This window comes from Vanellus vanellus, assembly GCF_965231255.1.
Source record: "Vanellus vanellus genome assembly, contig: HAP1_SCAFFOLD_77, whole genome shotgun sequence".
Lineage (NCBI taxonomy): Eukaryota > Metazoa > Chordata > Aves > Charadriiformes > Charadriidae > Vanellus > Vanellus vanellus.
The window spans coordinates 566,534-637,426 of NW_028127638.1; the positions used below are offsets into that span (position 1 = coordinate 566,534).

General features: G+C 51.6%; 1 protein-coding gene across 1 annotated transcript; it reads left to right on the plus strand.

Moving 5' to 3' along the window:
- Positions 1-3,384: 3,384 nt before the first annotated feature.
- LOC309685136 (E3 ubiquitin-protein ligase TRIM36-like) lies at positions 3,385-49,013 on the plus strand (the record flags this gene model as incomplete). Its single annotated transcript, XM_082500946.1, has 7 exons — positions 3,385-3,393; positions 44,307-44,453; positions 45,534-45,629; positions 46,562-46,815; positions 47,467-47,591; positions 48,133-48,426; positions 48,712-49,013. 7 exons carry the CDS (start codon positions 3,385-3,387, stop codon positions 49,011-49,013), a joined length of 1,227 nt encoding a protein of 408 aa, XP_082357072.1.
- Between the last annotated feature and the right edge of the window lie 21,880 nt (positions 49,014-70,893).

Sequence of the window (70,893 nt, forward strand, 5' to 3'; positions counted from 1 at the left end):
GGACCAGGTAGGAACCGATCTGATAATCGTAGGTACTACGGTCAACATTAGAGGTGCCCTGCCTCCAGCCAGGAGGAGGAGAGGGACAACCGAGTTTATTGGACTGTGTGGATTCGATGGCCTGGCACATTAGAGCCACAAAAGTATAAAGCCCTGGTGGACACTGGTGCACAGTGTACCCTATTGCCATCGAATCATAAAGGGGCAGAAACTGTCACCATTTCTGGAGTGACAGGCGGATCTCAAGAAATGACTGTATTAGAAGCTGAAGTGAGCCTAACTGGGAATAAATGGGAGAAACACCCCATTGTTACTGGTCCAGATGCTCCGTGCATCCTTGGCATAGACTATCTCAAGAGAGGGTATTTTAAAGACCCAAAAGGGTATCGGTGGGCTTTTGGTATAGCAGCTGTAGAGACTGAGGATGTTACACAGCTGTCTACCTTACCTGGTCTTTCAGATGACCCTTCTGTTGCGGGACTGCTGAGGGTTGAAGATCAGCAGGTGCCAATTGCTACTGCCACGGTGCTTCGACGACAGTATCGCACCAACCGAGACTCCCTGATTCCCATCCATAACCTGATTCGCCGGCTAGAGAGCCAAGGAGTGATCAGCAAAACTCGCTCACCCTTTAACAGCCCTATATGGCCAGTGCGAAAGTCTGACGGGACTGGAGATTAACAGTAGACTATCGTGGCCTGAATGAAGTTACACCACCACTGAGTGCTGCTGTGCCAGATATGCTACAACTTCAGTATGAACTGGAGTCAAAGGCAGCCCAATGGTATGCTACAATTGACATTGCTCATGCCTTTTTCTCTATTCCTTTAGCAGCAGAGTGCAGGCCACAGTTTGCTTTCACCTGGAGGGGTGTCCAGTACACCTGGAATCCACTGCCCCAGGGATGGAAACACAGCCCTACTGTTTGCCATGGACTGATCCAGACTGCACTGGAGAAGGGTGGAGCTCCAGAACACCTACAATACATCGATGACATCATTGTGTGGGGTAATTCAGCAGAAGAAGTTTTCCACAAAGGTAGGAAAATAATTAAGATTCTTCTGAAAGCAGGTTTTGCCATTAAAAGAGGTAAGGTCAAGGGACCTGCACAAGAAATCCAGGTTTTGGGAATTAAGTGGCAAGATGGCCGTCGCCAGATCCCAATGGATATAATTAACCGAATAACATCTATGTCCCCACCTACTAATAAAAAGGAAACACAAGCCTTTTTAGGTGTTGTGGGTTTCTGGAGAATGCATATTCCAGGTTATAGCCAGATTGTGAAACCTCTCTATGAAGTGACTCGAAAGAAAAATGAGTTTATGTGGGGCCCTGAGCAACGACAAGCCTTTGAGCAAATTAAACAAGAGATTGTGCATGCAGTAGCCCTTGGACCAGTCCGAACTGGACGGAACATTAAAAATGTGCTCTACACCGCAGCCGGAGACAATGGCCCTACCTGGAGCCTTTGGCAGAAAGCACCAGGGGAGACTCGAGGTCGACCCCTGGGATTCTGGAGTCGGGGATATAAAGGCTCCGAGGCCAACTATACTCCAACTGAGAAAGAAATCTTGGCAGCATACGAAGGAGTTAGAGCTGCTTCAGAAGTAATTGGTACTGAGGCACAGCTCCTCCTGGCGCCCCGATTACCAGTACTGGGCTGGATGTTCAAGGGTAAAGTTCCTTCTACTCATCATGCCACCGATACTACCTGGAGTAAGTGGGTTGCCTTAATCACGTAGCGAGCTCGAATAGGAAACCCAAATCGCCCAGGAATCGTAGAAGTGATCACAAATTGGCCCGAAGGCAAAGACTTTGGGATGCCACCAGAGGAGGTGGTGACACGTGCTGAGGAAGCTCCACCATATCATGAACTCTCAGATAATGAGAAACAGTATGCCTTGTTTACTGATGGGTCTTGTCGTATTGTAGGAAAACATGGAAGGTGGAAAGCTGCTGTATGGAGTCCTACACGACGAGTCGCGGAAGCTGCTGAAGGACAAGGTGAATCGAGTCAATTTGCAGAGGTAAAAGCCATCCAGCTGGCATTGGACGTTGCTGAACGAGAAAAGTGGCCAATACTCTATCTCTATACTGACTCATGGATGGTGGCAAATGCTCTGTGGGGGTGGCTAAAGCAGTGGAAGCAGAGCAACTGGCAGCGCAGAGGTAAACCCATCTGGGCTGCTGAGCTGTGGCAAGACATTGCCGACCGGCTAGCAAACCTAGTCGTAAAGGTACGTCACGTAGATGCCCATGTACCCATGGGTCGGGCCACTGAGGAACATCAAAACAATCAGCAAGCGGATCAGGCTGCTAAAATTTTCCAGACAGACTTGGACTGGGAACATAAAGGTGAACTATTCTTAGCTCGGTGGGCCCATGACACTTCAGGTCATCAAGGAAGGGATGCAACATATAAATGGGCACGTGACCGAGGCGTGGATTTAACCATGGACGCTATTGCACAGGTTATCCATGACTGTGAAACATGCGCCGAAATCAAGCAAGCTAAACAGTTAAAACCTTTGTGGCATGGGGGACGATGGCTGAAATATAAATATGGGGAAGCTTGGCAAGTTGATTACATCACACTCCCTCAAACTCGCCAGGGTAAGTGCTATGTGCTTACAATGGTGGAAGCAAGCACAGGATGGTTGGAAACCTATGCCGTACCTCATGCCACTGCCCGGAATACCATCCTGGGCCTTGAAAGGCAAGTCTTGTGGCGACATGGCACGCCAGAAAGAATTGAGTCAGACAATGGGACTCATTTTAAAAACAATCTTATAAGTAATTGGGCAAAAGAACATGGTATTGAGTGGATATATCATATCCCCTATCATGCACCAGCTTCTGGGAAGATTGAGCGATACAATGGACTGTTAAAAACCACCCTAAAAGCTATAGGAGGTGGAACCTTTAAAAATTGGGACAAGCATTTACAACAAGCTACCTGGTTAGTTAACACCAGGGGATCCATCAATTGAGCTGGTCCTGCTCAATCAGACCTTTTACATATTGTAGAAGGGGATAAAGTCCCTGTGGTGCATGAAAGGAATTTGTTAGGGAAAACTGTTTGGGTTTTTCCTGCTTCAGGCAAAAGCAAACCCATTCGTGGGACTGTTTTTGCCCAAGGACCTGGATGTACTTGGTGGGTGATGCTGAAGGATGGAGAAGTTCAATGTGTACCTCAAGGGAATTTAACCCTTGGTGAGAATACTCAATCCTGAGCAGTATGATGCTGATCACTACATAATACTAACAGTGTTCAATAAGTGTTTTTCAGAATAACACAGTGGTGATGAAACCTGAGCTAACTTCATCAAGTGGCATCCAGCAAGCTCTTCAAGATGAACATGCTACGCATGGGCACGAACAAGAATGAATTTTGTACCATCTTTCCTACCCTGAGATGAGATCCTGCAATCATGAACTAACTGGACTTAAAAATTTGTATATAAACATAAACCATAGATGAGTGACCTGCATATATCCATATCATATATAACTATGTGTGTGTAAATTTGATGTATAAAAGTAATAGTAATCTGAGCAAGATGCAAATGGTATGGAATAAGGGGTGGAATGTCCTGGTTTGAGGTAAAACAGAACCAATTTTGTTCAGTAACTTCGCTTCTTAGCTGGGCCTCTTCTAACAACTGAAATTAACTGCATATTGTGCAGAAAATGTTCACTCTCTCAGAGTGATAAGACCAATGTTTATAGCTGATGCCCAGGCATGGCATGCAGAGAGGCTCCTGCTTACACTTATTGCCATAACAGCCAAGGCCAACCAACTTTGTCATTTGCCACGTTGGAAGGTCGGAAGCGGAAAAGCATAGTGGAGTCCCACCTGCAGGGAGGAGCGGACAGGACAGGTGACCCCAAACTGACCAACAGGGTATTCCATCCCATCTGCCTCATGCTCAGTAGAAAAGCTGAGGGATCAAAGGGTCACGCGTTCTTCCTTCAATGGCCGACGTCTGAGGAGGACTCTGTTTGTCTGCCTGTGATCCCAATCCTGACTCCGGATCCGGAATCCAGTTCCCGTCCGTCACTGAGTCCAGCCTGGGACTGCCCCAGTACCAGCCGGTGACGTGATTGTCATCTCGGGAGCTTGACACGGTTTTGTATATATTTTTCATTATTTCTTTTTATTTTATTATTAATATTTCATTAAAGTAGTTTAGTTTCTTCTAAACTCGTAAGTCTCTTTTTCCTTCCTCTGCCTCTCTCTTTTTGTAGAGGGGTAGAGGGGAGCATCTGTCGGTCCCGTCTGGGGTCCCTCGGGTCCCCAGTGGTGGATTTGGCCTAAACCACGACATACCCAAAGAACACACAAGTTAAAAACCGCACATGAGGATAACTCATCACTTTCTTATTGAACCAACATTATATTGATTCTGAATAAATAGTCCATGTTTGTAATTTCTGCTTATAGCAACTACCTGAATTTCTGCAAAATCCGTTATTTAACACAAAGTCCTTCAAAACAGGTTTGTTCTTCAAAGAAACATTTATATTGCACCTGGTGAAAATCCGGGGGTGGGTGTAGGGCTCTCTGTCATTGCATCCATTTCAGCACTGGGGATTTAGGTGTTGATACCTGGGTGATGGCCTTTGGCTCCAGACCCCATCATGTCTCAGGGGATGGCCCAGTCGTACTGACTAGAGACCAAAAGCGGTGTGGTTTTGAGATGCTGCTCCTAGAGCCAGCTGTTAATGTCTGGAACTGGGTGAAACTGACCTTCAAATATTTTCAAATGTGACTTTGTTTTCCTCTAAAAAATTACACAGAAACCCGTTAAGAAATAACCGGCAACTTGGCACTTACAGATGTCAGCTGGGATGTTGTTCATACCCAGGGTACAAACCCAAGTGTCTATTTGTCACCATAATACTGTTATACCTGGACTACTGAATCACCTCCCCCGTTAATTAAAACCAAGAATTTTTAATCTGCTATGCCAGCAAGTTGAAGGCAAAGAAAGGAATTGTATTGGCATTTGAATAGGGTTGCGTATGATTTTTTTTAGCTGTCATTTTAGGGATCTTCCTAAGTGTCAGTGACATGAAAGATGAACTCGCAAACAGCAATTTAGGTTGCCAAGGTCCACAGAGTAAAAGTGTTGCTTTACTTGGGTATTTGCTAGATCAAATCTTTCTAGGAGTAAAAGTGGTGAGTAGGCAGGTGATGATGTAAGAGAAACGAAAAGTAGTGGGTGTGGTGGTGGGAGGAGGTTGGTAGGGCCACGAGTAGCAATATCTGTTGACAGAGCACAACATGTGAGATGGATGAGACCCCCCTCAGACAGATAACATCAGATTACAATGCTGTGTGTGCAGGTGTACTTCCAGTTCATCGTTTCGAATAAATTTTTCAGGCTTGAACACTGGATGCAGGCTATTGAAGTACAGTACTAGTGTACAAGGCAGCATAATATCTGAAAATCAGAGTATTTATGGAAAAAAAAAATTATAAGTTGGGATTTTTCCCTCAGTCCATTCTAAGAAGAGCTCTTGTCTACCAGGAGTCCTAGTAGACAGCCGGAACCTGGAACGGGGTAAGACTCCAGGGCAGGGAACCAAGACAGATGTCAGAAATCGGGGGAAGCCAAAGTGAGAGCAAGTCATCGAACCATAGAATAATATAATAGTTTAGGTTGGAAAGGACCTTAAAGATAATCCTGTTCCAAGTCCCCTGCCATGGGCAGGGACACCTCCCACTAGACCAGGTTGCTCAAAGCTCCATGCACCCTGGCCTTGAACACCTCCAGGGATGAGGCATCCACAACTTCTCTGGGCAACCTGGGCCAGTGCTCAGCAACCTCAGAGTGAAAAATTTCTTCCTCATGTCTAATCTAAATCTCCCCTCTTCCAGTTTGAAGCCATTACCCCTCATCCTATCACTACATGCCCTTGTAAAAAGTCCCTCTCCAGCCTGTGGAGTTATGTGGAGGCATCCAGAGCTGGACACAATAGTCCAGGTGGGGTCTCAGAAGAATGGAGTAGAGGGGCAGAATCCCCTCCCTCGCCCTGCTGGCCACGTTTCTTTTGATGCAGCCCAGGATATGGTTGGCCTTCTGGGCTGTGAGCACACGTTGCCGGCTCATGTTGAGCTTCTCGTCGGTCAGCAACCCCAAGTCCTTCTCCTCAGGGCTGCTCTCCATCCATTCTCTGCCCAGCCTGCATTTGTGCTTGGGATTGCCCCGACCCAGGTGCAGGACCCTGCACTTGGCCTTGTTGAACTGCATGAGGTTGGCGTGGGCCCACCTCTCCAGCCTGTCCAGGTCCCTCTGGATGGCATCCCTTCCTTCCAGCGTGTCAACCACTCCAGGCAGCTTGGTGTCAATGGCAAACTTGCTGAAGGTGCACTCAATCCCACTATCCTTGTCACCGATAAAGATTGGTTCCCTTTAATCCTGACTCTCAAACTCTCGGTTGGCTCCTCATCTATCCCTAGGTGGAGCTCCATGCACTCATTCCAGGTGGTCATTGGCATAGAGGGCAACACCCCCTGCTTGTTTCCCCTGCCTGTCCTTCCTAAAGGGCCCGTATCCCTCTATTCCAACACTCCAGTCATAGGCGCCATCCCACCACGTCTCTGTGATGCCAATGAGATCATAGACCTGGAGGTGTGCACACGTCTCTAACTCCTCTTGTTTACTCCCCACGCCATGTGCGTTTGCATAGAGGCACTTAAGCTGGGTCCCCGTTGAAGGTGACTTAGTGGCTGGAGTGGCTGCAGTTCCTTTGTGCTGTTCTCCAGGTGGCCTTCCTTTGAGGTGTTTACCTGTGTTTCCCCATTGGCTCCTATTGCCTCAGGAGCCCCTGGCTCCTCTTCATAAGACTACGAGTGTGCTGCAGTATACCCAGCACATCTTGGAGCAAGAGGCTGAGGGCCCTCGCTCGCGCCCCATCCCTCATACCTTGGAGTGTCGTCCCTTGGCTTGTCACAGCCATCCTAATAACACCCTGCGAGTGTCCCTGCACTGGCCCAGCCTTTCCTGCCCCAGAAAAGCTCCAGAAAGGCCCAGTTTGCGGCCAAAAAGGGGTTCCGCTGCGGCCCTGCCTGTACCAGCACTGCTCATTTCAGCGAGTCGGCATGGCGTGTCATAGATGGATGAAGAAGTGGACTAAACCAGAGTTGTTCCTGGGCCTTATCTCCAGAGCTGTGGACAGGTGTCACCAGAGAACTCCAGAGAGACCTCTAGTCAGAAGCAAACACCTTGAGTTCCTGAAATTCCCCCAGGAAAGGGTAGCCTGTCATATCTGGGCATGTTGAGCCTAACTAACCCCATGGCAAGGGGTCGTGTGCTCTTTCTGTGAGTGCCCATACTGCTTCCAGTGCAGTTTCCACTTCCCCCGTGTCGGCGCCAGGCAGCTGGTGCTGCCGTGCCCACCACATAGGCATGACGTTGGGTCTGGTGTGAGTCAGAGACTGTGCCTAAGAGGCACTGCGGACAAGGGCATCCTGTAGAAGAGCAACGTCCAACAATCAGAAAGAGAAAATGGACGCAGGCCTTTTCCTTTTTACTGCAATATGGATGAATTCAAAGTACTTGTGCTGCACAATAACATTGCAAATATGAAAAGTGCATTGATTCGTTTTAATACTTAGAAATCTTGTTAAACGAATTCAAGTTTGATTTGGCTTACACTACCCAGGGCTAATAATATCCTATTCTGGACACTGACAAAGGCTCTATCAAGGTAAAGTGTTGTATCTTACATTCTCTGGCATGAAATACAACAAATCTGATCTGCAGGAGTGTTATTGAAATGGGTTTGCTAGGATACACATGCTGCTCCTAGGCAAGCAAGAGATGCGGAAGAATAACAGCAAGTGGAATAACAGAAAATGCCCACGCTTCATCTTATTTCTTTGATATTTTTAATATAATGCACAGAATCCTGATTGTATATAGAGCTGCAAATTGGTCAGCTTGAACAACACAAATAGACTTACCATTTTTCATCATTTTTATTTTCAGTCCGTTGCATTTCCTGGCTCTCAGAAAATGCTATCCCTGTACTGGAATGGTTTTGCTGCAAATATTATGGGTAGATATAAATTCCTAAGGAAAAGAATATCTTTTCTGATTTTCTTCTAATTAAGTGCAAATTATTTTTGTGAACTGGATATTCTTTCTCAAAATCTACATTTTGTACTTAGTAAAGAGAATTGTGATTCAGAAAATTGATAGCAAAAGAACGTCTACAAGCCAAAAAAAGGTAATCTTAGCATTGTGTCGTGGTTTAGGCCAAATCCACCACTGGGGACCCGAGGGACCCCAGACGGGACCGACAGATGCTCCCCTCTACCCCTCTACAAAGAGAGAGGCAGAGGAGGAAAAAGAGACTTACGAGTTTAGAAGAAACTAAACTACTTTAATGAAATATTAATAATAAAATAAAAAGAAATAATGAAAAATATATACAAAACCGTATCAAGCTCCCGAGATGACAATCACGTCACCGGCTGGCACTGGGGCAGTCCCAGGCTGGACTCAGTGACGGACGGGAACTGGATTCCAGATGTGGATTCAGGATCGGGATCACAGGCAGACGAACAGAGTCCTCCTCAGACATCAGCCATTGAAGGAAGAACGCGTGACCCTTTGATCCCTCAGCTTTTCTACTGAGCATGAGGCAGATGGGATGGAATACCCTGTTGGTCAGTTTGGGGTCACCTGTCCTGTCCGCTCCTCCCTCCAGGTGGGACCCCACTATGCTTTTCCGCTTCCGACCCTCCGACGGGGCAAATAACAAAGTTGGTTGGCCTTGGGGGTTATAGCAATAAGTACAAGCAGGAGCCTCTCTGCATCCCATGCCTGGGCATCAGCTATAAACATTGGTCTGATCTCTCTGAGAGAGTGAACACTGTCTGCACAATATGCAGTTAATTTAGTAGTTAGAAGAGGCCCCGCTAAGAAGCGAAGTTACTGAACGAAATTGGTTCTGTTTTACCTCAAACCAGGACAGTCTCCATCCACAACCTTGGGGGATTCCTCATATACAGGGGTGAAGAGGTGGAGGGTCAGATGTACACATGCGGCACGGGCTGCGTTAACCCCCGCGCCTCCCACTGCAGGAATGACCGCAGGCAGACGCACTGTGAACCAAACATCAAACCTTTAATGAATTAAGAAAGAGAGAGAGATGTGGGAGAGGTCTGGGGCTGGAGTGGGTGGGTGCGGGTCGCATGCGGTGGGGATGCGTGCTCCACGCCTTCTCTATCAGCCCATGAAGAGAGGCTGGGGGAGCGTGGGGCACTTTGCCCCCCAGCATCCCCCAGGGTTCTGGGTCGCTTGGTGGCCATGGTGTTGCCATCTGCCCTCCACTTGTTGCTGCCCACGTGCTGCCTGCTGCTGCCCACTGCGGCACCGTCCCGCTCCGGCGTTCCCTCCCACAGGGGTTTGGAGTGTTTTTCCACCTGGCACACCACCATCTTCCTCTTCTTGGGTGGGATGTTGTCCCACGGGGAGGTCTCTTGCGTCCTGGGGGTGCCGTGTGGCGCGGGGCGCTTGGCCTGCTTGCCACCCGCCTCTCCCGATCTAGGCACAGCCTGGCAGGAGACAACGGCTGGTGGCAGCAGCGAGCGGGTCAAAACCTCCTGGGACTGCCTCCTCAGCAGCTCCTCCAACAGTTGGGCCATGCGGGGTGGCCGATGCTGGGGGACAGCCGGGGGTCTGGCCAGGGTTCTTGGCAGCGGGTGACAGAGGGTTCTCAGTAGGGAACTCTCTGGAGGAGCCTTCAGGGGATCCTTCCAGGGACTCTTCACAGGACTGTCCTTTAAAGTCTTCTCTGAACTCTCCGCAGAGCTCCCCTTGGAAGTCTCCAAGGGACTCAGTGGCAGCCAGGTGGGGAGGCCTGCCGCCACCCCACCCTGCTTGCCCTTGGGGTTCTGCAAGGGGGTGTCTGGCACTCCCCAGAAGGGCTCATTATCCCCGAACATTGCTTACACCAGGCGGTCCTTGGAGCAGCCACCCTCCACCCCAGGCTCCAAGAAGTCATGGATTTTGTTAAAGGAGGTGGAGCTGGCAAAGCTGTTGGGGTCATCAGGGAAGGTGTTTTTGCCAACTGCCAGCATCACCACCACCACTAGCTCCTTGTTGCAGCCACCCTCTGCCCTGTGCTCCAAGAGGTGGGGAAGCTTGTTGAGGGAGGTGGTCAATGTTCTTTTGCAACATCTCTGTGGTTTTATTCAGCTTCATGGTGACCAACCGTGGCCTCTACGGCCAAAGAGCACCAAAGTGATCTTCAGCGCCAGACAATGGCCTGGAGGTGGTCCCCTCGCCCACCGGCTGGACCTAACCAGGGGTGTCCATGGAGGGACAGCTTTGCTGGTTTTGCTGCCTCGGCTCGCTGGTGGCCGTTGGAGGGCCCCGTAGGCGGGCTCCTTGAGCAGGCTGACCTCAGAACTCGTTGCTGATAATACGGCTATTACAGACGTTATGAAGGCCGAGGCTTCGCGAGGATGGGAGGACTCGGCCTTCACCGCCTTCAGCACTGTGCATTCGGTGAGGATTTTCTCCACTATTCCTTCTCTTTCTCTTCCTCCTTCTCTTCCTCTTTCTCCTCCTTTCTCCTCCTCGTTCTTCTTCTCTTACTCTTTCTCCTCCTTCTCTTCCTCCTTCTCCTCCTCTTCCTCCTCTATAGGACTGAGGGTTGGCTGCCATCTCTTGGCTCTGCGTCCACATTGTCTTTTGGGCATTGCTTTGCCCTTGGGTTGGCTGGTCATGGGCTGGTTTGTGTCGGAGGAGACCCTTGGGACCACCAACCGCCGCCTGGAAGGACACAAAGGGAGAGGTCTACCTGAGGACGCAATGGGTTTGGGGCTGCTTTCTGCCCCTCCCCATGAGCCACGTGCCTCCTCACGTAGCCACCAGCAGGTTGGCTGAGGAAACCCCCTGTGCCGGGACCCTCATCTGACACACAGCTGTCCCATTGTCCCTAGACCACGCTGGGGCTCTCCTGAAGAGCTGGCGAAGATCCAGCCCTGTGAAATGGGGGTGTTCCTGGCAGCCACATCCCCCCCCTCCAGGTGCTGCCTTCACCACGCTTGGGTGGTGATGACCAAGGAGCGTTCAGGGCTGGGGAACAGGCTCTTGCTGGGTCAGAAAATCATGGAATGGTTTGGGTTGGAAGGGACATTTAGAGGTTCATCTAGTCCAACGCCCCCCGCTGTCATCGGCAGGGCCACCTTCCAGTAGACCAGGTTGGTTCCAGCCCCATCCAACCTGACCTTGAACACCTCCAGTCAGGCTGATGGAAAGGTTTGGGTGGGAAGGGACCTTTGAAGGTCCATCTAGTCCAACACCCCTGCCATGAGCAGGGAGGTCTTCAACCAGATCAGGTTGCTCAAAGCCCCATCCAACCTGGCCTGGAATGTCTCCAGGGATGGAGCGTCTCCCACCTCTCCGGGTAAAATGGCCCCGTGCGGCCGCCCACCCTGAGCCTTCAGCCTCACCTGGCCAGAGACCTTGTCCTCTTCTTCTTCTGCAGCTCCAAGATTTCCCCGAACTGTGGTGTTTTGCTTTGAGTCGGGCTCGGAGCAGCAGGAAAGGGAAAACCGGGAAACCCCACTGGAACCAGAAAGAAGACACCTCCTCAGAAGAGCGTCGCTGTGACGCTGCCAGACCACCCAGGGACATGCAGGGGGTGCTCAGGCCCCTTCCCAAAATGTCTGAGGGTTGGACATTCTGCTCCTCTAGCAGCCCCATCGTGTCCTCCCCAACACCAGCACCATTTCCAATGTGGTTTTCCGACTTCATCATCATCATGATGGTCAGGAAGGAGGAGCCGGGTGGTGCCGGGGAGGGGACAGGTGTCATTTCTGAGGGGAAGAGGGGGAGGAGAAGGCCTTGGCCCACCATCCTCCCACTGTACCCTTGGGCACATCCCACCCCGGGGCTCTCTTTTGGTGACACCAACAAATCGTTAGGACAAAAGGCCCTCAGGAGTTGGCCTGAAGCTTTAGGACAAGTCGGAGACTTTTGGCGCTCAGCGTCGGCCATTTCCCCACAAGATGGCAGAAGTTGGTTACCCGTCCCATGGAGAAGAGCTGGGAGCTGCTTTACCTTTCCCACCTTGCTGGAGAGGTGGCAAACTGTCTTTTCTCATCTGCACATCCTCACCAGGGACTTGTCTCGAGGTCTTGAGGAGAGCCCTGGGTGGGTGTTTGGGCACACACTCCATCACAAACCTGGAAAGAAGGAGAAGACACCCATATGACCCATGGCACCACCAGCACTTGCCACTTGCTGCGGCCACTTGCCCGCAGGCAGAGTTTGGCATTGCCATGAAGGCCATTGACTTCCCAAGTCTACCACATCCCATCCCCAAGGACGGGCCTGGGAAATGGAGTCGCCCAGCAAAGAAGTCCAGGCCACCACGGGAAGAAATGTCACCCAAATTCCTCTGTCTTTCCCCTCAGAGCTGCCTTATGGGAGTGACTGCGGCCTGGGGACATCATCAAGAGTCGCCGCCTGGTGTCCCCAGGACACCCGCAGCGGCACAAGGAAGAGATGCTACCTTGGGCGTTGGCATCAAAGAGCGGCTACAGCCGCCAACGTACTCACTTGGGAAAGAGGATGACATGGCCGGAGAAGCTCAGTGAGGCCACGGGTACCACTGGGGACACAATCATGTCCAGCAGATGGGGGACCTGCAATGGAGGAACACAAAGATTCAGGACATCCTCAAGGTGGTTGAAGCACTGCACACTGGAGGATGCCAAAGACAGCAGGACATCCTCAATGTGGTTGAGGGTCTCAGTGTTAGAGGAGGCCAAAGATGGCAGGACATCCCTCAACGTGGTTAAAGCACCCCACATTGGAAGAGGCCAAAAACGGTGGGACATCCCCGACATGGCTGAGGCACTCAAGTGTCGGAGGAGCTTGAGGCAGCAAGTGTTGGCAGGACCGTAACTCTCACCTGGACCGAGTGGCTGAACGTGTCCTGAGGGACCCCACACAAGCAGTGCCAGAACACTGCCGTGGGACCGCACGCACCACAGAGAAACCAAAATGCTTACCTTGAAGACAACCTTCTCCAAGTTCTCCTTCCCAGACAGCCTCTCCAGGAAGCTGCGGTAGAATATCACGCGCACTTTCGTGCCTTCGATGAGGAGCACCCCCACCTCCCTCAGGATGAGGGCCACATTCTCCCCCTTCCCCAGGCAGTGCGAGAGGAGGGTCGTGGTGCCTTGGATGCAGTCCACCACTTTCTGCCGGGACACGGCAGCTGCCACGGCCACCTTGGAGTACTTGAGGGGCTCCATCTCCTTGTTGCCTGGAAGAACCACAGGAGAAGGATGGAGACGCTCACCCGGTGGCCCGTGTCCTACAGCTTGTGTGTCACAATCATTGCATTGCCCCAAAAAAACTCAAAACCACTCAATTATTGGACTTTGGAGTTGCTTCAGACAAGATGACCATGCAGTCAGCCATCTTACTGGGCAGGTAGTCCTTGTTGTCCATCAGGTTGTGGACAACAGCAAGGTTCCTGGCCAGGTGGAACACCGGCTTCTGGATAGTCACGGTTTCATCTCCGACCTGGACGTGTTCGAGGACAGTACCGAAGGAGCCAAGGGTGGGAATTCGGACGCCCTGCAAGTGGACGAGAAGGGTGGGAGGGTGAGGACTGGCTAGAGGGAAGATCTGGAGGTGACCTCCCCCATCCAGGGATGGTGCTTCAGGCTGGATCCTGCCCTCTCCCACCGTTTGGAGGCACGAGCTGGGCGGTGGGGAGAACTTTGAGGAGGAGATGTTGAGTCCTTCCCCTCCTCAGGAGAAAAAAACAGCACTGGAGTTTGGGCAGAACCAGGATGAGGCCATCCCAGGGGGGTCTCCAGCGACCTGGATCAGCCCTACCAGAAGTGACACCAACATTGCACAGGCCCCGTTTGGCCGTCAGTGGGGACTTTTGGGGTGAGATTCCTGTTTTCTGAGGAGTTGAAGGGTGAGAGCAGGCCACGCCCCAGGGGGATCCCACCACCCCTCATGGTGCATGAGGAGGACGCGGGTGTTGCACCACCTTGTGGAGCAGGAGTTGGTCTTGAATGTAGCCAGCCACTGCATCCCAGACGGCCGTTCGCTCTGAAAAAACAAAGAAGAACCAGGTCAGGCCCCATCTCCACCAGCTCTCAGGTCCACCCCAAACATCTCCCCCTTGAGCCGCGACGCGGTGGCAGACGCCAAGTGTCAGGGCTGGCTCCGAAATGGTGACAAGCCCTTGAGTCTTGGCTGCCGGAGAGGTGGCTGCGGTTGGCCGTACCTTCAGCGGTGACGCTGGACATAGCGAAGGTGTGCTCCATCCCATCCCAGAAGTCCATCTTGGTCCGCCTCACGCTGGTGGGTCGGTTCTTGGTGGCGACAGCCATGTTGGAGGTCATCTTATGGACGTTCCTCCAAAGTGTGGGACCCACCACCCGGTGGGCCCTTTTATACCCCCTGAGTGGGTGTGCCACGCACCTCTTGTGACATCAGGGTGACATGTTCATCGCTGATTGACTGACCGTGGTGACACGGCAACCGCCAACCTCTGGTGGGGTGGCCATTAGCAGGGAGAGCTTCAAGCAGCTCAGGATGCTCCAAGCCCCGTCCAACCTGACCTCGGACCTTCCAGTCATGGACACACAGATTGGTTTGGCTTGGAGGAGACATTTGAAGGTCCATCTCGTCCAACCTCCCCTGTCTTTGGCAGGGGCATATTCCAGTAGAGCAGGTTACTCAACGCCCCATCCAACCGGACCTTGGATACATCCACTCAGACCCACAGAATGGTTTGCATTGGTTGAGTTGGATTTTTGGGTGGTTTGGGTTCCAACAGACCAGGTTGGTCCCAGCCCTGTCCAATCTGACCTTGAACCCCTCCAATCAGACTCATAGAAGGTTTGGGTTGGTTGAGTTGGATTTTTGGGCTGGAAGGTTTGGGAACCAGTAGAGAAGGTTGGTCCCAGTCTCATCCAGCCTTACGTTGGACACTTCCAGTCATAGACCCACAGAACGGTTTGTGTTGAAGGGGACCTTTGAAGGTCCATCCAGTCCAACCTCCCCATCATCGGCTGGGACACCTTCCAGTAGACCAGGTTGGTCCCAGCCCCATCCAACCTGACCTTGAACACCTCCAACCGGACCCAAAGAACAGTTTGGATTGGATTTCTGGGTGGTTTGGGATCCAGTAGACGGGGTTGGTTGCAGCCCCATCCAACCTGACCTCAGACACTTCCAGTCATGGACCCAAAGACTGGTTTGGGTGGGAGGGGACCTTGGAAGGTCCATCCTGTCAAACCCCCCAATCACTGCAGTGGCCGAGAATAAAAGTAGTGCCACGAGTGGGGCGGGTGCTCCTGCGTTATTGTATCTCATCCTATTGTATTATTTTATCTCTTTCGTTTATTTTGTTTTTTCCTCTTGAGCTGTTGAGCAGAGATGGTTCTCGTGCTCTCTTCCCATCTCGGGGGGGTCGTTGGGCTGCGGCGTGGGGCTGCAGAGCCCGGGAGGAGAGGACAACCCCGAAGAAAAGGTCCCCTTGCCGCCCTCCACCAGCAGCGGTGGGATGGGTGCAGGGACCCTCCTGCCATCGGCTTATCCCGTCCCCTGCGGGAGCCTTTTTCTGCAGCAAACCGACCCAAACCGACAACGGCACGTTGGTGCTTCTTGCTAAATGGGGAGGGGGGAGAAAAACAAATCTATCAGTTTGCTCTGTAAGGATGGAAGCAGCGCATCCCCAAACTGGGCCAAAATCAGGCGGCTTTTACAGGATGGGGTTTTGCAAAGCTGCTGGTGCCAGTGCCCCATGGTGACGGTCAGAGGGGGAAGAAACTGGTTGAGCCCTTAAAAAGAGGAAAAGAAAAAGGCTCGGAGGAAGGGAAAGGTGCAGTGCCGGGGTTTCCTTGCTGCTGTTCCTCCGGGATGCCCGTGCGCGTCCCCTCCACGCTGCCCTCCGGGCAGGACCGTGCTCGCTGCTCCGGCTATGCCTCCCTGGAGGGGAAAGGTCCCGGCGCAGGAGAGTCCCCATCTCTCCCCCCTTCCCAAAAGAAACTTGAATTACCGGAGAGGTACATTATTACGCCGGTGACCCACAGTGGCTGTGGGGCTGGGGGGCTGTGGTACCAGCCCTATTGCTGCCCTACCCTTAAAATGGAATTATACACTTCTAATATAGGACAATTTGGTTTTCTTTTTTCCATTTTGTTTTCCTCCCTGTAAAAGGAGGGAGCGGGGCTGAGCTTCACTCCCTCCTGGCAGGGACCGGGAGAAATGAGAAAATCAGGATCTAATTTCTCATTTTTCAAAAAGTCTCCATCTGACTTTCAGAAGCTTGAGACACTGGCGTTTTTATAATTTCAGTATGTTATACAGCAGAAGGCCAACACTTTTGTTAGATTCATGAAAAAGTTAAGAGCCCCTGGGAGATAGCCTCCCAGCCTGCAGTTCCTAGACACATCCAGGCTTACTACAACTGTAATTGAGAGCTGGAAATCTTTTTGCTGGTTTATCCACTGCACTTTGGCTTGTGCTCAGTAGCACTCCAGTGTCATATGCAAATCTATAGCCTGGGATGAGCCAGTGACTTGGAATCCACCATGACGCAAGCTACAGCAAAGACACACAGATATGCACAGTGAACATTGTACCTCTGAGTGGCTGCCAAACCTAGTATGCTAAGGGAATTAAGGCAGAATCTTACTATTGACAACTAAGCATTGCTTCAATCTTGCAAATGATGCTTTTTTTTCTCTTTTTTAACCTTCTTGCTTTAACTGACATATCTTGATATCTGTAGAAACCCGATTTCTTTCCCAGAAAGAAAGAAAATAGGACTCTGGACAATTAGAACATCTTCCTACTAATAGTAGAGGATGAACAGGACAACCTGCTTACACTATATCCTTCAAGCCACTTCCCACTGCTTAGGTTCATCTTGTATACTAATTGAGACCAGGCTCGCTCTTAATTTATTTTTTAAAAAGCCATCTCCTTATACAAAACATGTATTAAGCAAGAGTCTGCAATTTACCTTGGGCTGGTCACATCATGGGTATTATGGAACAACCTCTGTATCTTGTTGCTAGAAACAACTCCCACTTTCACCAGGTAGGAATAGGCTTCCACGTGAAAAGCCCAGAAGCGCTTCCCTTTGGCAATCCCAGTGTCGCCAATGATGTAATCCAGGGTTGTGTAGCATCCGGCCTGCATGCGCTCAGACCCCAGCAGTAGAGGAAATCCAGCCCTACTTTCCACAGAGGTTCTTCCTGGGTTCAGCAGGAGATGTTCACTGTTGTACCCGCATTTGTCATCAAAAAGAAAACTGAGAACTGAAAAACAGCATCCCAAAAAATTTTCTCTTAGTTAAGTATTTCTGTGCTTATAAACTATATTTTAAGTCATGCTGGCACTAGAATTCCTCGCTTTTAAAGGCTACCAGGAACATTACGCAAGCTAACGCAGTCTCAGTATGCTACCTACTTAACCTGTTTGTTAACAGTGCTTTTAAACATTTATACAACCGGTAACAGTGTAGTAGAAGTCTGGGAGCTACTGGAAACCACCTACAGCTCTTAACACCACCAGCAGCTCGTGGACATAAGAAAACCCAATACCTGGGGCTGGAGGCGTACGCAAGATAACTTCTCGGCTCCAAGGGCTAGAGATGGATCCTTTATATCCTCGAACTCTGAAGGCATAGCTGCTGTCGTCATCGAGATCAGATATTACTTTGCTCTTGCTGCAAACTTCGATCTCCTGCCACGTTGTACTCTCCTCTTCTCTATGAAGCTTATGATACTCAAGAACATAGATATCAGCTGAGTCTGTCTTCCCAGGGCATTCCCAACTGATCAGAGCTTTGTTGTACATTTTGCTCTGCTCTTCATTGATTTCTGGTATTTCTAGACCTGGAATGACAGAGATTCAGGAGAAAAAAACCTCAAATGTAGATACATGTTGTTTTAGAATTAAACACAGAAGCCCTTTGTTGAGTGGCTACAGCACTGGGGGGACAGTGGGGGGGGGAAATCTGACTCAGTCAAAGAGTGCAGATGAGGATGGGTCTGTTCATGCACTTAAATCCTTTCTGGTTTTACTTTGAAAGTTGTATTATTTATTTTTGCTGGCAACTAAAAAACCATATAAAAACCTATTCTTTTCTGTCATGCAATCACGACAAAAAGCTGCTAGGAAGACCTAGTATTACTTAACTACAATATTTTGGAAGCCAATGTAAACTGGTTCTGAATACCATGGCATCTTAGCTGCTTTATCAAAGCTGAAGCTAGCATTGCTGCCAGGTGACGCCTTGAGAATCACAGAGGCAGAAGGGACAATGCAATTCACAAGACTGAGTTCTGCAACTGCAGCCCTGCACAAGTTTTGCCTCTTTCCAGAGAAGCCCTTAAAGCTGTAACTCAAGAAAGACGTGATGCTCTCATAATTTACCATTGGAATGGAAGGACAAGTCACCAAGGATCTCTTCTTGCTTGGCTATGTCCATCACAAAGTCCTCGAAAGTAGTTTCAGCTGCTGGCTTGAAGCTCTTCAGAGATTCAGTAGCTTTTTGGATTCTGAAAGCACAGAAGCAGAGGGATGGCAGAAGAAGGAAAAAGGAATTCACATGGGTGCATTCCTTAAAGCAAAACCGCTAGGTTTTGCTTTAAAAAAAGTTCTCTTTTCAGGTACTTACTCATGTGTCCCAGAAACTTGTCTCTCTAGACAGAATTAAAATGCAAAATTTAAAGGCCTTTTGTACATCAGTGTAAAGATAACTAACAGGGAATCTTCTGGTTGGCAGAGCATTTTAACAATTTGGGGCATTACATTCAAAGAACAAAATAGGTGTGAAGCGCTAATGGAGCACAACTATTCAGATCAAAGAGTTTAAAGCCAGAAGAGACCTGTTAGATTAACTTGCAAATACCCGATGCAATCTCTGAGCAAAGGACTGTATCAGTGAGCTGAATGGGTTACCCTTCCACTGCAGTCCTACTGAAGAAGGCTAGGCGTTGGCGCAGGACAGAGCCCCTCCTCTGGGCTGTTTTTTAACGCACACTGTAATATAGGAATTTCTACTGAATGGTACCGGGACCGCCTCTGAGGCTCTGCAACACAAAGTACTTGCATTCAGTACTTTCCTAGCAGGTGTCCAAAGAATAGGACTGACCAGACATCCCTGGAACAGTACCTGTACCTCGAACGGAAGATAATTAATAAGATACCTGACATGAAGTTGTTTTGCTGTTTGAACAAAACAAGATGGATCGGTTTCTTTAAGCAGTTCTTGAGCAAGTCCTACAAGGCCATTATTTCCCAGGAGCCCTTGAGATTCTTCTGCTTGTGTTTGCAATTTTTCCAGCCTTAAATTCTTAGAAGCTTCAATTGCCCTAAGAGCTGCGGATTTCTTCTCTTCCAGGACATGAGATAATTTCTCAAAACTCTGAGATGCTTCTTCTTTCGCTCTTTCACTGTTGCACTAGGAGGGAACAAAAGACATTTTAGACGGATCCCACAGCACAGAGTACCCCTCTACCGGAAAAAGAAGAGTATAAAACCAGGGACTTTCGGGAAACGGGTGCGAGCCGTCGGCAGAGTGAGACTCCCGGGCCGCCCAGCGCTGTTTTGCTTGCTGCCGCTTGCTAATAAATACTTCAGTCTTAATTGGCTCCGTCTCCTTGCATCAATTTGTGGGACTAACCCATAAAAAACCTGAAATTAATTACAGCTTGTTGGGAGTGTCGAGATGCTCGGTGGGGGCTCGGGGGTGGGTGGTGGGGGGAGAAGCGGTGCCCTGACCCCCACCTCTTGCTTTTCCCCTCTCCTCCCCAAGACTGCACAGCGCAAGATGAGGGAAATGCTCCAGCAGGTGAAGCAGCAGGAGCAGAAACACGCTCCGGGAGCCCCGGCCCCGCAGCACAGCAAGGGAGGCTCCTGCCGTGCCGCCCAGCACCGCCCGATGAATGTAACCCAGCCACCGGACATCCCCCCCTCCCAAACCCTCCTCCCCCACCCCCAGCGGGTCAGGGGAGCAAACCAAAGACCCCCCCAAACACACGGCCCCCCATTCCCCGCGGCGCTGCGAGGATGCACAGCCGAGGGGTACGGGGAGGGCTCTCTCCATCCCACAGCCTCCCCCTTCCTCCTCCCTCGCCTCCCGACGCTCTCCCTTTAGTTGGACTAACGTGGGCAGGTTTGGGTACCTCAGCACCTCACGCTTGTGTCTCCCTTTTAGAGATTCTGTGTGCCTTGGAAACCTGAGAGTTGGAGATCTTTTTTTAATTAATTTTCTAATAAAAAAAGAACCGAGTTGGAAAAGCGATGGGGATAGGCAGCACTCTGGTCATTCTCTCCGGGGCGTTGTGGAGGAAGGCTGCCAGTCTTCCTCCCAGTGTACTTTTCCCCGTTGGCTCCAGACTGCTGCTGGGGCTGAGCTCTGAGCCGCCAGAGCGGTTCTCAGCAGACGGTCACTCGGCGCAGACAATGAGGCCCTGAATAGCCCTTCCTGTGCTCTTGATGGCTCCGGACGGCTCTGCTCCTCTGCTGCTTCTAAGGTGGGGCTGCCCCAGTGCCCTCACTCAGGAGCCTTTTGTCTGTGCGGGTCTCACTTGTGACAGGGGGTGGGGGTGTTGCCAAACTAACTGCTGTGCTGCGATGTGTGAGTGGGTGTTCCCGCCCGTGTCAGTGCCAGAGCTCTTCCGTAGGCTCTTCTGCCAGCGGAGAGCCAGGGGCCGCTCCTTCGGGAGAGAGCTTGTTTAAAAAGAGAAAAAAAAAAAAAGGGGGGGGGGGGGAAGTGGGAAAAGAAAAAAGAGGAAAAAGATAAAAAAAGGGGAAAAAAGTAAAAAAAGAGAAAAAGTAAAACGGGGGGGACGGGAAACAGAAAAAAGGGGGAAAAAGCAAAAAACAAAAAGGGAAAAAGAAAAAAGGGGAAAAAGAGAAAAAAGGGGGAAGAAGTGAAAAAAGAGAAAAATAAAAATGGGGGGGAAAGGGGAAACAGAGAAAAATGGGGGAAAAGGCAAAAAAAAATCGGAAAAAAAAGGGGAAAAAGAGAAAAAAGGGGGAAGCGAAAAACAAAAGGGAGAAAGAAGAAAAAGGGCAAAAGAAAAAAAAAACCCCACATATTAAAAAAGAAAGGTAGAAAGGAAAAAAACAAACAAACAAACCAAGGAAGGAAAGTGGGAACATCCCCCGGGCAGGAGGAGGGACAGGAGCCGGGGGAGGGGGGAGGTGGGGGGAGGTGGGGGGAGGTGGCGGTGCCAGCGCCGGCCCCGGGGGCTGCGACACCACGTTTTTGTCCTCTACTGCAAAGTGTTCTGTGAAAAACAACCAACCAAATCCCACCCAAAGACAACATCAAAAAACAAAGAGAAATCTCTCCAGCTCACACGAGCCTGAGCTGCTCTCCGCTGCTCTCGTTCCAGTGTCTCGGGGGGGTCACGGCCGAGCTGAGATTGGGGGTGGTGGTGGTGGGAGTTTGCCCCATGGCTGTGATGGGGGGAGAAGGGGTGGGTGAGGAGTGGAGGATGTGGTGTGGGTTTTTTTTTTGGGGTGGTGGTGGTTTTTTGCCAGGTGTCGCTTTACCCAGTGGCTCGGGGAGGCGTTGGCATCAGGAAGCCTGTGCTAAAGCGGGGTGGGGGCCTCGCCGCAGTTGGTTAGCAAAGCCAAAGTCGTTATTAATGGTTATTAATGGTGCACTAATTACGCCCTTGTAACTGGGAAGCTCAGATGCCCCCTAAGCACCCCCCCGGTGCTTCTCTAGCCAGGCGAGCGCTGGGCGTCCCCCCCGCAGGAGAGGAGAGCACCTCCGGGGTGGGTGGAAGGGCATCACCCAACGGGGAGAGGACCAAGATGGGGCTTGGGTGTCCCTTGGGGTGGCCGGGTGGTGGGGTAGGGCTGCTGGGGGCTGCCACGATGAGGGACACCCCCACACCTTTCTCCATGGCTCCCAGAGCTCTGCTCCCTCCCTCCCTCCCTCCCACCCAGTGCCACCGGAGAGGGGGTGTCCCCCCTCCCGGGGCGGGCAGGGGCTGTGCCACCCCATCTAACACCTCAACGCACCAAAGCACCTCACTGGGGGAGGGACTCTGTGCCTGGTAGCCCCGTGCTCCCCAGCACTGTAAGGATGGGGCTGAGCCCCCACCACGGCCACCCTGTGCAAACCAAAGACCCCCCCAAACACACAGCCCCCCATTCCCCACAGCGCTGCGAGGGTGCACAGCCAAGGGGTACGGGGAGGGCTCTCTCCATCCCACAGCCTCCCCCTTCCTCCTCCCTCGCCTCCCGACGCTCTCCCTTTAGTCGGACTAACACAGGCAGAGAGAGAGAGAAAGAGAGGTTTTATTATTCTTTTTTTTTATTATTTTTTTTTTTATTTCCTAAAAGCCACCGGTTTTTCATCCCAGGCATGGCCAGAGGAGCTCACCCAGCGTTGAGGGGGGGAGGTTGGGCTGCGGCACACAGCGCAGCAGCTCATCAGTTTTTAGAATTAATGTAACGATAACAAAACTAACGGCGATTTTTAAGTTTTGTAAGGATTTTATTTATTTATTTATTTATTTCATTTCAGAGGGGGTGGGGGCGGGAGGGGGATGTTTGTTTTTTAGCACAAGCCGGCTTTTCTAGAGGTTAAAGAAAGGCCGTGCTCGGCCGTAAACGCTTTGGGGAAAGATCCCGGTTGCAAGGAGAGAAGGTGGGAAAAGAGGGGCAGGGGGGGAAAACAGATTTCTAAGAGGTTGTCAGCCCAGGGCTGGGGGAAAAAAAAAAACAAAACACTAGCAAAATTATTATTTTTTTTTTAATTTCAAAAATAAAACACACACAACCCCCAACCCCAAATGACACACACACATCCACACACAAAAACTACCTCAGGTTTTCATACCTCAGCACATCGCGCTTCTGTTTCCCTTTTAGAGATTTTCTATGCCTTGTAAAACTGATAGCTGGAGCATTATTTTTGTTTATTTTCTTAATAAAAAAAAAACGAGTTGGAAAACAAACTCTCTACTGAGTGCGAGGCGGGAGAAGGAAAGCAATCCCACGGGTGCCACAGCTCTTCCATAGTCTCCTTCTGCTGGCTGAGAGCCAGGGGCTGTTCCTTCGGAGAAAGCTTGAGAGATATTTGAAAAGAGAAAAAGAAAAAAAAAAAAAAACAAAAGAAAACAATGGGGAAAAAAAAAAAAAGGGGAAAGAAGAACAAACAGAAAAAGAGATAAAAGGGGGGGAAGAAAAAAAGGGGAAAAAGAAAAAAGGGAAGAGGAAAAAGGGGGGGGAAGAGAAAAAAAAGGAAAAGGAAACAAAACCCCCAAATATAAAAAAAGAAAGGTACAAAGGAAAAAAAAAAAACTAACCAAGCAAGGAAAGTGGTGAAAGCCACCGGGCAGGAGGAGGGACGAGAGCCAGGGGGTGAGGTGGCGGTGCCAGCGCCAGCCCTGGGGGCTGCGACACCACACTGCAAAGTGTTCTGTGAAAAAAACCAACCAAATCCCACCCAACGACAACATCAAAAAACAAAGAGAAATCTCTCCAGCTCACACGAGCCTGAGCTGCTCTCCGTTGCTTTCGTTCCAGTGTCTCGGGGGGGTCACGGCCGAGCTGAGATTGGGGTGGTGGGAGTTTGCCCCATGGCTGTGATGGGGGGAGAAGGGGTGGGTGGGGAGTGGGGAATGTGGTGTGGGGTTTTTTTTGGGGTGGTGGTGGGTTTTTTGCCAGGTGTCGCTTTACCCAGTGGCTCGGGGAGTGTGACGAAACGGGAAAAGGGGCTTCACTGAGAGGTTCAAATTAACAATTTGTTTGGACTTCGCTCACGGGTCCAATACGTCACTATTGCAAGTTCTGTGTGTGCGATGGCGATTACACTATTGCAATTTAAAAGAAATTAGCGGGATCCACTATTGCGAGCTACAAATGCCCCCGACAAGTAGCAACACAAACCACAAGGGCGCTAGATATTAATACCTTAGAAGAGTGCACCAGTCACAAACTCAATCGCATGCCCTATACCGTACGGATGTTTCTTAGTCACTTACCCTCTCTCTCTCAGGTGAGGTCGCTCCATCCCGGGGAAGTTACCCTGTACAGCGTCCTGGATGGGGGGGGGGGCGGATCTCCGAGGGGCCAGCTGTATCCTTGGAGGATTCCCCATTTGTCTCCCCAGACCCTGCGGTTTATATTTCCTGACTCGGTGAGGGTGCAGGATTATGCCTGAGTGGATTACGCTGTCTGGGATATTTCCCTCTGGTGGTGCCATAGCGAAGTCTCTGTTGCCAATTTGTGATGTCCGGCGCTCAACGTCACGGGAAGAGTGGTGGGATGGGACTCGGGACATTTTGTTTGTTAAGGGCCATTTGGTTTTGGTTGTTCTGTGCCATCTTGAGATAAGCCCGGGCTGAGCTGTTTTGCAGCTGCCCCCAAGTTCTCTCTGCACAGCCAAGGCACGGCGGAGATGGAGCTGAGTGGGATGGCAGCTCCCTGCCTCTCACCTCTGGTGCTCTGAAACCGGCTTGGCTGGCTGCTCCCACACAGTGTGTTACTGGCTTGCCCAGCAGGTAAAGAACCCAGATTTGGGACGCCACTGGGGTGTCCGTAAGGGGTCCTGGGCGACACTCTTGCAGGCCAGAGGGAGTCTGGGGCAGCCCTTCAAGGATCTGGGGGGTCCCCTCTGGTGCCTCTGGGGAGGGTTTTGTGGCTGGGGAGGGCCGAGATGGTTTCAAGAGGTGCTTCCTCCCTTTCTCCAGCCCACCCAGCTCCCCCGACACCCCCACCCCCCCAGGTTGGTGGGTGCCAGCAGTGCCAGCCTGTCCCACTGGGTCGGGCACTGAGGGGGGCACAGCCCCAGCCGCGGGATGGGAGGATGAACCACAGCACCAGGGATAGAGACCAACATTTTATTTCTTTAACATTTCCCATGGGGGGCACCCCAGGGTTGCGCGGCTGCACCGCAGCTGGTGCCAGGAGGGACTCCAATGTCCCTCCCACAGCTCACCTGGCTCCGCTCGTGATGCTTTTGATGGGGCTCAGCGCGGTCTCTTCTGTGCTACGGACCAAGCGGCTCCAGGTAGGCGACTGCTGCACCGCACTGTGCCACAGCGTGGGGTGGGGTGGGGGGCTGCGGCGCGGGGCTGGGAGCTGCTCCCGTCTCACCCAGCTCCCGGGGTCCTGCAGAGGGACTGGAAGAAGCCAAAGCAAGGGACGACGGACACGAGAGCCCGCCCAGAGGAGCAGAGCGGTGAGTGGCCCTGGCACCGAGCACCACGCAAACAGCCCACACCCCACGGCAGCCCTGAGCCGGGGCTGTGCCAGGGGCTGCCGGCCGCTCACTCCGTCCCCTCCCTCAGCAGCTTCTCGGCTAGCGGATGAAGGATGGGAGCTCAAGTCGATGCAGGAGAAGCAGGGAGTGTGTGGGAGACCCCCAGATCCTGCCCCAGACCCTCAGCCTGTGCCCTGCCCTGCCTGCACTGGGCAGCCCTGCCCGCCTGCTGAGGAGGGGGTGCTGCCCGCGGGCTCCAGCGGAGGAGACGGGGTGCAGTGGGCTCTCTTCTCTCTCCTCCTCTGCAGGGCAACCGAGGAGGCAGCGAGGAGGCAGCACCGGGCCCCACAGGACCCACTGGGCTCCCTGCCAACCATATACCATCTGAGCAGTGATGCCCCTCTCTACCCCCTGTCCCTCCCAAGCCCCCAGGTCCCCCTGCCCTCCTCTCCCGCCTATAGGTCCTATCAGTGGGGACAGCTCCTTCTGGTCCAGGCACCCCCCGGGCTCCTGGGCCCCCCGAGGGCCACCGCAAGAGACCCTGCAGCCTGTGCTCGCTGGCCAACTCGGAGGACTGCAGCAGCCTGTTGAGGAGCAGCTCCTCTTCCCAGAGCTCCCTCTACCACTTCCTGGAGCCCTGGCCCAGTGCAGCAACAGAGCCAGTGGTGCTCACACACTCGGGACACCCCCGCTCTCCCATGGCTGCTGGTGGGGCAGTGGGGAAACTGGGGCTGGTGCTCAGCCAGGAGTCTCCACAGGAGCTGCCAGCCAGGACCGAGAAAGAGTGGGTTCCCAGGCAGGGGACGGAACTGAATGTGGAAGCATATGCTGTGGGGCTCTGAGCTGCTGTGTGGTGCCAGGTCTATCCAACGTCAGGCAGTACGTTCACAGGAGACGTCACCGCTAACAACCCTTCCGAGGAAGTGGGGCCGTTTCTGTAGTCGTAGCCTGCCTGGAGAAACAGCCCCACGGAGCTAATAGTCTGCTGAGCAGCAAGGGAGCACAGTCGCTGACTCTCAACCAAGGACTGAAACACAGCAACCCACTCTACTGCCTTCCCCCTACGCCCGCTGCCTCCCACAGTTTAGAAGAACCAGGGAGTTCCAAGTGAGGGGACTCCTCCCCCACTCCCCCAAATCTGCTCAACATCCCCAAAGCTCCCTCAAGACACGGGACTCCTCCCACACACCTCCACTCCCCACACCGACAACCCTCCCCCTCCCCCAACGCTCCAAAAAGCAGCAGTCCTTAGGGCAGACTCCTTAAGCTGACTCCACAGCTACGGCTCCCCGTCGGCTCCGGGGGAGACAAGGGGGCCCCGCGGGTCTCCGTGGGCTTTAAGGGGGTCCCAGGGCTGCCCACGGGCTCCCAGCAATGCCCGTGCCCACCACACACCCCCGCTTCAGGGGGCCCAGCGCTGACAAACCCCGACCCATCTCGGGGGTACCTGGGGGGACTCGGCCGTGGGCTGGAGGCGGGCGAAGGGAGCACGGCCGGGCTGACCTGCCGGGGGCGGGGGGGTGCTGAGAGCGGAGCCCAGAGCGGAGCCAAGCGCCCCGCCAGGCCGGCCCCGGGCACCCTGCGCTGCGGCCGGGGCTGCCGCCACCTGCGGGGAGCGAGCGGGGGGTGAGGGGGCGGCAGCGGGGGACGTGGCCTGAATCGGCTCTGTTTCCCCCGGGGACCCCCCACTCGGCTCCGCCCCCCCCAAACAGGCCCAGACCGCCCCCCGAACCCCCCAGCCCGGTCCCGCCACCCCACAAACCCCCCGAACTGGCCCTGCACACCTCCGCGCCGCCGCCGCCGCCGCCGCCGCCGCCGCCACCCCGCCCGCCCGCTCCCGCCCTCCTCGGCTCCGGTCCCCCCGTCTCCCCCGGTACCGACCGTCGCAGCTCCCGCCCGACGCCGTACACCGGAAGTGCTCCCCCTCACGTCCGCCCACCCGCGCATGTGCCGAGGCGAAAACCCGGGCCACGCCCCCCTGCGTCGCCGCGGCAAACGCGAGCGAGGGGGCGGGGCCGCGCCGAGGAGAACGAGCCCCGCACCACAGCTTCTCTCCGCGTCGGGCAATGCGAGGCCGAAACCACCCCTGCCCTCCCCAAAATGAGCCGGATATCTGCCTGCAGAGCTCCGCCAGCCCCCCCGACGAACATCACGGGGATGGGGGGGAAGAAAACAACCAGAAAGGTACTGAAAATAGCTTGGAGATGGGGCTTAGAGATCCTTCTGAGAGGCAAAACCCGGTCTTTGTTCTCATTTTTGATCACGGGGTTTCGCAGTGCTTCGCGGGCAGTGGTTATCCAGGGGCATCAGCTATCCCGGGAAGCGAAAGTTCCCATCCCATGTGGCAAAAGTCCACTCGCATGAATAACTTAGACAAAACCAGCCCACAAAAGGACAAGAGGCGCGTTTGGTCACCTTTTCCTAGAAGCTTCGCTAAACTGTATACTCAGATTGGCCCTGTCCTGCAGTTTCTTTCCCAGAGTTTTGCCCCCAAACCCACGCTTCTAGCCCCGGTCCCCAAGCCCTCCCTCAGGGCCCACCACCTTTCCCCAGCCCGGCCTGTCCTTAAAGCTTTTCTTTTCACACACAGCCCTTTCCACTCACCTCCCTCCGGGACCTCCTCTCTCACAGGCACCTCACAGCCCTGCAAACCTCCCTCTCCCGAAAACCCATTCCCCCCTTGCTCCCCCCTCACACAACACCTACTCCCCTCACACCCTCGCTCCCACCCCCCCCACCCCCCCATCTCTCGCCCCCCCTTCCCCTCTCCTCCCATTCAAAATGGCGCCGCCCTTCCCTTCCCTTCCCCTCTCGCCTTTTCCTGCCACAGCCCCCGCCCCCCGCTCAGGTGACACCGCACACAGCCGCCATGAGGCGCGGCGGGGAGGGCCGGGGCTGTGAGAGGCGATGGCGGTGAGGGAACTCTTGGCTTTTCTCCTCTTCTTTTCATCTCCTCAGGCTTCGGGCAGCCCCGCGTGGGCGGCTGGAGATCCCCCCCTCCCCTTCCAGGAGTGGCCCCGGCCCTGGGGCGGCCCCCGCCTCCCTCCTCCCCACAGGCTCCTCAGGGAGAGCCCCCAAATGTGTCCCCCGGGCGGCCCCACAGCCTCCTGTGTGTCCGGGAATGGGGTTTCCTTCAGGGAGTGTCTCCAAACCTATTCCCGGGGTGTCCCCGCAGCCTCCTGCGTTGGCGGGAATGGTGTTTCCCTCAGGGAGAGCCCCCAAATCCATCTCTGTCGTTGCCCTACAGCCTCCTGCATGGCTGGGAGCAGTGTTTCCCTCAGGGAGAGCCCCCAAATCCAGCCTGTGTGGCCAGGAATGGTGTTTCCCCTATGGATGGAGCCCTCTCCTTCCCCTGACTCCACTCCTGGGCAGCCTTTTCCTCCCTCCCACCTTCTCCCCACAGCCTCTTCCAGGGCTGGGAAAACACTCCTGCCCTTTCTCTTCCTGCGGGTTTTGAGAAGAAGAGCCCCCCCGTCTGCCCAGCCCACACGTGGGGTCTGGGCAGCTCCACGCCTTGTGTTTGAACTGGGAATTGGGATATTTCAGTTTTCTTCTGCGATCAGGCCTGGTTGTGAAAGGGCCAGTTGTAGTGGTTAGGCTTTGGTGGGTGAGTAACAGCAAATCTTATTGAACTTTTCCTTTTTTTTAGATTTTGTGTAGGGGGCTTGTTGTCCTCATGCCCTCGAGTTCTGCTCCAGGTGAAGCGAAGCCCCATGGAACTGGCCCTAAGGGCGGCGGCGGCCATGGACCAGCGCCCCTTTGGCGTCGAGAACGTGGTTTATTTTGAGGTGAATCTCCCTGTTTTTCTTGAAAAGCGGGGGTCTGGTTTGTAGCGAGGCTTAAAACCCCGGGTTGTGCCTAAACGTGGGTCTGATTTCAACCTCAGGGGCTGCAACTCTGTCCAGCTCTGACTCACAGCCCTGGCAGCACCGTCAGCATGCCGGGCTCGGCGTTCTCTTGTATTTTGAAGGGTTTCTTACGGATCGGCAGCAGCCGGGGATATTTAGCAGCTGTGTATTGGTGGTGGAATCCGTGTGGTGAAAAGATCTTTGGGGTAAAGAGGTGAATAGGTGTTGTTTTCTTTTTTTTCACCTGGAGACTGTTTCTTGTTGCCTTGTACCTGTAAAAAGATGTTCAAATTGTTAAGGTGTTCAAATCGTTTCATAAAATTACCCCCTAGACAGGAATTTGGTTTGGGTTTTTTTTTATGAGAGTCCTTTCAGCCTGCTCTCCAGGTGGAAATGGGAAATGCAAAGGCATTATAATGATAGATTTGCTAAATCTGTTGCCAAGGTCTATATTACTGGCTTTCCCTGAAGCGGGGAAAAGACGTCCTGTTTAATTGTTGTTTGCATTTGAAATTCTCTGTGAAATGGATTAAGCAGTGTGGGCTTCTTTTTGTGGGTCTGCCCTTGGAAGGAGAGCGCCTTTAGGAAAAGGCTTTTCTGGAGGGGACAGAGAATTTAATTGCTGATGGCTATAAAAGCGCGCCCTGTTTGGGTGGCCTGAAAACAAAACCCGTGAAAATCCATGACTGAAAAATGAGACTTTCTCCTAATGATCGGGGCTGCTGTTTCTACTGATTGGCCCATGAATAACAGCTCGTTCCTTACTGGTGGCTGAGGACCCTTGAATTGTTTCCCAAAGCCTAAGGCAGCGGGAAGGGCTGGGGTTGTCAGATCACTGCAAATCAAATAAAAGAGAGCGGTTTGGAGTTGTCTCGTTCCCTCTTTCTTTTCCCAAGAAAGAGGGGTGGAAAATGGTAAAATGTTTTGCGGCAAAGTTCAAAATGGCAAAGGATGTACCGTGTGGGGGGTGGGACGTGGGTTTAGGTGTTGGTGGGGACCCCAGCAATAAACCGTAAGAGGTAGAGCAGCTTTGTGGGACTTTTGGGGCTTGTTTTTGTGTGGATATTCGCTCGTTGCAGACCACGTGCCGGAGCCCTCCAACAGAGGCAATAGAAAAAGAAGTCTTTTTATTAGTACTAATGCTTTGAATTTTCCAGTGTGGGAAAAGCCGCAAAAGTGTGTATTTCTGCCCAGCTGCGGAGAAATGGGTAATACTGAGCCCTACAATAGCTTGGTTGTTTTTTTTCCCCCCGTGTGATGACTGGTGTGGAGGGAGTTTGTGCCAAAGAGTCAACTTCTGATTGTGGGCAGCCCCTGTTTTAGGAACTGTTGCACAGATTGCTTATCGATGCAACTGCTGCCGTGACTCCCGCACTCCTTGCTGAGTGATAATCCAAAACTGCAGAGCGAGCTGGGTGCCCGTGGAAGGGGAACTGCACTCTCAAGTGGAAATACTTGGGGTCTCGTTGCCTGTGGGAGGGAAAGAGACGTCAAGAGTCAACCTAAAGGAACTTCTCACCTTCAGAGATCGGGCTCTGGAGGTGACGGTTAATTGAGGGGAGTCGTGGAAGCGTGCTTTACTGAGCAACATGCTGCTGCTGGCCCAAGACTAAATGTCTCCAAAGTTTGGGGTTGGTTTAAGTGCTTTTTGGTTATTAGCTGGATGTCACTCTTACAAGCACCTCTTGCCCTGTCTGGAGGGGTTTGCTGCTGCCTCCTGCATTGGGCCGAGGGGACCGGCAGCCCTCAGGACAGGGACTTTCTCAGGCGTGGAGGTTAAACCTGGTGCGTTCTGCTTAAAAAGTGCTCTGGGTGTTAGTGCAGTGGTCACAGTGAGAAATGTGTTGGCTTAGGGGAGCCTGAGATTCGCATTCCTCTTAAGTGCGTGGGATTTTGGGGAGCCTGGGTGGTACAATCCCCTTCCTGCTCCCAGATTCCTGTCGCTGACCCAGCAGCGGATGGTTGGAAGAACTGATGCCCGCAGCGGCTGAGGGTCGGCATGATCCCGGCATCGCCGGAGCTCTGGAGCCGAGGAATGGGAGCGTGGCCCGTTTCCATCATGGCTTGTGAGGGAAATAGTGCAGTTTGATATAGCCGGGGTGCGTAAACAGGGATTCCTCTTTGCACGTGTGCTTACAGGGTGCACGCAGGTGTGTTACTTGGAGTGTTTCTTAATGCCTGCGAAGCTTTCCGAGATTGGTTAATGAGCGTTGCTTTGCTGTGCAAGTGCAAAGTGTTATTTTCATGGAGAAACCAGCTCGGATGTTCCATTTAGGCATTCTGCCTTTAAAAAAAGAAAAATATTTTAAAGCTTTCCTTGCAGGCAGAATAACATCTGCTTTTGAGGATTGTTTCTTTCCCTGCAGGGTGGAAAAATCTACAGCCTCGCTAAGGCTGCAGAGGAAGAAAACTTGTCAGTTTCCTAGAGCAAACTGCAGTTTGGAGAGGGGGGGTGGTTTGCCAGAGCGCCTTTTAGCACCTGGTCGGGCACATTTCTTTTCCCTCGGGGCTGAGGTTTAACATGGCCTTTTCATTTGGCTGGGTTTTGGTTGTATGAATTAATGGGTGTTTCAATGGGAACCACAAGACCTAATTTCTCAGTCGCCATCCCAAAAATTGTGCATTCTAAAAAATCAGAATGCGGATGCAAGAACAGAATTTGGACCAGATTCTCCGGCGCCAGGACAGTGCACCGATGCTCCAGGGTGCTTTCCCCGGCAGCGAAGGCCTGGTCTGGCAGGAAGGCAGTGGTGGGGATGGCGAGGTACTGCTGGCTCAGCCGCCCCATGGCCGGGAAGCGATGCTCGTTCTTCTTCCACCAGCGCAGCAGCTGGTGCTGCGCTTGCAGAGGGGCTCCAGGATGTAGTTTTCCAGTTGCTGGTGGATCTCGGGTATGCTCTCCATCGGGTCCTACCCCAAAAGGATGTCATAGATGCTCTGAGATGGGGCGCTGGCACATGGGTCCTTGTGAGCAGGCAGCTGGCTGCCAGCATCTGCGCCTGTGGCTTTGGAATCTGAGTTTGGCACCCCAGACTGGGTGGCAGATGGGGACTGGTGGTTGCAAACCCACAACAGCGTGGTTCTCACTGGCTGGTGCAGCTCGCTTCTCAGGCTGGAGCTGAGAAACTGCATCTCCTTGAAGCGCGGGTCCAAAACAGAGGTGATAACTGCTGGGCTTTCGAGCACTTTCTCGAATGCAGTTCCCTTCAGTTTGGAAGACGGCAGAACACGGAGAATGGCATTACATGCGATCTACTCCTTGGTGTGTTGATTGGACAGGGAATCAGTCAAAAGAGAAAACAAGAAAAATTAATTTGCCTTCTACTTGGATGGCAGAAACCTACGAGAGGCAATAGAAGTCGGATGGTTGAACAAAATCTTGCATGGCTTTGAGTTTGCCCTGAGCTGACGGCTGCAAAGCCTATTGCGAAACCTATTCATTTTTGTGATCGTAGTGATTTTTGTTGGTGTTTTGTTTGGATGTCTTAAGAGTATCGTTATCAAGCAATTATCTCCCCCCAGCCCCGCCATGCCCGCCGGCAGCAATGGGCCGATGGGGTCCTCAGCTGTCAGGTGGGAGGCAGCGGCACCGGGGCAGGGAGGGGGATGCCCGGTACCCCCGGGCGGGCTGTGCCGCCGGTGTGGCTGGAGGATGCTCCATGGCTGCTCACTGCGGCATTTCCCATGGCAGGGAGGAAACACAGGGGGAGCAGGGGGTGGGGGCAAATGGGGGAGGCAAAGCATCTGCACGGGGGGGAGGGGGGGGGCTGTGAGGGCCATGGAAAGGGGAGTGAAGGGCATCTGCAAGGTTGGAGGGGGTAAGGAGGGTGGTAGGTGTCTAAAATGGGGTGCTGGGGGTGTGCAAGGAGGGGGGGCAGCAGGCCGCTGAAGGGGGGTGTAAGGCATCTGCAAGGCGGAGGAGTGGGGGCTCAAAGGGGGAGGTGAGGGGTACCCAAGGTGGGTGTGGGAGGGAGGCACCTGGGCGATGCCTGTTGGGGGTCTCCCCACCAGACCCCCCCTCCTTGTCCCCTCCTCCGCATCTCGATGTGACCCCCTGGTGATGCTGTGGCCCTTCAGAGCAGGGGGACAAAGGCCACTGTCCCCACAGAGCCCCATGCCACCCGGTCACCTCAGCTATTGTCCCACCGGGCGCTTGTGCGGAGGCACCTGGTGTTGGGGTGCAGGCAGGAGGTGGCTGGGTGGTCCCCCCATCTTTCTGCATTTCCTTAGCCTGGGGGAGGGCCTGTCCGCCCCCCCGCTGCACCCATGGGACCCGGCTGCAGGAGCTGCTCTCGGGGGCAAACGAGAGGTGGGGAATTAATTAATCTGCCCTGAAATTACAGCTCACGGCAAAGACGGAGAGGAATTTGCGTCTCCGCCAGCAAGGGATGACGGTCACGTCCTGGTGATGCTCAGCTGTGACCTGCGTGTGTCCCCCCCTCACAGCCCCACTTTGGGGCTCTGGAGATGTGTCCTCTCCCGGGTCCAGTCCCCGTCACAGCCCAAATCCTGGCTCAGGAGCCAGAGGGATCCCCGCAGGGGACGGTGCTGACCCCCACGATAGCAAAGGAGGGAGCCACAGGACCGGTGGCTTCGTCTGGGTAGGATGGAGATGGAGAGGGGCAAGGAGGGGGGTCTCCTGCTCCGCCACCAGAGCAGCTCCCCCAGTTTGGCCCCTCATCCCCTTATAACACTGGGATCAGTGTTATTAATTACACTTTGCGCGAGATTAATTACATTAATCCTCCCTCCTGCTGCTGGTGGCCAGTCCAGCTTGTGTGTGACGGGACGAGGGGGCCGAGGTGGGAAGTTTGCGTGCTCGTGCGATGCTTTTGGCCTCCCCCGGCACCGGGAGGACTCAAAGCCGGACCTGAACCTCTGCTTTGTACTTTTCCTCATCCTCAATTACACCAACGCTTCCCCAGGGAAAGATTTTTCTTTCTAACTGGAGGAGTTGCACTGAGACAGGTAAACTGAGGCAGGACAGTCAAAAATCCCTCTCTCTCCTGCCTGGACAAAAAAAACGCTGCAGCAAAATAATAATTTGGAGAAGTTTTCTTGAGATGGAACAACACTCTCTGCTCCGAAACTCAAAAGTGAGCTCGCCATCCCCTTTCCCAGCCCAGTTTCGATGCTTTGATGTTTTCCAGGCACCTGGCAGCGGCGGCAAAGGACAAAGTACTTGGGGGCCAGAAAAAGCTCATTCCCAGATGGGAACGTTTGTTCCTTTTGCTCGTTAAATTGGCTGGCGAGTGGGAGGTGTGAGCTTCCCCGAGCGTCGCTGCTGCGCGGCGGCAGGTGATGCCATTGGGTCGAAGCAGGAATTTGGGGGATAAAAAGCAGATTTCCGGTATTTTGCTCTTCTCTAAAGAGAAGGGTTTCCTGGAGGCCCTTTCAAAGCTGCAGTTGCGACTCGAGTGTGAGACGTGGTTGGTTTTTTATTTCTTTGAGCGCGGTGATCCCAGTGATGCTTCCCCAGCCCCGGGGGCAAGGGGAGAAGAGAACCCCTGTAGTTCTCCTTCAGCTTTTAAGGCACAGATGCTCTTTGTGCAGCGCTGGCAGTGGTATTTCAGCCAAGGAGGGCATTAGCTGTCAGCCCTGGGCTTTTTTTTTTTGAGGAGAAAAATGCAGTTTTGTGTGGAAAGCGGGCTTGCAGCAAGAGAAGCCTGAGCCTGATTGGGCTGAAGACGAAGCTTCACCCTTGTAGGTTCTGAGGGCCTTTGGAGGTTGGTGGTGGCCATGTCCTGTGGCCAAGTGCCATCTAGTGAGTCCTGCAGGTATCACGTTTGGAGAATGAAACTGGCTGTGCTCAAAAGTGTGGGGTTGGGTCTCCCCACCCCAGCCCACCCCCAGTTTGGAAATCCCTATTTTAATTTTTCGAAAGGAACCACAAGAATGAAGCAGGAGGCTTGGTTTTGGTTTGAAACACTCAACTGTCTCCCCTTTTAGTAAATCCTTCCAGACTCACCGTGTATACAATACAGGTGACATTACAGGTGGTTTTATTTGGGTAGGGGAAAAAAAACCTCCTCCAAGTCCGTGTTTTTAGGGCTGTGCCTGAAGGAGGAGACATGCAGAGGTGGGATGCTCGTTGGCTCGCGTGGCCGCGGGGATGGGTGATGACTGGGAGGACGTAAGGGAGCTCTCCTCACCTGGCCCCAACTTGTACCTTCTTCTTCTCGCTAAACAGAGACACGACGAGGAGGCGGTGATGGACCAGGGAAGAACGAGCACCGTTGCCAATATTCACTATGAGAAGGAGGAGCTGGAAGGTGAGTCGGGAGAGGTGGCACCAGCCCCACGCGTTTTCCCGTTGCCCAAAGTCCCTGCCGCGTCCTGTGCTCAGTGTACGCATCACCTGCAGCGAAACGTGGCGTGCTTCTAAATAAACAAGCACAGTTATTTTCACATTTTTTTTAATGTTGTGGCTTTTAGACAGAGGGGAAAAAGCCCCCGCGGCATCTGTGGTGTGAGTGTTGGCCACGGAGCTGGGCAGTTCCCAGCTTGTTTTCTCAGAGGCTGCTCTTGGCTTGGAGAGGTCAGGAGAATAATTTGATGGCTGCAGACACAGGGCTGTGATTTTCTTTTTTTTTGTTCCAGACTTAATTATCACGGGACTAATTGGATCTCCTCTTGTCGCCTTGTGCCTTCTGTCGCTGCTTAATGAGCAGGTCTGAGTGTTGTCCAGCTGAAGCTGGAATTTGAGACGAGGGTTGATACTTTCAGGGCACTTTTAGGTGACCCGGAGCCATCGCTTGTTGTTGCTCTGTTGTTGCAAAGTTAGAGTAAAACAGGCTTGGAAAAAGGGATGGGTCTCTGACATTCAGGAATGCAGTGAAACTAAAATGAAGAGAAGTTGGTGTTTCCTCCTGGGATGGCTGTGCTGGTTTAATCATGGCAGCGGCGTCAACCGTCTCCGCAATATCGAGAGTGATGAGAACGCTGCTTTTTTTGCAGGCCACCACACCCTGTCCGTGGGCATGCGGATGCCGCTGGTGAGGCAAAGCCACCGGCACCACCGACCCCACCGCCAGAAGCATCGGAAGAAGGAACGGGAGGACTGTGCCCCGATGGAGCAGGGCTACCACTGTAAGACCCGCCGCAGCATTCATGAGCCTCCTTGGGGCTGCGTGGGTGCCGGGGTCCTCTGCAAGCAGGTCCGTGTGGCTGATTGGTGTGGTTTGCTGTTCTTCTGAGGGAAAGTGGCATTATTTGGGAGGCAGTTGAAGGCATAATGGATTGAGGCTGGTCTTCCTTAGAGGGATCCTGCCTTTAAAAATGGAAACATGGGGAAGGAAAGTGGCCCATCCTTATGCAGAGGTGGAACAGATCGTTCTCCTTCTCCATGGCTCTGTGCAAGCCTGGCCAGACCCGGGGGAGAGGGGCCAGCCCAATATTTAGGGCTGAACTGGTGCCAATCGATGGCCATGTAGGGCTTGCTCCAGCGCTCGCTGCCGTCTTCCACGTCCTCCTCAAACTTCAGCCACCTGCGGACATCGGGCACGATCGGCCCCGTTGCAAGAAAACAGCCTCAGCTCTGCAACCCCTTTGGTGCAGCTACGGGGCGGCAAGAGGAGAAGGCTCCGCGCATCGGCACCTGCAGCTGCAAAAGCTTTGTGTCCCAGAGAGCGGAAGGCAGAGCCCGCGGCCGCCACCGCAGCTGGCAGCAGGGATTTACCTTGCCGTTTCCTTCCACTCGGCATCTTCACCCTCCTTCAGGAAGATCTCATCCAGCTTGGTGAACAAGTGGTGGGGAATGTGCTGCTCATCCTCCTCGGTGCCGAGGATGAACTACACCCGCTGGGATGGGGTGTCTGGGGGCAGAAGATAAATCCTGTTACCACACCTGCATTCGGCCTGTCACGCTCACATGCAAAGCGGCCATCGATTGGCACCAGTTCAGCCCTAAATATTGGGCTAGCCCCTCTCCCCCGGGTCTGGCCAGGCTTGCACAGAGCCATGGAGAAGGAGAAACGCCAGATCGGGCAAAAAATGTCATTATCTAGGATGGGAAATAATTATCTGAGCGGAGTGATGAATAAGCACTTTGATGATGGCTTTTAGCAAAAGAGAATTCTTCCTTTTGCTGCAAAGGCTGAACTGCAGGTCCATGGCTACTATCATGACGGATGAGGTGTGACGAGATCAGAGATATCTCCGGGTCATTTTGGGGGCTTTCTTCACCTCTCCCTGTCTCTGTAGTAGTGAGGAAGAGGGTTTGTTGTCCCTCTTAGCTGCCTGCAGGAGGCTAAAATCCCACCTGGGCTGCAGCCCGCGCCTCATCCTTCTCCCCAGGGTCCCCAGCATGCTGCCCCCAGTGGTGGCATTGCCAGGGCCAGTGAAACTTCTCCTCTTGAAGCAGAAGGCTGTGGGGTGCCATGGGGGACGGGAGCCTGGTGGAGATGGTTACAAATACTGTGATGCACAGATTTTTCCTTTGGGGGGAATATTTCCTGCCATTTCCAACAGGCGATTTGTGGAAAATGACCTTGCATTTAGCCAAGAGCTTATTGCACTGGTTAGGACATCCGAGATGGGTCATCCTCTCACCTGGTTGTCTCCTACGGCAGGTCTTCCACGATGTTGCCTATAAAGCCAAGAACCAGGCTGACCTGGTGGCTGGCATCAATGAGTTTCTGGATCAGGTCATGGTTTTGCTGCCAGGAGAGTGGGATCCCTCCATCCGAATTGAGCCCCCGAAAAACGTCCCTTAGCAGGTGGGTGCTGCGGCAGAAGGAGGCACGATGGGGACGGGCAGGAGGGCAGCACGGCTGGGGGTGCTGCTCAGGGGCCCAAATTTACAGGTCACATACCCAGCCCAAAAAGCAAAACAAGCCAGTGGCTTAAAAGACATATCTTTATCTTATTTCCATTTTACCAGGAAAAAAGGAAGGTGCCAGAAGCTCTCGATGACAGTGCTTCTTGCAGCAAGCCGGAGAAACACAGCGGTCCTGAACTGGAGCGGACAGGAAGGTGTGAACTGCAATAGTTTGGTGGGGTGTTTTTCTGTTTGCCCCTAAAATCTGAGTGCGCACCTCCCTTCTAGCAGAGTTTTGGGGTGAAGTGGGTCAGTGAAGGGGCTCCAGGTTACCAGCTTGGTCCCTTGGGCTGGGTGGGTGGGAGATTTGGGCAGCTGGGCTCAGCCGCAGCGTGGTTGCACACAGGTTTTCTTGCTTTGGGGTGGAAGCAGATGTGTAAGTACCTCCAGGTAGAGCTGTGCTGCTTCTCAAAGTGAGGGACTGTTGCAATAAGAGGGGACGGGCTCTCAGGTTTGGTCTCTTTTTCTTTTTGTTGGAGGGTTTCTTTTGTTGGAGGATGGACAGTGGGGTGGATTGAGAACTGGCTGACAGATAGAGCTCAGAGGGTTGTGGTTAGTGGTGCAGTCTAGTTGGAGGTCAGTAACAAGTGGTGTCCCTCAGGGGTCAGTACTGGGTCCAGTCCTGTTCAATATATTCGTCGATGATCTGGATGAAGGGATAGAGTGTACCATCGGCAAGTTTGCTGATGACACTAAACTGGGAGGAGTGGCTGACAGGCCAGAAGGCTGTGCTGCTTTACAGCGTGACCTGGACAGGCTGGAGAGTTGGGCAGGGAGGAACCTAATGAAATTCAACAAGGGTGAATGTAGGGTACTGTATCTGGGGAGGAATAACCCCACGCATCAGTACAGATTGGGGGCTGACTCTCTCCTGGAGAGCAGCTCTGTGGAAAGGGACCTGGGAGTCCTGGTGGACAACAGCATGACCATGAGCCAGCAATGTGCCCTGGCGGCCAAGAGGGCCAATGGCATCCTGGGGGGCATCAAAAAGAGTGTGGCCAGCAGGTGGAGGGAGGTCATCCTCCCCCTCTACTCTGCCCTGGTGAGGCCGCAACTGGAGTACTGCGTCCAGTTCTGGGCTCCCCAGTTCAAGAAAGACAGGGATCTGCTGGAGAGGGTCCAGCAAAGGGCTACGAAGATGATTAGGGGATTAGAACATCTTTCATATGAGGAAAGGCTGAGGAACTTGGGTCTCTTTAGTGTAGAGAAAAGAAGACTGAGGGGGGATCTTATTAATGCTTTCAAATACTTAAAGGGAGGATGCCAGAGGGATGGGAGGAGTCTTTTTTCAGTGGTGCCCATTGATAGGACGAGGGGTAATGGGCACAAGCTTGAACATAGGAAGTTCCATCTTAACATGAGGAGGAACTTCTTCACTTTGAGGGTAGTGGAGCACTGGAACAGGCTGCCCAGAGAGGTTGTGGAGTCTCCCACTCTGGAGATGTTCAAAACCCGCCTGGACGCTGTCCTGTGCAACCTGTTGTAGGTGACCCTGCTCTGGCAGGGGGGTTGGACTAGATGATCTCCAGAGGTCCCTTCCAACCCTGACTATTCTGTGATTCTGTGGTTTTTTTGTATGCCTCAGTTTCTACTGGGGCTAAAATGGGAGAAGGAGACTTCTTTTTAGCAATGGAAGTTACTCTGTGCTTGCGATTGTCCTTCCTCAGCCAAGAAAACTTAACGTGGTCTTCCACGAAAATGGTTTAATTTTTTTTCCTTCCTCCAGGCTCTTTGGAGGTTTGATCCGGGATGTGAAGCGAAAAGCCCCCTGGTTCTGGAGGGACTTTCGGGATGGTCTGAGCCTGCAGTGTCTGGCGTCCTTCCTCTCCCTCTACTGTGCCTGCATGTCCCCCGTCATCAATCACCTTTGGGGGACTGCTGGGGGAGGCGACCAACAGCCACATAGTGAGCACCTCTCTCTGTTGGGTGGCACGAGGGAGGACAACACTCATGCAAAAGTCCTTGCTGCAGTGAATTTGCACTTGTGGTTTTCCCTCTAATGATTTAATTACTCGCTGCTGCCTCTCTTCCCTGGACAGAGTGCCATGGAGTCGCTGCTGGGCGCATCCATGACCGGCGTGGTGTATTTCCTCTTTGCTGGCCAACCTCTCGCCATCCTCGGCAGCACCGGCCCCGTCCTCGTGTTCGAGAAGATCCTCTACAAATTCTGCAAGTAAGGCTGGCTGCTGCGGCCAGGTGCTGCGAGCGCCTTCAGAAGAAGGCAGGGATGGAGAAAAGATGTTTTTCTTAGTGGTAGTTGGTAGATTTAAGTTGTCTTCTGTGTCACAGACATCACGCGCTGCTGCTTTAGTATGTGACGTTGCAGGAGCCCTCGGTCTCTGAAGGATGGATGGGTGGTTGAGGGTTTTTAGAGTTAAAGTGAAAGAGCAGGAGGAGGAGAAACCACAAGGATATGGATGCCCGAGCTGGGCTGCACAGGGAAGATGAGACAAATGACTCTGGTTTGGGAATGAGGGAAGATTTGCTTTCCTCTCAGTACAAACTCGGGCACTTTTTTGCATGTTTTTTGCTGGAAGTGGAAATATATTTTACCCACATATCCAAACAGTTCTCTGGTCAAATGTTTTGATGATTTTTGAAAAAGCAGGAGCTTTTCAGGCAAAATGGATATTTTCCATGACAGTCTTTTTGTTGTGGCAACTGTGATGGGAGATTAACCTCTCTTATTGCAATTAAATTTATTATGAAGCCCCAACTTGCTGGCAGCAGGTAACTGGGTGCAAACCCAGCCGGTTTCACTGTTAGGGCATCGGGGTGATGTGGGAGAACACCACCTTCCACAACAGGGACCTGACCTCAATTAGCTTCCGAGGCATTAACACAAGGTAATTGTTAAAGAATGATAATTAAATAATTGGCCTCTCCTCCTGCAGGCCCACACCCTGCGCCGCAGCCCAGAGGCTGTCTGTCGTAGGACGTGGAAACTGCATTTACCATCCGCAGCCTTGACACGCTCCTGAATTGCTGCCGACTTTCCCCAAAGGAAGGCACGGCTCGGAGCCTCTTGCTGCCCTCTCCACCCTGCATTTTCTTTTGCTTTCCCAGGGACTACGCACTCTTCTACCTCTCTCTACGGCGTGCATTGGGCTGTGAACCGCCTTCTTCTGCATGGTGCTGGTGGCCACTGACGCTAGCTCTTTGGTGTGCTACATCACCCGCTTCACCGAAGAAGCCTTCGCCTCCCTCATCTGCATCATCTTCATCTATGAGGCTCTGGAGAAGCTGAGTCACCTGCGAGAGGCCTACCCTGTGCACACGCACAGCAAGCTGGACTTCCTCACCATCTCCTAGTGGGTTTCTTCCTCCTAAAGTGCCGCTGCCCCTTGGCAGGAGCTCAGGGCTGCACCTCCATCGCCTTCCCCTCACCTCTCTTGGCTTCTCTCCTCCCAGCTGTAAGTGTGAGGCACCGACCCATCCCAGCAACGAAACCCTGCAGTTCTGGGAGAGCAACAAGATCAATGTGTCTGGCATCACCTGGGAGAACCTCACGGTGACTGTAAGTGCCCCGAGTCACTGCTTCCTCGTGCCGCGGCCGTGGCGTCCAGGGGCACTGGCCTGGTGCAGAGCTCAGAGCCCTTCAGGTGATGATGGGCTTCCAACTGTGCCAGTGCTGCTCTGAAAAGTCGTTATTTCAGTCTAAGGTGTGGGTTTAACCCCCTTGGGCCTGGGAAGGAGAGTCCACCTCATCCCTGACATGGTGGGCAATAACTGTTATCCTCAGGACAGCGGTTCTGTCTGGGAGCAAGGTTCAGTGGGTGCTTTGGTTATTGGAGAAGTTGGAGGACTTCAGTTCATGCTTGAAGGCCATAATTAGCTTCCTTAATTGGTTCCTAGTAACTCCAGGCCTTGCTTTCTTACTCAGCGCTGTCTGAAGGTACGTGCATAAACTTGCATGTCTGAGCAGCTCCTTGGGCCATTGTTGCTGGAAGCAGAGCTCAGGCACAGGGTGGGACGCTCTTATAGACATCTTCACCCCCCTTGGCTGTGTCCTGTGAGCCCGCCCCCTGTGAGCCCGCCCCTGGGAAGGGACAATTTGTCTCTTCTTCTTTCCTGTCACTGTTGTCTTAGCCCTCCTTCCCTGTTCCCTCTTTCACTCTCCCCAAGAGTTTCCAGTGTTTCCTTCCCCTCTGGTGTCTTCTTCAGCCACGGTTACCTGCCGTTCAAGCGGAGGATGTGCCATAGGTCTGTGGTACGGTGTCCCATCACATCTCCTGTCTCCGCTGTCGTGGAGAGTTTCATGGACCTGCCTGTGGACACGATGGCCCCTACACACCTGAAGTCCTCTTCAGGCTGAGAGATCTGGGGCTGTTCAGTGTGGAGAAAAAATGGCTCAGGGAGACCTTATTAAGGTGTCTCAATGCCTGATGGGAGGGAATGAAGGCAAGGGAGCCAACTGTACCTCAGGAGTTCCCAGTGAGTAGACTCGGAAGGTTGTCAAACCCTGGAACCACTGGAACACTGCAACCGCCCAAAGAGGTTGTTAACTCTCCACCAATGGAGATCTTCCAAACCCTCAGGAGTTCCCAGTGAGCTTTGAATTTTGAGGGTGGCCAAACACTGGAACAGGTGTCTCAGAGAGGTGGTGGAGTCTCTAATAACGGAGTTATTCAAAACCCACCGAGAGAAGGTCCTGAGCAACCTGCTGTAGCTGACCCTGCCTCAGCTGGGGCTTGGACTACACGGTCTCCAGAGGTGCCTTCCAACCTCACCCATTCTGTGAGTGTAGAGGACAAAAGTAAGACAGAAAGAAATGAGAACAGATCCCCTTGGCCACAAACACCTTGGTCTCCTGTGGAGAGGACCTGTGATGAAGAGAGGAAACTTATAATGAGGAAGGAGTAGCAGAGATGGAGTGTTATGCACTGACTGTAATCCTCCATTTCCCATCCCTCGTGTGCCTCTCCAGGCGGGAGTGAGAAGAAGAAATGCAAATGCAAATGAAGGAGTAATTTGAGCCTAGGGAAAAAAAAAAAAAAAAGTGGGGTGGGGGAATGGTCTAAAATATTTAGTCATAGTTTCTGACTATCCAAGTCTACTTGACTTGGCAATGAACTGATAATTTGTAAGTGATTTCCCTGTCTTTGTTTTGACCCATGATCATCTTTCCCCTCGTATCATCTTGAGGACGGGGAGCGAGTGAGCAGCTTGGTTGTTGTCTGGCTGCTGGTCAAGGTTAACCCACCTTTCATAAACCCGCTTTCATTCACAACCAGACTGGAGAGCACTTTGTAACGTGTGTGGTGGGGATGGGAGAAGCAGATACTGGGCTGATTGTTCTTGAATTCTGAGAGAACTAGACAAGGTAATCTGCTGACCTCTTCGGTCTCTAGCTTGCAGGCTGTAATTCTTACTTACACGAGGAGATGAATAAAAGTGTGCAGTTTCCGTTAGGTGTGACTGTGCACTGCTGTGGAAAAACTGCTTCCACAGACTAACAGCATGACTGCAGTTTTTGGAGATGTCTGCCTGCACAGCTAATTTTCCTGAACATTTCCTTTGTCTTTGGGCTTTTCACCATAGCCTAAGATAACATTTGGAGCTTGAGAGTTGGTTTTGGAGATGGTCTGCAACCTTAGCTTTGAGTGTCCGTGTTTATGCTACTTTATGTGCCTTTTAGATGGCTTTATCTGTTGCACGATCTTGGAGTTGAGCGGCACTTTTTCCCTCTTTGAGCAGTTATTTCAACACGCTCAGTTTTTGAAAGATGAGTTTTAGTGAACACCAGGTTTTTTACAGTGCTGTTTAAGCTGTTGCTGGAATTAGCGCTCAGCATGAGCAACTTGTAATTGGAGTCAGACAGAAAAATTGAAGCACTGGGGCCTTTTGTCTTTAAGATGGCTGTGACTGGTGGTGGTGGCTGCGTTTCATTTGTTGCTCCAAGAGCAATGGCTATGTGGCTGGTCAGAGTCTAGCTTAGACCTCAGTCATTACAGTATTATGTCAACTCTTGCTTTAAGAAACAGTTGATAGCTGTTTCAAGAGATGCCGGTGTGAACAGGGTTAAATTTGACAGGGTGGACATGTTCTGTATTGCATTTACATCTCCGAACTGGAGTGCGGGGAGCTTGAGGTGTGCAGACAGCTTCAGGGATTAGCAAAATGGTTGATTGCAGTATGGAGGCTATGTGATGTGTACACAGACATTGCTACAGGTTCACTCACTGTAAACCTGGTGAAACTGTTTGTTTTCATCTGCTGGCTTTCACTGGCATGGACAAATGTAAAAGGTGGAAGATAAACAGAATATAAAAAATACCCACTGATAAGTCAGACGCTGCTGTGGGATAATTGAGTGTTTTGGCGGTTTGTTGAGCACCTCCGTTTTTGGAAGGACACCTGCATTCTCTCTGCTCTCTTTTTTTTTCTTCCAGATTTTGATGTGTCCAGAACATGAAATGGAGAGGGTAAACATGTACTGTGAAACCTGCAGAAGGCCTGTTTGTCGTCTATGTAAACTGGGTGGATGTCATGCAAACCACAGAGTAACAACCATAAGCACTGCCTACAAAACCCTTAAGGTAAAAGTAAATATTGTTGGACCTGGCCTTAAGAAGGGGGAAGAGCACTGAGCCTCGGGTTTAAGGGCAAACTTCCCCTGGCAGGATGCCAGGACGTGTGTTTGGAGGACACTGAACGAGTCATGAGGCATGCTGCTGTGCAACATCTGTTAATGTATATATTAGTGTGACATAGTGTGCGGCTAAGAAACTAAACTATATTTTCTATGAGGCTTCAAACAGAACCCCTTAAAAGCGCTTCCACCTTATGTTAGCCAACTGTGCATCAGTACTGACCAATGCAGAAGGTTTAAGAAGTTAATGGTTTACAATCTGGCTTTTTTAAGGCAAGTGTCCTTGTGGCTTGGGTTAGCTTATACTTCAGAAGCACTCCTGAAGAATCTGCATCGGCAGTTATCTGCTGGGACGCTGTATGTTTTTGAAGTTGCAGAGCTGTTGATTCCCTAAGCACCATACAACAGGGCAGACTTGCAAACACTGCTTTGTTATTAAAGAATGATTGCTGCTGCCTCCTCTTCTTCCTTTGCTTCCTCTCTTGCTCACAGGAGAGGAAAAAAAAAAAAAAAGCCCATCCCAGCCTGCCTTCTGCTCTTTGGCCTCCTCGCCTGTTTGCAAGGCTTTTCCTGTACAGCTGTTAACTCTTGCAACTAAGGAAGTGCAGAGACACTCCTAAGTTCAAGTTTCCAACCACTCATTTTTCTAGCAAACCTTACTACAGATGAGTTAATAACCTATGAGGCTTTTCTATTAGTTCTGGTAATGTCTTGAAGACTCGTGTTCCTAGCCTAAGAGAGAAGGTGACTGCTGTGGCTGGGGAAGGATGAGCCAGCTGAGGCTGTCACCTCTTCTCCTCAGAGGCTGTGCCACCAGTCCTGCACATGGCAGTGGCCTGATGTCCCGGGCCAGTCATGGCGGGTCACTGAGCAGTTCTCCACAGGGTTGCTGCTCATAACTGATGGCAGGCTCTTGTCCTCGTAACTACAGAAACTGAGTGCTGGCTGGGTGGCCCACCTGTGCTTGTTGTCAGTTTGGGTGGGATGCCCTTGTTCTGCCTGCCAGTTTGCTGTTTTATTTTAACAGGAGAAGCTTTCAAAAGATATCGAGTACCTCATCAGTAAGGAGAGCCAGGTGAAAGCTCGCATCACGCAGCTGGATCTGCTGCTGAAAGAAACAGAGGTGAGAGTGGCTTGTGGGTTGTCTGGGGATGGACCTTGCAAGGACACAGCAGGGACTCCAAATGGAACAGTGAAGTGTTCCAGATCCTTTGGTTTTTTTTTTTGTTAGCCAGCAAAACCATTTCTGAACAGTTTGTGTTGGTTCTGAGTCACAGACGGTAAGACCTAATCCTGACAGTGTGGGAAATTTGGGCAACCTACAGAGGGAAGTTAAGTTTTGGGTGCTGCTGTGAATTTAATTGACATAAAGCTTATTTGATACCTTACCCAAAGAGAGGTGAGTTAGACTTACAGCTCTTGCATATGAGTGGTGCTGCACAATTTATGCTGTCTGTTTACCTTGAGGATGTTGCAGTGAAGTCAGAATTAAGGGCAAAATCTCCCTGCAGAAGAGTCAGAGCTGGGAGCTCACATACGAGCTGAAAAACGCAATGGCAAAAATTGGCAGGAGCTCCTGGCCCTGCCTGTATCTTGCTGCAGATGGCCTTTGTGCTTCATAGTTCCTTTAATCCAGGGCACTCATCAGAGGTGGCACTACAGGGCATAGGGGAGAAACTGGGCTGGACTCCCAGTTCAGGGTGACTGGGGAAGGTGGAAGAGCACCTAGGTCTTGGGCATGAAGACTTCAGACGCTGACTTGCTTTTACAGTGATTTTCCATGAACTATTTAGACAAACGCTGTGCGTAACTCAATACATAATCGGAGGAATAATTTCCTGCTCTTTCCTCTCTGCGTTAACATAGGAGACGCTTACTAGCTTGGGTGCAGTGCTGATTGCATTTTCAGTGTTGAAGAGCATAACAAAGCTCGTTAGTCTTGTCAGTCAAACAGATGACTAGTTTGCTCTGATCTCTTGAACAACCCTAAGTACATTTCTGTACACAGCCACAGTGCTGTGGGATCCGTCTAAAATGTCTTTTGTTCCCTCCTAGTGCAACAGTGAAAGAGCTAAAGAAGAAGCATCTCAGAGTTTTGAGAAATTATCTCATGTCCTGGAAGAGAAGAAATCCGCAGCTCTTAGGGCAATTGAAGCTTCTAAGAATTTAAGGCTGGAAAAATTGCACACACAAGCAGAAGAATCTCAAGGGCTCCTGGAAAATAATGGCCTTGTAGGACTTGCTCAAGAACTGCTTAAAGAAACCGATCCATCTTGTTTTGTTCAAACAGCAAAACAACTTCACGTCAGGTATCTTATTAATTATCTTCCGTTTGAGGTACAGGTACTGTTCCAGGGATGTCTGGTCAGTCATATTCTTTGGACACCTGCTAGGAAAGTACTGAATGCAAGTACTTTGTGTTGCAGAGCCTCAGAGGCGGTCCCGGTACCATTCAGTAGAAATTCCTATATTACAGTGTGCGTTAAAAAACAGCCCAGAGGAGGGGCTCTGTCCTGCGCCAACGCCTAGCCTTCTTCAGTAGGACTGCAGTGGAAGGGTAACCCATTCAGCTCACTGATACAGTCCTTTGCTCAGAGATTGCATCGGGTATTTGCAAGTTAATCTAACAGGTCTCTTCTGGCTTTAAACTCTTTGATCTGAATAGTTGTGCTCCATTAGCGCTTCACACCTATTTTGTTCTTTGAATGTAATGCCCCAAATTGTTAAAATGCTCTGCCAACCAAAAGATTCCCTGTTAGTTATCTTTACACTGATGTACAAAAGGCCTTTAAATTTTGCACTTTAATTCTGTCTAGAGAGACAAGTTTCTGGGACACATGAGTAAGTACCTGAAAAGAGAACTTTTTTTAAAGGAAAACCTAGCGGTTTTGCTTTAAGGAATGCACCCATGTGAATTCCTTTTTCCCTCTTCTGCCATCCCTCTGCTTCTGTGCTTTCAGAATCCAAAAAGCTACTGAATCTCTGAAGAGCTTCAAGCCAGCAGCTGAAACTACTTTCGAGGACTTTGTGATGGACATAGCCAAGCAAGAAGAGATCCTTGGTGACTTGTCCTTCCATTCCAATGGTAAATTATGAGAGCATCATGTCTTTCTTGAGTTATAGCTTTAAGGGCTTCTCTGGAAAGAGGCAAAACTTGTGCAGGGCTGCAGTTGCAGAACTCAATCTTGTGACTTGCATTGTCCCTTCTGCCTCTGTGATTCACAAGGCGTTACCTGGCAGCAATGCTAGCTTCAGCTTTGATAAAGAAGCTAAGATGCCATGGCATTCAGAACCAGTTTACATTGGCTTCCAAAATATTGTAGTTAAGTAATACTAGGTCTTCCTAGCAGCTTTTTGTCGTGATTGCATGACAGAAAAGAATAGGTTTTTATATGGTTTTTTAGTTGCCAGCAAAAATAAATAATACAACTTTCAAAGTAAAACCAGAAAGGATTTAAGTGCATGAACAGACCCATCCTCATCTGCACTCTTTGACTGAGTCAGATTTCCCCCCCCCACTGTCCCCCCAGTGCTGTAGCCACTCAACAAAGGGCTTCTGTGTTTAATTCTAAAACAACATGTATCTACATTTGAGGTTTTTTTCTCCTGAATCTCTGTCATTCCAGGTCTAGAAATACCAGAAATCAATGAAGAGCAGAGCAAAATGTACAACAAAGCTCTGATCAGTTGGGAATGCCCTGGGAAGACAGACTCAGCTGCTATCTATGTTCTTGAGTATCATAAGCTTAATAGAGAAGAGGAGAGTACAACGTGGCAGGAGATCGAAGTTTGCAGCAAGAGCAAAGTAATATCTGATCTCGATGACGACAGCAGCTATGCCTTCAGAGTTCGAGGATATAAAGGATCCATCTCTAGCCCTTGGAGCCGAGAAGTTATCTTGCGTACGCCTCCAGCCCCAGGTATTGGGTTTTCTTATGTCCACGAGCTGCTGGTGGTGTTAAGAGCTGTAGGTGGTTTCCAGTAGCTCCCAGACTTCTACTACACTGTTACCGGTTGTATACATGTTTAAAAGCACTGTTAACAAACAGGTTAAGTAGGTAGCATACTGAGACTGTGTTAGCTTGCGTAATGTTCCCGGTAGCCTTTAAAAGCGAGGAATTCTAGTGCCAGCATGACTTAAAATATAGTTTATAAGCACAGAAATACTTAACTAAGAGAAAATTTTTTGGGATGCTGTTTTTCAGTTCTCAGTTTTCTTTTCGATGACAAATGCGGGTACAACAGTGAACATCTCCTGCTGAACCCAGGAAGAACCTCTGTGGAAAGTAGGGCTGGATTTCCTCTACTGCTGGGGTCTGAGCGCATGCAGGTCGGATGCTACACAACCCTGGATTACATCATTGGCGACACTGGGATTGCCAAAGGGAAGCACTTCTGGGCTTTTCACGTGGAAGCCTATTCCTACCTGGTGAAAGTGGGAGTTGTTTCTAGCAACAAGATACAGAAGCTGTTCCATAATACCCATGATGTGACCAGCCCAAGGTAAATTGCAGACTCTTGCTTAATACATGTTTTGTATAAGGAGATGGCTTTTTAAAAAATAAATTAAGAGCGAGCCTGGTCTCAATTAGTATAGAAGATGAACCTAAGCAGTGGGAAGTGGCTTGAAGGATATAGTGTAAGCAGGTTGTCCTGTTCATCCTCTACTATTAGTAGGAAGATGTTCTAATTGTCCAGAGTCCTATTTTCTTTCTTTCTGGGAAAGAAATCGGGTTTCTACAGATATCAAGATATGTCAGTTAAAGCAAGAAGGTTAAAAAAGAGAAAAAAAAGCATCATTTGCAAGATTGAAGCAATGCTTAGTTGTCAATAGTAAGATTCTGCCTTAATTCCCTTAGCATACTAGGTTTGGCAGCCACTCAGAGGTACAATGTTCACTGTGCATATCTGTGTGTCTTTGCTGTAGCTTGCGTCATGGTGGATTCCAAGTCACTGGCTCATCCCAGGCTATAGATTTGCATATGACACTGGAGTGCTACTGAGCACAAGCCAAAGTGCAGTGGACAAACCAGCAAAAAGATTTCCAGCTCTCAATTACAGTTGTAGTAAGCCTGGATGTGTCTAGGAACTGCAGGCTGGGAGGCTATCTCCCAGGGGCTCTTAACTTTTTCATGAATCTAACAAAAGTGTTGGCCTTCTGCTGTATAACATACTGAAATTATAAAAACGCCAGTGTCTCAAGCTTCTGAAAGTCAGATGGAGACTTTTTGAAAAATGAGAAATTAGATCCTGATTTTCTCATTTCTCCCGGTCCCTGCCAGGAGGGAGTGAAGCTCAGCCCCGCTCCCTCCTTTTACAGGGAGGAAAACAAAATGGAAAAAAGAAAACCAAATTGTCCTATATTAGAAGTGTATAATTCCATTTTAAGGGTAGGGCAGCAATAGGGCTGGTACCACAGCCCCCCAGCCCCACAGCCACTGTGGGTCACCGGCGTAATAATGTACCTCTCCGGTAATTAAAGTTTCTTTTGGGAAGGGGGAGAGATGGGGACTCTCCTGCGCCGGGACCTTTCCCCTCCAGGGAGGCAGAGCCGGAGCAGCGAGCACGGTCCTGCCCGGAGGGCAGCGTGGAGGGGACGCGCACGGGCATCCCGGAGGAACAGCAGCAAGGAAACCCCGGCACTGCACCTTTCCCTTCCTCCGAGCCTTTTTCTTTTCCTCTTTTTAAGGGCTCAACCAGTTTCTTCCCCCTCTGACCATCACCATGGGGCACTGGCACCAGCAGCTTTGCAAAACCCCATCCTGTAAAAGCCGCCTGATTTTGGCCCTGTTTGGGGATGCGCTGCTTCCATCCTTACAGAGCAAACTGATAGATTTGTTTTTCTCCCCCCTCCCCATTTAGCAAGAAGCACCAACGTGCCGTTGTCGGTTTGGGTCGGTTTGCTGCAGAAAAAGGCTCCCGCAGGGGACGGGATAAGCCGATGGCAGGAGGGTCCCTGCACCCATCCCACCGCTGCTGGTGGAGGGCGGCAAGGGGACCTTTTCTTCGGGGTTGTCCTCTCCTCCCGGGCTCTGCAGCCCCACGCCGCAGCCCAACGACCCCCCCGAGATGGGAAGAGAGCACGAGAACCATCTCTGCTCAACAGCTCAAGAGGAAAAAACAAAATAAACGAAAGAGATAAAATAATACAATAGGATGAGATACAATAACGCAGCAGCACCCGCCCCACTCGTGGCACTACTTTTATTCTCGGCCACTGCAGTGATTGGGGGGTTTGACAGGATGGACCTTCCAAGGTCCCCTCCCACCCAAACCAGTCTTTGGGTCCATGACTGGAAGTGTCTGAGGTCAGGTTGGATGGGGCTGCAACCAACCCCGTCTACTGGATCCCAAACCACCCAGAAATCCAATCCAAACTGTTCTTTGGGTCCGGTTGGAGGTGTTCAAGGTCAGGTTGGATGGGGCTGGGACCAACCTGGTCTACTGGAAGGTGTCCCAGCCGATGATGGGGAGGTTGGACTGGATGGACCTTCAAAGGTCCCCTTCAACACAAACCGTTCTGTGGGTCTATGACTGGAAGTGTCCAACGTAAGGCTGGATGAGACTGGGACCAACCTTCTCTACTGGTTCCCAAACCTTCCAGCCCAAAAATCCAACTCAACCAACCCAAACCTTCTATGAGTCTGATTGGAGGGGTTCAAGGTCAGATTGGACAGGGCTGGGACCAACCTGGTCTGTTGGAACCCAAACCACCCAAAAATCCAACTCAACCAATGCAAACCATTCTGTGGGTCTGAGTGGATGTATCCAAGGTCCGGTTGGATGGGGCGTTGAGTAACCTGCTCTACTGGAATATGCCCCTGCCAAAGACAGGGGAGGTTGGACGAGATGGACCTTCAAATGTCTCCTCCAAGCCAAACCAATCTGTGTGTCCATGACTGGAAGGTCCGAGGTCAGGTTGGACGGGGCTTGGAGCATCCTGAGCTGCTTGAAGCTCTCCCTGCTAATGGCCACCCCACCAGAGGTTGGCGGTTGCCGTGTCACCACGGTCAGTCAATCAGCGATGAACATGTCACCCTGATGTCACAAGAGGTGCGTGGCACACCCACTCAGGGGGTATAAAAGGGCCCACCGGGTGGTGGGTCCCACACTTTGGAGGAACGTCCATAAGATGACCTCTAACATGGCTGTCGCCACCAAGAACCGACCCACCAGCGTGAGGCGGACCAAGATGGACTTCTGGGATGGGATGGAGCACACCTTCGCTATGTCCAGCATCACCGCTGAAGGTACGGCCAACCGCAGTCACCTCTCCGGCAGCCAAGACTCAAGGGCTTGTCACCATTTCGGAGCCAGCCCTGACACTTGGCGTCTGCCACCGCGTCGCGGCTCAAGGGGGAGATGTTTGGGGTGGACCTGAGAGCTGGTGGAGATGGGGCCTGACCTGGTTCTTCTTTGTTTTTTCAGAGCGAACGGCCGTCTGGGATGCAGTGGCTGGCTACATTCAAGACCAACTCCTGCTCCACAAGGTGGTGCAACACCCGCGTCCTCCTCATGCACCATGAGGGGTGGTGGGATCCCCCTGGGTCGTGGCCTGCTCTCACCCTTCAACTCCTCAGAAAACAGGAATCTCACCCCAAAAGTCCCCACTGACGGCCAAACGGGGCCTGTGCAATGTTGGTGTCACTTCTGGTAGGGCTGATCCAGGTCGCTGGAGACCCCCCCGGGATGGCCTCATCCTGGTTCTGCCCAAACTCCAGTGGTGTTTTTTTCTCCTGAGGAGGGGAAGGACTCAACATCTCCTCCCCAAAGTTCTCCCCACCACCCAGCTCGTGCCTCCAAACGGTGGGAGAGGGCAGGATCCAGCCTGAAGCACCATCCCTGGATGGGGGAGGTCACCTCCAGATCTTCCCTCTGGCCAGTCCTCACCCTCCCACCCTTCTCGTCCACTTGCAGGGTGTCCGAATTCCCACCCTTGGCTCCTTCGGTACTGTCCTCGAACACGTCCAGGTCGGAGATGAAACCGTGACTATCCAGAAGCCGGTGTTCCACCTGGCCAGGAACCTTGCTGTTGTCCACAACCTGATGGACAACAAGGACTACCTGCCCGGTAAGATGGCTGACTGCACGGTCATCTTGTCTGAAGCAACTCCAAAGTCCAATAATTGAGTGGGTTTGAGTTTTTTTGGGGCAATGCAATGATTGTGACACACAAGCTGTAGGACACGGGCCACCGGGTGAGCCTCTCCATCCTTCTCCTGTGGTTCTTCCAGGCAACAAGGAGATGGAGCCCCTCAAGTACTCCAAGGTGGCCGTGGCAGCCGCCGTGTCCCGGCAGAAAGTGGTGGACTGCATCCAAGGCACCACGACCCTCCTCTCGCGCTGCCTGGGGAAGGGGGAGAATGTGGCCCTCATCCTGAGGGAGGTGGGGGTGCTCCTCATCGAAGGCACGAAAGTGCGCGTGATATTCTACCGCAGCTTCCTGGAGAGGCTGTCTGGGAAGGAGAACTTGGAGAAGGTTGTCTTCAAGGTAAGCATTTTGGTTTCTCTGTGGTGCGTGCGGTCCCACGGCAGTGTTCTGGCACTGCTTGTGTGGGGTCCCTCAGGACACGTTCAGCCACTCGGTCCAGGTGAGAGTTACGGTCCTGCCAACACTTGCTGCCTCAAGCTCCTCCGACACTTGAGTGCCTCAGCCATGTGGGGGATGTCCCACCGTTTTTGGCCTCTTCCAATGTGGGGTGCTTTAACCACGTTGAGGGATGTCCTGCCATCTTTGGCCTCCTCTAACACTGAGACCCTCAACCACATTGAGGATGTCCTGCTGTCTTTGGCATCCTCCAGTGTGCAGTGCTTCAACCACCTTGAGGATGTCCTGAATCTTTGTGTTCCTCCATTGCAGGTCCCCCATCTGCTGGACATGATTGTGTCCCCAGTGGTACCCGTGGCCTCACTGAGCTTCTCCGGCCGTGTCATCCTCTTTCCCAAGTGAGTACGTTGGCGGCTGTAGCCGCTCTTTGATGCCAACGCCCAAGGTAGCATCTCTTCCTTGTGCCGCTGCGGGTGTCCTGGGGACACCAGGCGGCGACTCTTGATGATGTCCCCAGGCCGCAGTCACTCCCATAAGGCAGCTGTGAGGGGAAAGACAGAGGAATTTGGGTGACATTTCTTCCCATGGTGGCCTGGACTTCTTTGCTGGGCGACTCCATTTCCCAGGCCCGTCCTTGGGGATGGGATGTGGTAGACTTGGGAAGTCAATGGCCTTCATGGCAATGCCAAACTCTGCCTGCGGGCAAGTGGCCGCAGCAAGTGGCAAGTGCTGGTGGTGCCATGGGTCATATGGGTGTCTTCTCCTTCTTTCCAGGTTTGTGATGGAGTGTGTGCCCAAACACCCACCCAGGGCTCTCCTCAAGACCTCGAGACAAGTCCCTGGTGAGGATGTGCAGACGAGAAAAGACAGTTTGCCACCTCTCCAGCAAGGTGGGAAAGGTAAAGCAGCTCCCAGCTCTTCTCCATGGGACGGGCAGCCAACTTCTGCCATCTTGTGGGGAAATGGCCAACGCTGAGCGCCAAAAGGCTCCGACTTGTCCCAAAGCTTCAGGCCAACTCCTGAGGGCCTTTTGTCCTAACGATTTGTTGGTGTCACCAAAAGAGAGCCCCGGGGTGGGATGTGCCCAAGGGTACAGTGGGAGGATGGTGGGCCAAGGCCTTCTCCTCCCCCTCTTCCCCTCAGAAATGACACCTGTCCCCTCCCCGGCACCACCCGGCTCCTCCTTCCTGACCATCATGATGATGACGAAGTCGGAAAACCACATTGGAAATGGGGCTGGTGTTGGGGAAGACACGATGGGGCTGCTAGAGGAGCAGAATGTCCAACCCTCGGACATTTTGGGAAGAGGCCTGAGCACCCCCTGCGTGTCCCTGGGTGGTCTGGCAGCGTCGCAGCGACGCTCTTCTGAGAAGGTGTCTTCTTTCTGGTTCCAGTGGGGTTTCCCGGTTTTCCCTTTCCTGCTGCTCCGAGCCCGACTCAAAGCAAAACACCGCAGTTCGGGGAAATCTTGGAGCTGCAGAAGAAGAAGAGGACAAGGTCTCTGGCCAGGTGAGGCTGAAGGCTCAGGGTGGGCGGCCACACAGGGCCATTTTACCCGGAGAGGTGGGAGACGCTCCATCCCTGGAGACATTCCAGGCCAGGTTGGATGAGGCTTTGAGCAACCTGATCTGGTTGAAGACTTCCCTGCTCATGGCAGGGGTGTTGGACTAGATGGACCTTCAAAGGTCCCTTCCCACCCAAACCATTCCATCAGCCTGACTGGAGGTGTTCAAGGTCAGGTTGGATGGGGCTGGAACCAACCTGGTCTACTGGAAGGTGGCCCTGCCGATGACAGCGGGGGGCATTGGACTAGATGAACCTCTAAATGTCTCTTCCAACCCAAACCATTCCATGATCTTCTGACCCAGCAAGAGCCCGTTCCCCAGCCCTGAACGCTCCTTGGTCATCACCACCCAAGCGTGGTGAAGGCAGCACCTGGAGGGGTGGGATGTGGCTGCCGGGAACACCCCCATTTCACAGGGCTGGATCTTCTCCAGCTCTTCAGGAGAGCCCCAGTGTGGTCTAGGGACAATGGGACAGCTGTGTGTCAGATGAGGGTCCCGGCACAGGGGCTTTCCTCAGCCAACCTGCTGCTGGCTACATGAGGAGGCACGTGGCTCATGGGGAGGGGCAGAAAGCAGCCCCAAACCCATTGTGTCCTCAGGTAGACCTCTCCCTTTGTGTCCTTCCAGGCGGCGGTTGGTGGTCCCAAGGGTCTCCTCCGACACAAACCAACCCATGACCAGCCAACCCAAGGGCAAAGCAATGCCCAAAAGACGACATGGACGCAGAGCCAAGAGATGGCAGCCAACCCTCAGTCCTATAGAGGAGGAAGAGGAGGAGAAGGAGGAAGAGAAGGAGAAGGAGGAAGAGAAGGAGAAGGAATAGTGAAGAAAATCCTCACCGAACGCACAGTGCTGAAGGCAGTGAAGGCCGAGTCCTCCCATCCTCGCGAAGCCTCGGCCTTCATAACGTCTGTAATAGCCGTATTATCGGCAACGAGTTCTGAGGTCAGCCTGCTCAAGGAGCCCGCCTACGGGGCCCTCCAACGGCCACCACCGAGCCGAGGCAGCAAAACCAGCAAAGCTGTCCCTCCATGGACACCCCTGGTTAGGTCCAGCCGGTGGGCGAGGGGACCACCTCCAGGCCATTGTCTGGCGCTGAAGACCACTTTGGTGCTCTCTTGGCCGTAGAGGCCACGGTTGGTCACCATGAAGCTGAATAAAACCACAGAGATGTTGCGAAAGAACATTGACCACCTCCCTCAACAAGCTTCCCCACCTCTTGGAGCACAGGGCAGAGGGTGGCTGCAACAAGGAGCTAGTGGTGGTGGTGATGCTGGCAGTTGGCAAAAACACCTTCCCTGATGACCCCAACAGCTTTGCCAGCTCCACCTCCTTTAACAAAGTCCATGACTTCTTGGAGCCTGGGGTGGAGGGTGACTGCTCCAAGGACCGCCTGGTGTAAGCAATGCTCTGGGATAATGAGCCCTTCTGGGGAGTGCCAGACACCCCCTTGCAGAACCCCAAGGGCAAGCAGGGTGGGGTGGCGGCAGGCCTCCCCACCTGGCTGCCACTGAGTCCCTTGGAGACTTCCAAGGGGAGCTCTGCGGAGAGTTCAGAGAAGACTTTAAAGGACAGTCCTGTGAAGAGTCCCTGGAATGATCCCCTGAAGGCTCCTCCAGAGAGTTCCCTACTGAGAACCCTCTGTCACCCGCTGCCAAGAACCCTGGCCAGACCCCCGGCTGTCCCCCAGCATCGGCCACCCCGCATGGCCCAACTGTTGGAGGAGCTGCTGAGGAGGCAGTCCCAGGAGGTTCTGACCCGCTCGCTGCTGCCACCAGCCGTTGTCTCCTGCCAGGCTGTGCCTAGATCAGGAGAGGCGGGTGGCAAGCAGGCCAAGCGCCCCGCGCCACACGGCACCCCCAGGACGCAAGAGACCTCCCCGTGGGACAACATCCCACCCAAGAAGAGGAAGATGGTGGTGTGCCAGGTGGAAAAACAATCCAAACCCCTGTGGGAGGGAACGCCGGAGCGGGACGGTGCCGCAGTGGGCAGCAGCAGGCAGCACATGGGCAGCAACAAATGGAGGGCAGATGGCAACACCATGGCCACCACGCGACCCAGAACCCTGGGGGATGCTGGGGGGCAAAGTGCCCCACGCTCCCCCAGCCTCTCTTCATGGGCTGATAGAGAAGGCGTGGACCACGCATCCCCACCGCATGCGACCCGCACCCACCCACTCCAGCCCCAGCCCCACTCTCCCACATCTCTCTCTCTTTCTTAATTCATTAAAGGTTTGATGTTTGGTTCACAGTGCGTCTGCCTGCGGTCATTCCTGCAGTGGGAGGCGCGGGGGTTAACGCAGCCCGTGCCGCATGTGTACATCTGACCCTCCACCTCTTCACCCCTGTATATGAGGAATCCCCCAAGGTTGTGGATGGAGACTGTCCTGGTTTGAGGTAAAACAGAACCAATTTCGTTCAGTAACTTCGCTTCTTAGCGGGGCCTCTTCTAACTACTAAAATAACTGCATATTGTGCAGACAGTGTTCACTCTCTCAGAGAGATCAGACCAATTGTTTATAGCTGATGCCCAGGCATGGGATGCAGAGAGGCTCCTGCTTATACTTATTGCCATAACAGACAAGGCCAACCAACTTTGTTATTTGCCCTGTCGGAGGGTCGGAAGCGGAAAAGCATAGTGGGGTCCCACCTGGAGGGAGGAGCGGACAGGACAGGTGACCCAAAACTGACCAACAGGGTATTCTATCCTGTGGGAAACCTTGGCTGGTCCGAGGGATCAGAATGCGAGTTTAACGTTGACCTTGAGCAGATATCCGTGTACCCTTGAAGAGACTGGGGAGTCCTGAGAAGAGCTAAGTAAAAAGATAAGGGTTGGCAAACATCCTGGCTTTGACCAGAGCATGAACATTGTGTGATGTGAGAGCGTATCGGGCAAAAGTAGAATGCTGAATATATGCATAGATAAGCACCTGGGTAAAAGACTATAAAAAAGCACTGCTTGTTAAATAAAGAAATTGGATTGCTGCAACTTGATGTCAGTGTCGTGTCCGTCCCAACAACGACACAGTATTATCAAGATTTTATCCCGCACATTTACACAAAACAAACAATAATAATCTTTTTTATTACACGTGGCAGGTCAGTGGCAATTCTTCATGCCTAATCTACTGATTACTCTGGTGTCTTGTCATGTTAAGAACATAACTCTCCCTCCTATAGTGGAATTATATTGTTACTGATTCATTGAATAAACTAATTATATTTTCTTCAGTCATGCCACTTGGCCAAGAATAAGGAGAAACATATTAAGGGAGGTAAATATTTATTAGCTTGTCTTCCTCTGACCTTAATTATGTTGGATAAAGCCCAACATTCAAAACAAAACGGAACTTTCTTGTTACTACCTTTTACAAGACACTTCAAGGGGGTATTTATTTAATCTACATTTAGTAAGATAAAAGTTTGGTGTATCACTGCATCTAATCCTGTAGACACTCAAGACAGCCAGCAGAGAGCACGGAGCACCTCTGGGAAAGTGAGTCCTCTCACCTGTCTTTGGCACTGTCTTATGATTCAATAAATAGCCCCAAAAGAGTGCCTATATCTCTCCATTTCCAACAGAGAGCCTACATGAGAAATTTAAACTACATTCCTAACCTTAGGGTGGCTAAACTTAGACCACACAAATCTTGCTCACGAAGAAAAACTCTATGAAAGACGTTGTCCTGGTTTGAGGCTCCTGCTTACACTTATTGTCATAACAGCCAAGGCCAACCAACTTTGTCATTTGTCACGTTGTAGGGTTGGAAGCGGAAAAGCATAGTGGGGTCCCACCTGGAGGGAGGAGCGGACAGGACAGGTGACCCAAAACTGACCAACAGGGTATTCCATCCCATCTGCCTCATGCTCAGTAGAAAAGCTGAGGGATCAAAGGGTCACGCGTTCTTCCTTCAATGGCTGATGTCTGAGGAGGACTCTGTTCGTCTGCCTGTGATCCCGATCCTGAATCCGCATCTGGAATCCAGTTCCCGTCCGTCACTGAGTCCAGCCTGGGACTGCCCCAGTGCCAGCCGGTGACGTGATTGTCATCTCGGGAGCTTGATACGGTTTTGTATATATTTTTCATTATTTCTTTTTATTTTATTATTAATATTTCATTAAAGTAGTTTAGTTTCTTCTAAACTCGTAAGTCTCTTTTTCCTCCTCTGCCTCTCTCTTTGTAGAGGGGTAGAGGGGAGCATCTGTCGGTCCCGTCTGGGGTCCCTCGGGTCCCCAGTGGTGGATTTGGCCTAAACCACAACACAATGCTAAGATTACCTTTTTTTGGCTTGTAGACGTTCTTTTGCTATCAATTTTCTGAATCAGATTCTCTTTACTAAGTACAAAATGTAGATTTTGAGAAAGAATATCAAGTTCACAAAAATAATTTGCACTTAATTAGAAGAAAATCAGAAAAGATATTCTTTTCCTTAGGAATTTATATCTACCCATAATATTTGCAACAAAACCATTCCAGTACAGGGATAGCATTTTCTGAGAGCCAGGAAATGCAACGGACTGAAAATAAAAATGATGAAAAATGGTAAGTCTATTTGTGTTGTTCAAGCTGACCAATTTGCAGCTCTATATACAATCAGGATTGTGTGCATTATATTAAAAATATCAAAGAAATAAGATGAAGCGTGGGCATTTTCTGTTATTCCACTTGCTGTTATTCTTCCGCATCTCTTGCTTGCCTAGGAGCAGCATGTGTATCCTAGCAAACCCATTTTAATAACACTCCTGCAGATCAGATTTGTTGTATTTCATGCCAGAGAAAGTAAGATACAACACTTTACCTTGATAGAGCCTTTGTCAGTGTCCAGAATAGGATATTATTAGCCCTGGGTAGTGTAAGCCAAATCAAACTTGAATTCGTTTAACAAGATTTCTAAGTATTAAAACAAATCAATGCACTTTTCATATTTGCAATGTTATTGTGCAGCACACGAACTTTGAATTCATCCATAATGCAGTAAAAAGGAAAAGGCCTGCGTCCATTTTCTCTTTCTGATTGTTGGACGTTGCTCTTCTACAGGATGCCCTTGTCCGCAGTGCCTCTTAGGCACAGTCTCTGACTCACACCAGACCCAATGTCATGCCTATGTGGTGGGCACGGCAGCACCAGCTGCCTGGCGCCGACACGGGGGAAGTGGAAACTGCACTGGAAGCAGTATGGGCACTCACAGAAAGAGCACACACCCCCTTGCCATGGGGTTAGTTAGGCTCAACATGCCCAGATATGACAGGCTACCCTTTCCTGGGGGAATTTCAGGAACTCAAGGTGTTTGCTTCTGACTAGAGGTCTCTCTGGAGTTCTCTGGTGACACCTGTCCACAGCTCTGGAGATAAGGCCCAGGAACAACTCTGGTTTAGTCCACTTCTTCATCCATCTATGACACGCCATGCCGACTCGCTGAAATGAGCAGTGCTTGTACAGGCAGGGCCGCAGCAGAACCCCTTTTTGGCCTCAACCCGGGCCTTTCTGGAGCTTTTCTGGGGCAGGAAAGGCTGGGCCAGTGCAGGGACACTCGCAGGGTGTTATCAGGATGGCTGTGACAAGCCAAGGGACGACACTCCAAGGTATGAGGGATGGGGCGCGAGCGAGGGCCCTCACCCTCTTGCTCCAAGATGTGCTGGGTATACTGCAGCACACTCGTAGTCTTATGAAGAGGAGCCAGGGGCTCCTGAGGCAAGAGGAGCCAATGGGGAAACACAGGTAAACACCTCAAAGGAAGGCCACCTGGAGAACAGCACAAAGGAACTGCAGCCACTCCAGCCACTAAGTCACCTTCAACGGGGACCCAGCTTAAGTGCCTCTATGCAAACGCACATGGTGTGGGGAGTAAACAAGAGGAGTTAGAGACGTGTGCACACCTCCAGGTCTATGATCTCATTGGCATCACAGAGACGTGGTGGGATGGCACCTATGTCTAGAGTGTTGGAATAGAGGGATACGGGCCCTTTAGGAAGGACAGGCAGGGGAAACAAGCAGGGGGTGTTGCCCTCTATGTCCATGACCACCTGGAGTGAGTGCATGGAGCTCCACCTAGGGATAGATGAGGAGCCGACAGAGAATTTATGAGTCAGGATTAAAGGGAACCAATCTTTGTCGGTGACATGGATAGTGGGATTGAGTGCGCCTTCAGCAAGTTTCTCATTGACACCAAGCTGCCTGGAGTGGTTGACACGCTGGAAGGAAGGGATGCCATCCAGAGGGACCTGGACAGGCTGGAGAGGTGGGCCCACGCCAACCTCATGCAGTTCAACAAGGCCAAGTGCAGGGTCCTGCACCTGGGTCGGGGCAATCCCAAGCACAAATGCAGGCTGGGCAGAGAATGGATGGAGAGCAGCCCTGAGGAGAAGGACGTGGGGTTGCTGACCGACGAGAAGCTCAACATGAGCCGGCAACGTGTGCTCACAGCCCAGAAGGCCAACCATATCCTGGGCTGCATCAAAAGAAGCGTGGCCAGCAGGGCGAGGGAGGGGATTCTGCCCCTCTACTCCATTCTTCTGAGACCCCACCTGGACTATTGTGTCCAGCTCTGGATGCCTCCACATAAGAAGGACATGGACCTGTTGGAGCGGGTCCAGAGGAGGGCCACGAAGATGATCAGAGCACCTCTGCTGGGAGGACAGGCTGAGAGAGTTGGGGGTGTTCAGCCTGGAGAAGAGAAGGGTCGGGGGAGACCTTATAGCAGCTTTCCAGCATCTGAAGGGGGCCTACAAGAAGGCTGGAGAGGGACATTTTACAAGGGCATGTAGTGATAGGATGAGGGATAATGGCTTGAAACTGGAAGAGGGGAGATTTAGATTAGACATGAGGAAGAAATTTTTCACTCTGAGGTTGCTGAGCACTGGCCCAGGTTGCCCAGAGAAGTTGTGGATGCCTCATCCCTGGAGGTGTTCAAGGCCAGGGTGCATGGAGCTTTGAGCAACCTGGTCTAGTGGGAGGTGTCCCTGCCCATGGCAGGGGACTTGGAACAGGATTATCTTTAAGGTCCTTTCCAACCTAAACTATTATATTATTCTATGGTTCGATGACTTGCTCTTACTTTGGCTTCCCCCGATTTCTGACATCTGTCTTGGTTCCCTGCCCTGGAGTCTTACCCCGTTCCAGGTTCCGGCTGTCTACTAGGACTCCTGGTAGACAAGAGCTCTTCTTAGAATGGACTGAGGGAAAAATCCCAACTTATATTTTTTTTTTCCATAAATACTCTGATTTTCAGATATTATACTGCCTTGTACACTAGTACTGTACTTCAATAGCCTGCATCCAGTGTTCAAGCCTGAAAAATTTATTCGAAACGATGAACTGGAAGTACACCTGCACACACAGCATTGTAATCTGATGTTATCTGTCTGAGGGGGGTCTCATCCATCTCACATGTTGTGCTCTGTCAACAGATATTGCTACTCGTGGCCCTACCAACCTCCTCCCACCACCACACACACTACTTTTCATTTCTCTTACATCATCACCTGCCTACTCACCGCTTTTACTCCTAGAAAGATTTGATCCAGCAAATACCCAAGTAAAGCAACACTTTTACTCTGTGGACCTTGGCAACCTCAATTGCTGTTTGCGAGTTCATCTTTCATGTCACTGACACTTAGGAAGATCCCTAAAATGACAGCTAAAAAAAATCATACGCAACCCTATTCAAATGCCAATACAATTCCTTTCTTTGCCTTCAACTTGCTGGGATAGCAGATTAAAAATTCTTGGTTTTAATTAACAGGGGAGGTGATTCAGTAGTCCAGGTATAACGGTATTATGGTGACAAATAGACACTTGGGTTTGTATCCTGGGTATGAACAACATCCCAGCTGACATCTGTAAGTGCCAAGTTGCCGGTTATTTCTTAACGGGTTTCTGCGTAATTTTTTAGAGGAAAACAAAGTCACATTTGAAAATATTTGAATATTTGAAGGTCAGTTTCACCCAGTTCCAGACATTAACAGCTGGCTCTAGGAGCAGCATCTCAAAACCACGCCGCTTTTGGTCTCTAGTCAGTACGACTGGGCCATCCCCTGAGACATGATGGGGTCTGGAGCCAAAGGCCATCACCCAGGTATCAACACCTAAATCCCCAGTGCTGAAATGGATGCAATGACAGAGAGCCCTACACCCACCCCCGGATTTTCACCAGGTGCAATATAAATGTTTCTTTGAAGAACAAACCTGTTTTGAAGGACTTTGTGTTAAATAACGGATTTTGCAGAAATTCAGGTAGTTGCTATAAGCAGAAATTACAAACATGGACTATTTATTCAGAATCAATATAATGTTGGTTCAATAAGAAAGTGATGAGTTATCCTCATGTGCGGTTTTTAACTTGTGTGTTCTTTGGGTATCTGAGCAGAGTTCCCAGGAGAAATTGCCCATAGTTTAGATGATCATTAGCTCTTCTCACCACTTCTAAAGGTCAGATATTTGATCTACAGATGCTGCCATAACCCAGGCAGAGTGATATATCAACTTCCAACTTTACACAATAAACCTCCCTTTCAACATGACATGTCAAGAAAATCAAGGATACAAACCACTCTAAAATCTACAGCATCTACCTGTGCATAGCGGCAATAAAAATGGAAATAGCAGTCATTCCCAGCTGTGGCCATTTTCCCCTTTTGTGCTTCTCCTCCACTCTCTTAATACTGCCAGCACATACATGAAAACATTAAAGCTATCAACAGTCAGGCAAACCGTGTTCTCATCCTGAAAGCAGTACTTTTCTTCCAAAAACTAAACTATATTTTCTGCCAAAACTATTTTGCCCCTTCACCGAACACCTTTAAACCTCCAAATGGTTTAGCAGTACCGATGATCAAGGTCCAGGTCACGGGAATACTCACTGGTGCTGTTTAATTCAATCCCACAGATGCTGCCAAAAGCTCACCCTCAGACAGCATCCCACGCTAACATACGCAGGGGCGGTTTCTTCACACTGCCTCAATGATAGAAGAGGGGCTCAGTATCTCCAGAATACAGCCTAGAGAGCATCTGGCGTCAAGACAAGTGTTCACTTGTAATTAATTTTTTCCATTACTGTGACAAACAGGTAGAAGGGGTGTGTGTGTTTTTTTTGTTTGTTTGCTTGTAAACTTCTTACTTTTAAATAAAAAAGGGAACAAAAGACATCAAGTATCTACAAAGACACAGGCCTGTAAAAACTACGTAAAAACTAGTAAAAGCTACGCCTGCTTGAACCCTTGAAAAGCTTGCAAGAACAGCGAGTTGGAGCTCACGCTGCTGCTAACAAGGACTTTCTCCCGCCCTGTGGCACCTGCATCCCCTGCGTGTGTCCCTCTGCCCGGGCGTTGCTGGGGAGACCCCCCAATTCGCGAGGTATTGAGATCACATTTGTTCTTTGTCTTCCGTGGTCTTGTGGTCGTTCCTGCGTCCTGCCCGAGTCGGCTCACACAGAAGCCTTTTGATTGTATCCCTTTCCTTAACGTGTGACCAATGCTGTATTATTGATCATTTTTAGTAATCTGTGGAAACAGGGGGAGACTTTGGAGTCCCTCCTGGCACCAGCTGCGGTGCAGCCGCGCAACACTGGAGTGCCCCCCATGGGAAATGTTAAAGAAATAGAGACCAACGTTTTATCCCTGGTGCTGTGGTTCCTCCTCCCGTCCCGCGGCTGGGGCTGTGCCCCCCTCAGTGCCCGACCCAGTGGGACAGGCTGGCACTGCTGGCACCCACCAACCTGGGGGGGAGGGTGGTGTCAGGGGAGCTGGGTGGGCTGGAGAAAGGGAGGAAGCACCTCTTGAAACCAGCTCGGCCCTCTCCAGACACAAAACCCTCCCCAGAGGCACCAGAGGGGTCCCCCAGATCCTTGAAGGGCTGCCCCAGACTCCCTCTGGCCTGCAAGAGTCCCTCCCAGGACCCCATAAGGGCCGCCCAGGACCCCTTACGGACACCCCACTGTCCTCCCAAATCTGGGTTCTTTACCTGCTGGGCAAGCCAGTAACGCACAGAGCAGAGGTATTTCTAATTTTACGCCATTAATGCGCAGAAATGGGTGCTTGTCCCAAAACGGGAGCGCTCACCTTAGTTCCAAACAGCTTCACTTTTACACATTGATTCTTACATATTCAAACAATTAATACATATTCACTGTTATTCCCTCCAATGATTGGTCGAGATTTCTTTGCTTCCCACGTAAATGAGTGCGCAGACTCTGTCTTCTTTTTCCACTCTTATGTTTTTAATAGGTGGTATCGTTTGGGGAGGTGGTCAATGAGTCGGTGGTCACCATCTCCCCCCGGCCGGAACCACCTTTTACCTGCTTTTCCTCTGTTCTTGGCAGTTCCAAGTGGGTTTCTGGGTTTTCTGACCATGCCTACAGTTCGTCGCTCTCTTGATAGGAATACCCTGCTTATCAACAGTGCTACACTGTCTGCTGGGTAGTTCCTTAACTGAATCATAGAGAAATCGTGTCTACTAAATATTTCCCTATATTGAGATTAGGTAAATAACTAGTGTTGGGGCAGTAGAGAGGACTTGAGCAGCAGCAGGTTTCCTTTATTGCTTCAATTACATTTTACATTTAATTTTCCTGGTTTATGTCGATTTTACTACAACAATTCCCTCCCTTTGAGACTTAGCCAAGTCTTTCTGTACTTCAGTGAGCCTCATTTCCTATCCCGTATCACTAATACATAAGGTTGAGATAATTGCTTGATAACGATACTCTTAAGACATCCAAACAAAACACAAACAAAAATCACTACGATCACAAAAATGATTGGGTTTCGCAATAGGCTTTGCAGCCATCCGATCCGGGCAAACTCAAATCCAAGCAAGATCTTCTTCAACCATCCGACTTCTATTGCCTCTCGTAGATTTCTGCCATCCAAGCAGGAGGCAAATTAATTTTTCCTATCTTCTCTTTTGACTGATTCTCTGTCCAAAGCCAATACGGGTTGCTGGGTCTCGTTAATATGCCAACACCAATTTTCAGAATCATTCCCCAGAACCTTCCATTTCCCTAATCCAAATCCCCTTTCCTTTTTCAAATTAAATCTTAATATTCCAGTTCCACTCATGAAGATGGTTTCAAAGGTCCAATTCAAAGCGAGGGTTCAAATTCCCTGCTCCAAAGGAGAGTTTGCTGTCTTTGGTAAAGGCAGACATGCTGTAATTGAACCCACGTTAGGGATTTTACTACAGCACCAGGACACCGCAGCGGACACGCAGTGTCCTCAAGGGCCTGTCCAGCACAAACCAGGAAACCAAAAAAGGGACCCCCGACCCAAAGAGGCCTCTGATTTGGGCAGCGCTTCCAGGAGATGCGGTTTCTCAGCCCCAGCCTGAGAAGCGAGCTGCACCAGCCAGTGAGAACCACGCTGTTGCGAGTTTGCAACCGCCAGTCCCCATCTGCCACCCAGTCTGGGGTGCCAAACTCGGATTCCAAAGCCACAGGCGCAGATGCTGGCAGCCAGCTGCCTGCTCGCAAGGACCCTTGTGCCAGCGCCCCGTCTCAGAGCAGCTACGACATTCTTCTGGGGAAGGACGCCATGGAGAGAACCCCGAGATCCACCAGCAACTGGAAAACTACATCCTGGAGCCCCTCTGCAAGCGCAGCACCAGCCGCTGCACTGGTGGCAGAACAATGAGCATCGCTTCCCGGCCGCGGGGCAGCTGAGCCGGCAGTACCTCGCCATCCCCATCCACCGTCCTCCTGCCAGACCAGGCCTTCGCTGCCAGGGAAGGTACCCTGGAGCATGGGCGCGCTGTCCTGGTGCCAGAGAATCTGGTCCAGATTCTGTTTATGCGTCAGAACTTTGAGGTTTTTGAAGCCATACGGAACAGCAGCAAGACTTGCAGCAGCAATCCGCACGTGGAGCCCTTCCGTGGGGCAGCGGTGGTTTAAATCCACCCGCGGGGCTTTTGGACCTGTATTTCAATACCGTGCCAGGTATTTTCCCCAAATTCCCACCTTTTGGCATCGCTTTGGCAGCACCCGCAGCGAGGAGCGGGCTTAGGGAGGAGGTGTGAACACACCGCCGCTTCTTTGATTTTCAGGATTTTTTACGAACAAGTGATGAGGAGCAAAAGGAGAATGTGCTGTTAATGTTAATTACCTAATCTAACTCTACTAAACATGTTTATACTTCAGCTCCCGGGTTTCCTTGTTTTACCCAATTCCCTTTCCCAGGTGGGGAGGGCTCATCGGGTGATAGAATGACAATAAATTGTTATAGGTCTCTCCAGCCATAACAGCACCACCAACCAAGCGGAACGAGTTTTAATTGCTTAAATTAGTTACGGCACAAACAGCAAGATCAGTCCCAGAAATTTTACATTCACCAACCCAATTTAATAAGTTAAAGACATAAAATGTGTTGCAGTTGATTGCATGCTGTGGATTGCATGCTCTTGATTGCAGAAGCCAGGGCAGTCACAATTATGCCATGGGGGGTGATGATGTTGTTGTTCCTCCTCCTCTCCGATTGCGCTTCCTCCTCCTGGGAGGTGCCTTCCTCCTCGATGGTGGCCGGAAGCGGCTCTGTGGCATCCCACGGCAAGCTGAGCAGCTATCCGCCTCGCTGCGCCGGCTGCTCCCTGGCAGGCAGATGCACTTGTGCTCCACGCCGTTCTCTCGTGGGCTTACAGCCATGCGCTGAGTGCTGTTGATCGCGGAAGCGAGGTCACTCGCACCTGTGCCATGAGGAGTGACGTTCCTCCTCCGCTGCTTGCGCTTTCTCCTCCTGGCAGGTGCCTTCCTCCTCCCTGGTTGCAGGGAGTGGCTCTGTGGCCAAAGTGGACGGCCATCTGCCTCACTGCTCTGGCTGTTCCCTGGCAGGCAGATGCGCTTGGGCTCCACGCTGTCTCCTGGTGAGCTTATGGTGAGGTGCTCCATGCCTCTGATTATAATATCGAGGTCAGCCGCGCTTCTGTCATCTCCTGGTGAGCTTATGGTGAGGCGCTCCATGCCTCTGATTATAATATCGAGGTCAGCCGTGCTTGTGCCATCTCCTGGTGAGCTTATGGTCAAGCGCTCCATGCCTCTGATTATAATATCGAGGTCAGCCACGCTTGTGTTATCTCCTGGTGAGCTTATGGTGAGGCGCTCCATGCCTCTGATTATAGAATCGAGGTCAGCCGCGCTTGTGTCATCTCCTGGTGAGCTTATGGTCAAGCGCTCCATGCCTCTGATTATAGAATCGAGGTCAGCCGCGCTTGTGTCATCTCCTGGTGAGCTTATGGTCAAGTGCTGCATGCCTCTGATTATAGAATCGAGGTCATCCGCACTTGTGCCATCAGGAGTGGTGTGCCGCCTCTGCTTCCTCCTCCTGGGATGAGCCTGCCTCCTCTGCGGTTGCGGGGAGCGGCTCTGCGGCCTTCCACACAAAGGTGGGCAGCCATGCGCCTCGCTGCTCCAGCTCCTCTTCCTTCCAAGCATGCTTGGCATCCGAGGGCCTGGAAGCTCGGCAAACTGTGGGCCAGCTGCAGGGACCCCTGCTTTTATAGGTCCCCAAGAACAGGCAGTGTGAGGTGGCTGATGACATCAGGAAGCCATTGTGATGTTGATTGGGACTGTGGCTGATGCATGTGGCCAACTATGGTATGTTTGGGCGGGGGGGGGGCTGTGGCCTGAAACGTGCCCAAATGTGGGAAGAGGAGGAGGGTCGAGGGGGCCAAAAGCCTCTTTCCTGGGGCTCACTCCTGCCCGCCATGTTGCTTGCCCGAGAGGGCAACAGTGTTCCAGGAGGGCTGGGGGTCCTCAGTGCCCTCCCACCGACCCAGTGCCCTGCAAGTGGCAAAGCCCCCCATGCTTGATAGTGGCTCTTCATCTGAAGTAAGGGTCTGGGTGGTAGTGCGACAGGCCGCCTTCCACAAGGTTGTGGCTGTCGCTGCCCATCTGGGGAAGGCAGGACAGCTCACCTTCGAAGAACCACAGAAGCGTAGAGGTTGGTAGAGACGTTTGGAGGTCTTCAGTCCAAGCTTCTGCTCAGAGCAGCCCCAGCTGGATCCCGTGCTTGGAACTTAGTTCAGTCATGTTTGGGTACCTTCAAGGACAGGCTTCACAACCCCTCTGGGCTGTGCTGTGTCTGAGGAGCCTCATGGTGACAATCTTTTCATTTTGTCTAGCTGGGATTTCTTCTGGGCCTAGTGCCACTTGTTCAGCTGTAGTCACCAGCTGGGTCCACTCCGAGCCTCCTCTTCTTGATGCAGACCAGAGGCAGCTCCCTCTGCCTGCCTCTTGTGTGCCCCTCATCATCCCAAAGGTTTTGGGCTGGGCCCACAGCAAGTCTTTTCTTGGGCTGTGGAAACCAGGAGGGGGACAGAAGAATCCAGATGAAGTTTCCCAAGTGCCAAAGAAGAGAGGAGGCATTTCAATTGCATTTTCTGGTGTTGTTTAATTGTCTGGGGTTTTTTTAAATGGATTATTGCCCAGTCTTCTTCCATGTTGTCAGTCACTTCTGTTGCTCTTTTCCTTAAAATGTGTTCCTGTAAAGCACTGGGGCATTTGGATACAATGAAGGAAGTCTGTCCCTTTGTGTCCTTTGCCATTGATTTGTGAGGAGAAGAGCAAAGGGGAAGGAAGAGGAGGACAATCAGCAAATGGTTGCGGTAGCTCAAGAAATCCCTTAACTTGAAGCTGTTATCCAGCAACCTAATCAAACCAAGACCTCTTCCCATTGCAGTTTCTCTCACGGGACCTGTGTTGTGCTTTTTATCGTCTGGACTCTAAGTAGCTATAGATTTTATAAATATTTTTCCAGCTCCCCCGGTGATGAGTTTGCAAAGAGAGCGACAGTTCCCTGTTCATGCAGATTGATTTCTGAGGTGCATTGGGGTAAGGACAGTTTTCCAGCCTATTTGGAGCCAAGTGTTGAATCTGACTGGGGCCAGTAGGTGGAGGGAGGTCATTCTCCCCCTCTACTCTGCACTGGTGAGGCCACAACTGGAATACTGTGTGCAGTTCTGGGCTCCCCACTTCAAGAGAGATGGGAAACTACTGGAGAGAGTCCAGCATAGGGCAGCTTAGATGATTAAGGGATTGGAGCATCTCCCTTATGAGGAAAGGCTGAGAGAGCTGGGACTCTTTGGCCTGGAGAAGAGAAGGCTGAGGGGAGACCTTCTTATTGCTTCTAAGTATCTAAAGGGTGGGTTGAAGGAGGATGGAGCCAGACTCTTTTCAGTGGTTCCCAGTGACAGGGCAACGGGCACAAGTTGGAAGTTCCATTCAAATACAAGAAAAAAACTTCTTTAAGGTTAGGGTGATCGAGCACTGGAACAGGCTGCCCAGGGAGGTTGTGGAGTCCCCTTCTCTGGAGATCTTCAAGACCCGCCTGGATGCAGTCCTGAGTCATGTGCTCTAGGCAATCTTGCTTTAGCTGGGAAGCTGGACTAGATGATCTCTAGAGGTCCCTTCCAACTCTGAAAATTTCATGATTCCTGAAAACCAAACCTTACTCCTATCAGAAGAAAACCAAACCTTACTCCTATCAGAAGAACACTAAAGCCTAAAACTAAGACCTAAAAGATGGCTAACGAAGACCTAAGACATACACGGGACTATCACCTAAGGGGGAAACGCTATTAAATACGATAACTATTTCTCTGCTGTTTGCTTCTTCTGGGTCTTTCTGGAGTGGGGGCGACCTCGTGGTGGTGGATCCTCTGCAGAGCTCAGGTGCTGCCCCCTGCTAGAGGTCGGTGGGGTTTTCTAAACAGAGTAAATTGACCTCGTTGGTGGTCTGAGATGACAGTTGCCCAGTTGCCAGCTGGAGGAGGTCACAATCTGGGCTTTTCTCAGCTTCACCTCCCTTTAAAAACGCTGCTGGGGCCTTCCAATCGTCCCACAGGCGATGGAATTTCATGTGAGCGTTCCTCCCATTGACCTTCCCAAACACCCTGGAAGGGAGAAAACAAACGGGAATTTTTAATTTCTTTTTTTAGTTTCTTAGACCACGTTTCATTAGTTTTATTTTGTGAGTTTCTGCTGTGTTTTGCTGCGTGGTCCTACACAGTTTCTGCCGGTACCCCTGGCTGGGTGGGACCTTACTGGTTAAACAAGAGAGATTGTTGGGGATTAAAATAGGAGAATTAACAGTGTGATTGCTTAAAATTAAGGTGGATTGAAACTTGAGCAGCTTTGCTGGGAATGAGTGATGTTGCTTGGCACGAGTGACTGCAGCGTGGAAGCCCTCGGGCCGCAAACCGCAAAAAGGAACTTTAGTGGAACCTCTTCTTAGTGAAAATAGAGAAACGCTGGGATTCTTGCACAACCGGATGAAGCGGAGCAAGCCTGTAAT